Source organism: Jaculus jaculus, chromosome 8 (genome assembly GCF_020740685.1).
Source record: "Jaculus jaculus isolate mJacJac1 chromosome 8, mJacJac1.mat.Y.cur, whole genome shotgun sequence".
In the NCBI taxonomy this organism is placed as follows: domain Eukaryota; kingdom Metazoa; phylum Chordata; class Mammalia; order Rodentia; family Dipodidae; genus Jaculus; species Jaculus jaculus.
This window is the reverse complement of record NC_059109.1, coordinates 17,398,605-17,462,500: the sequence shown is the minus strand read 5'-3', so window position 1 is coordinate 17,462,500 and position 63,896 is coordinate 17,398,605. Positions and strand designations below refer to the sequence as shown.

General features: G+C 43.8%; 1 protein-coding gene across 1 annotated transcript; it reads left to right on the top strand.

Moving 5' to 3' along the window:
* The first annotated feature begins 5,341 nt into the window (after positions 1-5,341).
* Adgrf4 (adhesion G protein-coupled receptor F4) lies at positions 5,342-23,219 on the top strand. The gene is made up of 8 exons (XM_004649432.2): positions 5,342-5,428; positions 8,785-8,839; positions 11,184-11,335; positions 13,332-13,583; positions 15,936-17,312; positions 21,413-21,454; positions 22,110-22,169; positions 23,172-23,219. The coding sequence occupies exons 1-8, from the start codon at positions 5,342-5,344 to the stop codon at positions 23,217-23,219; spliced, it is 2,073 nt and encodes a 690-aa protein (XP_004649489.1).
* Positions 23,220-63,896: the final 40,677 nt, after the last annotated feature.

The following is a 63,896-nucleotide window of genomic DNA, read 5'->3' as shown; positions in this document are numbered from 1 at the left end:
ATGTTTTAATTACTTTTATAGGTACCAGGAAGCGCCAGGCTAGGTGGCTCAGCTGCTTTTATCAGTGAAATAAACATCTTGCAGACACTTTGGGAACAAGATGTGGAGTTTCCCTTACAGGCTGCTTAGTACAGGAAATCCACTGACGTTTGCAGGTTAAAAGCAGCTTGTTGGTTTTTACCCCATGGCCAGAGACAGCCTCAGCACAAGTTCTTTGGTATCTTCAGGTTTGTTTGTTTTGAGGTAGGGTCTCACTCTAGCCCAGGCTGACCTGGAATTCACTCTGCAGTCTCAGGCTGCCCTGAGACTCACAGCGATCCTCCTACCTCTGCCTCCTGAGTGCTGGAATTAGAGGTATATACCACCATGCTGTGAGATACATAGATAGATAGATAGATAGATAGATACACACACACACACACACACACACACACACACACACACATACACACACACACACACACAGGGAGAGAGAGAGAGAGAGAGAGAGAGAGAGAGAGAGAATGAGAATGGGCATACCAGGGCCTCTAACCATTGCAAATGAACTCCAGATACACGGGCCACTTTGGGTCTCTGTGCAGGTGGGCAGTGTGGAATCGAACTCTACTTGTCAGGCTTTATGGGCAAGGGCCTTAACCGCTGAACCATCTCTCCAGCCCTCTCTTCAGTTTTTATTTTGCATTTTGGAATATGCCTATTTCCTCCTTGTGCTCATCCCAAACTTTGGTGTGAGAGACTGAAGAAGCTCCTTTGAACAATGAATGTACTGGCACAGAGACTGGCATTGAACCAATGTCTGACCAGCCCAAGTCTGAATCCATCAGTCTGTTTTGCTTCATGATAACGTGTTTTCACAGAACAGCAAGCATTGTTCGAGGCTTGTGCATGCCCCCCTGCCCACCCCCGTGTGTGTGTGTGTACATGTGTGTTGAGGGCAGAGGGAAGTCTGGGCATGAAAGTGCTGGTGGCACTATTGTACAGGATGATCGTGGAACATTTGTGGGTTTCATGGGCACATGGCTCAGGGACCCAGTTTAAGGCACAAGGTCTTGGTTAAATGCATCCCACACCCAGTCTCCACTTTTTCTCTACCTATCATAAAGCAAGTGGATTTCCCAGGTTCAAAGAAAACTCAAGTCAGTGGAGACAAACTCCCCGCTTGCTACGCCTTTCCTCTGTGCTATTTTCTTTTGCTTTTGGTAACTGTTGCACGTGGCTGGGGAGTAAGCGGGGGATAGCACGCAGCAATTGCAGAAACACCTATGTGCCATTCAGTGCTGCGCTGTTGGATTCACGGTTTCCTCCGGCTGTCTCCTCCCCCGCTGTGATGAACTGGGATCTTGTTCTTGCACTGCTTTATTGTGGTTGTTGTTATGCTAGAGACTGAACCCAAGACCCTTCTTGTGCTATCTAGGTGTTGCCCACTGAGCTCCACCGCCAGCACCAGTATTAAAATCTTGACTTAAGTAGCCTGCGACTATCTTCCTGTTAGGTGGTTTCTCGGCCACCATACTGACAGGCTCATAGAACTACACTGCATGGCTACCAAGCAATTTTTTTAAATATCAAATCTTTGTATTGAAAATGTTCATACATGTCGATAATTTATTTTGGATTTATGTATTTATTTATAACATATTGCATACTGGTCATATTCCCATTGGGTAATATACTCTTTTTTAAAAAAATATTTATTTGCAAGGTGTGTGTAGGGGGGAGAATGCATATCAGGGGCTCTAGACACTGCAAAGAATTCCAGATGCATGTGCACTTGGTGCATCTGGCTTTACGTGGGTACTGTGGAGTTGAACCTGGGTGCTTAGGCTTTGCAGGTAAGCACCATAACTGCTAATCCATCTCTCCAGCCTGGTAACATACTCTTATGTTCATTCTCTCCTGCCCTCATGCCACTGAGGGCCCTCCTTAGTGGGATGTTGTTGTTCACTCTGGAGTCATGAATGCACTGTTCAGCTCTATGGTTTAACAATGCCTCACGATATTCCTGCTCACTTTGTAGCTTTTACCATCTTTCTGTTCCCTCTTCTGCAATGTTCTCTGATTCTTGGATGGAGTATTGCAAGTCTCCTTTAGTGTTGAGCTCTAAGAAGCCTCTGATTTTCTGCTTTGATGAGAGAGAGAGCGAGAGAGAGAGAGAGAGAGAAAGAGAGAGAGAGAGAATGGGCATGCCAGGGCCTTCAGCCACTGCAAACAAACTCCAGACACATGCGCCCCCTTGTGTACATATGCAACATTGCATGCTTGCATCACTGTGCAACTGGTTTACATGGGACCTGGAGATTTGAACATGAGCTGTTAGGCTTCACAGGCAAGCACCTTAACTACTGAGCCATATCTCCAGCCCTATGAGTATTATTTATACAAAGTATTATTTATTTGATAGAGAAAGAGAGGAATAGAGTATGGGCACATCAAGGCCTTTAGCCACTGCAGATGAACTTCAGATACTTGCACCACTTTGTGCATCTGGCTTTATGTGGATACTGGGGATTGAACCTGAGCTGTGAGGCTTTGCAGGCAAGTACCTTAACCACTGAACAATCTCCTCAGTTCTGCTTTGATGAGTTTTGAGTCTCCTCAGTGTCTATTGCTATTTCCTTGGAGGAGGCTCAGGCTAGCAGTGAGGGCAGAAGTCATATTCAATCCTCCCCTTCCTCTGTATTGCTCCTCTGGCTGATGTGACAGTGATGACTTTTCTTGCTGAGCAGTCAGCTTTCTTTTCTTGTTGAACTGATGGATCTTGGATCTCCCCAGTACTCACTGCCATCTGTGAAAAGCAGATTCTCCAGCAAAGAGCGAGAGCAGCACAGATCCAAGGGGTTACACATAGATACTTCAAAGATTTCTAAATGCAAGAGAATTGGGTTCATCCTCAGAATTTGGTTTACTTATTTGGTCTTGAGTGGAAAAAAATAATGTTTTTCAGATTTTTTGTTTATTGAGGTAGAGTCTCACTCTAGCCCGGGCTGACCTGGAATTTACTATGTATTCTCTGGTTGGCTGAACTCAAGGCAATCCTCCTACTTCTGCCTCCTAAGTGCTGGGACTAATGGTGTGGACCACCATGAAAATACTTTTATTTCTTTTTGTAAGGAGAGAGAGTGAGAGAGAAAGAGAGAAAGAGAATGGGCATTGCCAGGACCTTTAGCCACTGTAAACAACCATCAGGTGCATATGCCACTTTGTGCATTTGGTTTTTCATGGGTACTGGTAAATAGAACTCAGGTCCTTAGGCTCTGCATGCAAGCACCTTAACCCCTGAGCTATCTTTCCAGCCCTTGTTTTTCAGTTTTATATATAGATGTCTATACACACACATGCACATATATATACTGATTCATAATGTAAGTTCTGTTTCTTATTGTGTCATGGCCAAATATATTTGAAAGTCATAGGTGTGTATGTGAAATATATGGATAGTTTCAAGACAACTTATACCTGTACTTCTGGTATTTTCTTTTGTGATGATCAGTTAAATATCTATCACAAGCATCGCTTATCATGGCCATGCACTACAAACACGGGAACTTCTTTCCACCCACGTGGAAGATCATGAACCCTAGACACTTAATCCCAGCACCTGTGCAAATGCGTTACCACACTTGACCTGTCATTCTGAATGTTTCCTTTCCCTGCTCAGACTTGCGTTCAAGATGTTGTCAGCCGCCAAAATATTTTCCCTCTCTCCATTGGTTAGGAACTTTAAACTCAGAAAGAGTGGAGGGCTTCAGAGATGGCTCAGCCATTAAGGTGCTTGCTTGCAAAGCCCAATGGCCTGGGTTTGATTCCCTAGAGCCCATATAGAGTCAGATGCACAAAGTGGTGTATGCATCTGGAGTTCATTTGCAGCTGCTGGAGGCCCTGGTATGTCCAGTGTGTGTGTGTGCGTGTGTGTGCGTGTGTGTGTGTGTGTGTGTTTCTTTCTCTATCTCTCTGCTTGAAAATAAATAAATAAATAAGAGTGTGAAGATCTTCCTGCAAGTGCCTGCAGATTGTCTCAGCCAGAGGCCTCCTGGACTTTTGCAAGCCTGAGGTTAGATTTTCCCCAGGAAACGGTCAGCCAGATACCAGACCAGTGCATTTTGTCTGCTCCCTGGCTGTGGGTTGCCTCACAACCATCAGTGGATCAGAGTTAGGTTAGTTCCTTTTAGAGCAGAAAGGCTATTGGAAGGAGTTTCAGTGCTTGTTCTGGGAGCAGCCAAACACATGTATTCATTTCACTTCAAGTTGTCTCCCAATTCCTAGCAGGGCAATAGCTCTCTGTTATTTCTTCCTCTCTCATTCTCTCTCTCTCTCTCTCTGTTCCTCCTTTTGGCATGCTTGGCAATGTCTGGAGGCATTTATGGCTGGCACATCTGCTGTTGCTATTGGCAACTATTGTGTAGAGACCAGGGATACTGCACAACATCTTATAATTCATAGAACAGTCTCAGAAAACTATGATTTATTCAGCCCCCAAAGCCTATAATACCACAAAAGAGATCTTGCTCTACAAATAAGGGTGGTTCTCCAGCTGTTCTTGGTCTGAACTTTTGGTTCTGCCACATTTTTTATTTTGAATTTTTAAAAGGAATTTTTAAATTTAATTTATTTATGAGAGAGAGACTAGATACACCAGCACCTCCAGCCATTGCAAGGAAACTCCAGATACATGTGCCACTTGTGTAGGTCCTGAGGAATCGAACTTGAGTCCTTAGTCTTTGAAAGCAAGTACCTTAACCACTATACATCCTCTCCAGCCAGGTTCTACCTGTTTTTATTTGCACAATATGAAGCTCACAGTTGCTTAATTCTATGTGCCTTAGTATTTCCACTGATAAAATGAAGATAGAATCTTCTATCACATGATGAAATGAATTAATGCACAAAAAGTGCTTAGAATGATGATTGGCATGTAGAATTTTGTTTTTGGTGAATGTTACTATTAAAGTAACTTGTGGGTTAAATAATAGTGTGTTTCTATAGGATGATGTCTATACATTTAAAGATAGAGTAAGCATGTCTCCAGACCGTAAGCTTGCTCACTGGGTAATAATTTCTACTGTTTTCCTAAAAACACATTTTTCCTAGGGATTCCATGTTTCATGTCTTCTACTATAGATGGATCATTAGTTGGGCGAAAGTCATTTTGTTGGCATCTAAGCTAGATTGGAAACAGACACCACGTCCTGTCCTGGGGCAGGTTGTTTTGGTGTGGACATCTCAGTGCTGTCCTTCGGTGGCCGCTCACCCCGCTGTGTTCTGTGTGCGTTGAGTGCAGTTATTGCCTCTCGCTGGGTCGAACCTCTTGCTCTGTTGCAGGTTAGGATCCCCATGTCTGAAGATGAAGCCCCAGCTCACCATGGTGTGCTGTTTCGTGTGTTTTCTGGCCACAGAGTGTTTCTACCACAGACCCAAGATTCACATAAATGTAAGTTTGACTCATTCCTATGTGATTCCAAGAGAACTCCCCCTCTTCCCCTAGAAGGATAGAGTTCTGATGCATAGCATGCCATTTAAAATAAATTTTCATAGGATCATAACTCTACCTTTATTGATCATAACTTTCTAAAGTAGGGAACACTGACAACAAAGTTGACAGGTGGTGTGAACACGCCTCGGGACAAATGGAGCAGACATCTTGAAAACTACAGTGGTAGCAGTTGAGATGAGATTTAGATTCAGATCTTCATTTTATTTCTTCCTGGTTACATAGTTGTTTCACTTCTCTGCCCTGTGAAGTTTATTTATTTTTTTATTTATTTGTGTTTTGTGGTAGGGTCTCACTCTAATCCAGGCTGACCTGGAATTCACTGTGGAGTCTCAGGGTGGCCTCAAACTCATGGCAATCCTCCTACCTCTACCTCCTGAGTGCTGAGATTAAAGATGTGAACTGTCACTCCTGGCTGGAAGTTTATTTATTTATTTTTTAATTAATTAATTTATTTCAAGAAGAGATAGATAGAAGAAGAGAGAGAGAAAGAGAGAGAGAGAGAGAGAGAGAATGGGCATGCCAGTCCCTCCAGCCACTGCAAACAAACTCATGATGTATGTGCCACTTTGTGCATTTGGCTTTATATAGTGTTGCAGTCAGGTTTGCATATTGCTGGCAGAAAACACCTCACCAAGAGCAACTTGTGGAAAAAAGCTTTATTTGGCTTGCAGACTCAAGGGGAAGCTCCATCATGCTAGAAGAAAACAATGGCATGAGCAAAAGGTGGACATCACCCCCTGGCCAACATCAGATGCACAACATCAGCAGGAGTCTGCCAAACAGTGGCAAGAGGACACTGCCTATAACACCCATAAGCCCACCCCCAACAATACACTGCCTTCATGAGGCATGAATTCCCAAATCTCAATCAGCTGGGAACCTAGCATTCAGAACACCTAAGTTTATGGGGCTCACCTGAATCAAACCACCACATTCCGCCTGTAACCCCCCAAAACTGATAACCAACCATGATGTAAAGTAAAATGCAATGCATTCAGTCCAACTTTAAAAGTCTCTATATTTTAATCAATCCTAATGCTGTTCAAACGTCCCCATGATCCAAGGTCTTTTAACTGAACCATAATACCAAAATAAGTCCCCAAACTCGTAATGGCACAGAATAAACAATTGCACTGCAAAAGATGGCATTGGGCATAGCAAATAAATATTTACTCAATACAAGATTTAAACAAGGAAAATATCAAACTGTAGTTCCAAGTCCAACAACTCTAGTCAGTGACAAGTCTCCGAATCTGATAATGCTAACCGGCAACAATTTTCTGGAGTTACAATTCCACCCCTCCAGCTAGGCTACTCACAGTCCTGAAAAACTTCATCTGGGGCAGGCAGCTCTCCTGACCAGCTGTCTTGTGGTCCCAGCATTTCGACTGGGTCTCCACTGTAACCCATGGTTCATACTCATGGCTCCATATGGTCTCCATGCAGGCATCCAGCAAACCTGCTTCACACTGCCCATGGCTGTTTCCAAAACACAAGATCATGTTGCAAATTCAATGATCCTCTCTTTCCCACATTTCTTATACTTCATAATACCAGGTGGGGTGACAATTTGTTAATCCAGGGGGGAATAAAGCAGACTTTGAAGAACAGGACACTCCTTCTGCATTCAGTCCACTCCAAAAGAGTCTGCATTCTTCCTGTTGCCCTGGTGCAGGTCAGGTGGCCCAATTTCAAAGGTTGCAATCTCTTATACAATTGCAGCTGAATGGGCTTAAGTTTTGGCCCAAAGATTTCATTTTTTTCTGTGCCATATCCCTTTGCTCATACCAGTCCATTTCTACACAATGCAACCATGTACAAGTTCTCAGGACATGGGCATAACAGCAAGCCTCTCCCATAAACTGCTTCTAGCCCAGTCCAGGCAAAGCTCTTTCTCACCCTCATAAACCAAACCTCATGATCCATGTTCTTACTGTCTTCAGGTCTTTCAACTCTGACCAGAATAGTCCATCAAGCTATAAATGTAGCACTGCAAGGTGTATCTCAGGCCAAGGTTTCAAATCCTTCCACAGTCCTCTTGAAAATCAGCTCCAAAAGGCCAAAGCCACACAGTCAGGTGTCTAGCAGCAATCCCACTCCTTAGTACCAACTATTGTAGTCAAGCTTGCATTGTTGGCTTGATGGTAGAAAACACCTGACCAAGAGCAGCTTGTGGGGAAAAAAAAAAAAAAAAAAACCAGTTTATTTTAGCTTACAGACTCAAGGGGAAGCTCCATGATGGTAGGGGAAAATGACAGCATGAGCAGAGGGTGGATATCACCCTCTGGCCCACATAAGGTGGACAATAGAACAGGAGAGTGTGCCAAACACTGGCAAGGAGAAACTAGCTATAATACCCATAGGCCTTCCCCCAACAATACACTGCTCCCAGGGGTTAACAATTCCCAAATTTCCATCAGCCGGGAATATAGCATTCAGAGCACCTAAGTTTATGGGGGACACCTGAATGAAACGATCACATATGGGTACTGGGGAATCAAACTCTGGTCATTAGCTTTTGCAGGCAAGCACACCTTGACTGCTAAGCCATCTCTCCATCCCCAGAAGTTTATTTATTTATTTATTTTCTTAAATTTATTTATTTATTTATTTATTTATTTGAGAACGACAGACACAGAGAGAAAGGCAGATAGAGGGAGAGAGAGAGAATAGGCGCGCCAGGGCCTCCAGCCACTGCAGACGAACTCCAGACGCGTGCGCCCCCTTGTGCATCTGGCTAACATGGGACCTGGGGAACCGAGCCTCGAACCGGGGTCCTTAGGCTTCACAGGCAAGCGCTTAACTGCTAAGCCATCTCTCCAGCCCGACCCAGAAGTTTATTTTTTGAGGTAATATTTTTTGGTCCTTTTTAGGTATGAAAGGTGTGTGGTTCCATCATTATAACCCAATAACTATTCCTTAGGTTCACTCATTTCTTTCTTCCAAGGATTTTTAGTATGTGGAGTACTTCCTTAGATCCATTTTATCCAGACAGTCATTTCAGACAGCATAGCTTGCTGGCATGACTGCCATCTCTGTGTTCCCCTGCATACGTGACCTTTACAGAAAATCTCCATTTGCTCTCTTGACTATCAGGGTTCTGGCCCTGGTCAGAGAGCAGCATGCTCCCACCCATGGCTCCAGCTCCTCCAGTGAGTCCCTAGGGCACCACCCGTGGATGAACACTGGTTTCCTTCCTAGTCTTGAGCACCTTTCCTTTTCGTGGTAGTAAGATGACATCAGCGTGGAATGTCCCACAGTAAACGAGACCTTTGGGAATTTATGTTTTTCAGAATGGACTGAAGTTTCAAGTCCTTGAAGAAAAACCCAAGGCTGGATGGATCCAAGGTATGTGGCTATAGGATGGTTTCTGTAATTTGGACAAGGAACCAGCATGTCTGCAGACCACAGGCTTTCCCACTGGATGATAATTTCTAAGAAGCTGTCCATGTTTCCTAGCACAAAACAGACTTTTCTGATGATGAGGTCATTATCATCCACTTGGCATGACTAATGAAACAAGAAGACACACAGTCACACCTTCTCTAGAATAGTAGAAAAATGCCTCTTTTCACACCTGACAGGGAAATAAATTGGTTCAAATTAATGAGCTAACATGAGGGAGAACAGGGAAGAGGTCACAATTTTCAGGGTTATTAAGTGTCTGCAACACCTTGGCACTGTGAGGTCTATGAAAGTAACATATGGTGAACTTATAGTGGCAAGACTGGTCCCTGTTCAGCAGTGAGAAGGGGATGAAGGGAAAATCGTTAGTAAGAACATAGTGGCAGCTTGTGGTTCTTACTCAGACAGTCAGGAGAAGTCTGTTCTCCACACTCACAGGCGGGTTTAGTTTCGGTGGTAGATGCATCTCTATGAACATGTGGCATTGGGTAGGAAAGAAGAAAGGTGGCTTGAACTCCAATAGCTCCCAGCATTGACTACTCCTTTCACTCCTTCCCGTTCCTCGCCGGGGCTGCTCTTCCAGGACTGACCCATGGGCCAAATTTGACTTATTACATGTTTTAGTAAATATGAAGGGGCTTTTTTGGTTTTGTTTTGTTTTTGGTTTTCCAAGGTAGGTTCTCACTTTAGCTCAGGCTGACCTGGAATAGTCTCAGGGTGGCCTCGAACTCATAGCGATCCTCCTACTTCTGCCTCCCAAGTGCTGGGATTAAAGGCATGTACCACCACACCTGGGCTTCTTTTTGTTTTTTTGAGGTGGGGATCTCTCTCTAGCCTAGGGATGCTGTCATGTTGCCCAGGCTGGCCTTGAACTCACAGAGATCCTCTTACCTTTGCATCCTGAGGGTTGGGATTCAAGGCATGTGCCACCAGCAAATATGAAATTTTGTTAGAATACAGCTATGCCCACTCATTTACATATTGCCCTTGATTGCTTTTACAGTAAATATTTATTTATGGGGGTGGGTGTGTGTGTGTAGAGAATGGGAAGGCCAGGGCCTCCTGTCACTGCAAACAAACTCAGACACATGCACAACTTTGTGCATTTGGGGAATTGAACTCAGATCATCAGGCTTTGCAAGCAAGAACCTTTAAAAGCTGAGTCATCTCTTGGGCTGGAGAGATGGCTTAGCTGTTAAACGCTTGCCTGTGAAGCCTAAGGACCCTGGTTCAAGGCTCGACTCCCCAGGACCCACGTAAGCCAGATGCACAAAATGGCATATGCATCTAGAGTTTGTTTGCAATGGCTGGAGGCCCTGGTGAGCCCATTCTCTCTCTCTCTTTCTCTCTCTGTTGCTCTTAAAAAAAAAAAAAAAAGTTGAGCCATCTTTCTAGCTTGCTTGCCCAGTAAAAGGCATCATTGAATAGGTGTACCAGAGATTGACCAGAGTGACAGAGCTGAAAAGATTCACTCTGGGCCAAGGTTGCCACATTTAGCAGATAAAAATGTGAAGTGTCTGATTCAGTCTGAATTTCAGACAACAGCCAACAACCTTACCTGGCTGGCAAGTACAGGCAAACATAGTTCCTTGTTTATAGGAACATTTACAACCCGCCTTGTCATTTGCAAACTCGGCATTTGCAAATTGGCCTCCTCACTGAAATTGAGTCCTCAGCGGGTCACTCACAGGCAAGCAAGGAGCAGCTTCCAGATGCAAATGTCCCCAGCGGGGGTTGCAGGTGTGTCCTGCCTCCTTGCTTCAGCTCTCACACCCTCCATGTGCCGTTTCCCAAGCCGCTGTAGGGCCTGTAGGGCCTTGGTTTTCATTTTGAGGACTTTGGTGAAAATAGCTCTCTGCTTGGGTACCATCCTCTCACCCTGCTCCATGCTTTTACTTGTTGCTGGGAACATGGTTTCATGTCAACCCCACTGGGTGAACTGTTCAGATACCCTCAGGTTGAACTATATCCACGCGTCAGAGTGTGGGAATGCTAATCTTGTCTCTTATTTGCTTTTTAAAAAATATTTATTTATTTATTTTAAAGGAGAATATGAGTGTGTGTGTGTGTGTGTGTGTGTGTGTGTTTGAGAGAGAGAGAGAGTATGAATGAGCATCCCAGGGCTTCTAGCTGCTGCAAATAAACTCCAGATGCATGCACTACTTTGTGCATCTGGCCTCACGTGGGCACTGGGAAATCGAACATGGGTCCTTAGGTTTTGCAGACAAGTGCCCTAACCGTTGAACCATCTCTCCAGCCCTCTTACTTGCTTCTGTTTCCTTTTCAGAGAAATGCCACGGATCTTGTGTCTCTTCCTCTAACTGTACCCAGCCCTGTGCTAAGCACTTTCGAGGAGAAATAGGATTCATATGTAATCAAAAAAAGTGGCAAAAATCAACTGAAACATGTACAAGCCTTTCTGTGGATGCACTTTTCAAGGTGACGCATGTGCCCATCGGTGATGATGGGGCCCATCCATGTGGGCCAGGTGGGGCAGGGGGCAGTGGGCAGGGGAGCACCCCGCTGGTCACTGATAGCAGGTCTCAGACTCGGTCTTATGAAAACCTATGGAGTGAGTTAAATTCATCTCATGACCTCGGTTCCTTTCCTGCACTCCGATGCACTCTACTGCCTCTCAGCTCTCTAGTTCTCCCTCTCAGTAAGAAAGTAGTCAAGGCCTGACAGAGAAACTCAGCAACTTGGATGATACCTTCAGCAAAGTGATACAGAACTCTCAAAACTGAAAAGCTAAATAAGTCAAATCAAACTTATTTATACCATGGTGCAAATGATACCTTAGAGGTTGAGGTTTAGCTGTAAAGATGGGTTTTGTTTGTCTCTTGTGCAAATTAATCAACTAAATCTATCTGGAGCTAAATTCTGTTTATTTATTTCCAAGGAGAGAGATAGAGAGAGAGAAAGAGAGAGAGAGAATGGGCATGCCAGGGCTTCCAGATACTGCAAATGAACTTCAAATACATGTGCCACTTTGTGCATCTGGCTTTATGTGAGTGCTGGAGAATTGAACTCCAGTCATTATGCTTTGCAGGAAAACACCTTAACCAGTGAGCAATCTCTCCACCAACCCTTGAAGTCCTTTTCTAATAGTTTAAATCCCTTAACCCAAGAAACATAACATATATAATCCAGATAGAAAAAAATTAAATGAATACAACATATCTCAATTAAAATAAAAATCTCTCTTATATATTTCCACTCAGCCATTATTTCTTTCTATTCTTGTTTGAATTTCATTGCAGTTCAAGGTTACCCGTGTTTCTTATAATTTGGACAGTGGTTTTATAATAGGATTGCAGATGGAGTTTTTCTCACAGTATACATAGAAATCTCTTCAACTACAGTAAAGGAATTAAAGAAAGCAACTTATTTCTTTGCTTCATTGAAGTCACATTCTGAGAGAGTGTGCAGAAATATCAGGAAATGAGCAAATAGCTTCTGGTAAATGAACTGTCAACTTTTTGAAATTACATTTCCTTAGCATTTGGTATTTGAGTCTCCAACCTCCAAAGCAGACTTTTTTTTGAAAATGCACATGTCTTCTCTCCCTGCACACCCCACTGCTATAGAAAGCAAGTTAGCAATACTTGAATTAAAACCACTATCCTTGAGCTGGGCGTGGTGGCGCATGCCTTTAATCCCAGCACTCGGGAGGCAGAGGTAGGAGGATCGCCATGAGTTCGAGGCCACCCTGAGACTACAGAGTGAATTCCAGGTCAGCCTGAGCCAGAGTGAGACCCTACCTCAAAAAACCAAAAACAAAACAAAACAAAACAAACAAACAAAAAAACCACTATCCTGCCAGGTGTGGTGGCGCATGCCTTTAATCCCAGCACTTGGGAGGCAGAGGTAGGAGGATTGTCATGAGTTCGAGGCCACCCTGAGACTACATAGTGAATTCCAGGTCAGCCTGAGCTAGAGTGAAACCCTACCTCAACCCCCCCCCCCACCAAAAAAAAAAAAGTTCACTATCCTGGGCTGGAGAGATGGCTTAGTAGTTAAGGTGCTTGCCTGCAAAGCCTAAGGACCCAGGTTCAATTCCCCAATACCTGTGTAAGCCAGATGCATAAATGCATAAGGGGGCACATGCATTTGTAATTCATTCACAGCGGCTAGAGGCCCTGGCACCTCCATTCTCTCTCTCTTTTACATAAATAAAACATAAAATAAAACTGCTACTATCTTGAGAGTAGATTCCAGAAAAGGTAACTAGCCTGATCTCTGGGAATTTTGGTGGCTTCCACTGTCTACCCGTGACCCTAACTTACTCTCGCATCTTAGCCACGAAGTCCTTTGTACTATCACCCGCTTGTACACCCGTTTTCTTCACGTGGGTCGTTGGTGGGTCTAGTTCCTTCCGTATTACATGTTAGATTATTAGTCATTTTGGAATGAAGCAGCCTTTTTTCTTACACAGGACGTGAATGATGCATCCAGCCTTTCCTTAGCAGCTTCCTCCTTCCCTCTGATTATGCCCAACTTCCCGGCGCCAGACCCCATTGCGGATGTGGCTCAAGGAATCCGCCTGCACTGTCCCCTGGACTATGCCTGCATACTAGATGCGGTGAAGTCCTCAGAGGTGACTTCGGGGAATATTGCATTTATAGTGCAGTTACTAAAGAATATCTCAGCAGAGTTGTCTGATGCTGTGACCCAGGAGAAAATGAAGGTACTTTTGACAAGTTTCGTTATCCAATAACAATATTTGTCTTACTATCTTGCATTTCATTTACTTATTTATTTGAGAGAGAAAAGAGAGAGAGAGAGAGAGAGAGAGAGAGAGAGAGAGAGATAATAGGCATGCCAGGGCCTTTAGCTACTGCAAACGAACTCCAGATGCATCTGGTTTTACGTGAGTACTAGGGAATTGAACTTGGGTCCTTAGGCTTTGTAGGTAAGTGCCTTAACCACTGAGCAATCTCTCTAGAGCCATCTTGCATTTTCACAGTTTGAAGTGTATTTTTCGGGGTCAAAAAGTGCCACAACCACAGCAATAATGGCTTTGCATATTGAGTCATCATTCTCAGAGCAACTTTCAGGAAGTTAGAGTCTTAAACACTTCTTAAAAAAGTATTTTTATTTATTGATGAGAGAGAGAGAGACAGAGAGAGAGAGAGAGAGAGAGAGAATGGGCATACCAGGGCCTCTAGCCACTGCAAACAAACTCCAGATGCATGCACCACCTTGTGCATCTGGCTTATGTGGGATCTGGGGAATCGAACCTGGGTTGGTAGGCTTCACAGGCAAGTGCCTTATCTGCTAAGCCATCTCTATGGCCCGGGAAGTTAGATTGTTGATACAGAATGACCATGAGCCTACTCCAGCGCTCCCAAATTATGTTCTGTGCAATACGCTGCTGTCAGAGATGCTCACAGAGATTCCATTTTTAGGGAGCGAGCATTAGGGAGCTCAGAGTTGCCTTAAATAGGCCTTTTCAGAGACTTTTCTGTGCTAGTGAATATTGATACTCATTACTCAAGGGAGGAACATGGGGATATGGTATGCAGTCAGTATTTCTCAAACTTAGATTACCATGTACATCCATGACCATACCCATACATGAAACAGTTATTCACACCTCCTGGGAAACTGAGGTGTAATACTTCATAGTTTGGAAATACTGTCTTGAATACAACAATAAAGCAAGAAAACCTTAGCTTTATACATATGTATGTATCTATATGATACATATTGAATATATACAAATATATAGCACATTTCATATGTAAGTTAAAAGAATATAGGTTAAAAGAATATATATTAAAATCTAGAGCTGACTGGATGGCTTAGTGGCTAAGGCATTTGCCTCCAAAGCCAAAGGACACCGGTTTGATTCCCCATGACCCACGTTAGGGGGCACACACATATGGAGTTCATTTGCAGTGGCTGGAGCCCTGGTGTGCCCATTCTCTCTCTTTCTTCCCCTCCATCTTTCTCTGTCAAATAAATAAATAGATAAATAAATAAAAATATTTTTAAAATTTATGTTCTTTTTGTTTATTTTTATGTATTTATGGGAGAGAGAGAGAGAGGGAGGGAGAGAGAGAAAGAGAGAGAGAGGGAGATAATGGGCATGCCAGGACCTCTAGCTGCTGCAAACAAACTCCAGATGCATGTGCCACCTTGTGTATCTGGCTTGTATGGGTACGGGGAAAATGAACCTGGGTCCTTAGGCTTTGCAGGTAAGCATCTTAATTGCTAAGCCATCTCTACAGCCCTATGTTCTTTTCTTTCTTTCTTTTTCTTTTTCTTTTTCTTTTTCTTTTTTTTTTCGAGGTAGGGTCTCACTCTGGCTCAGGCTGACCTGGAATTCACTATGGAGTCTCAGGGTGGCATCGAACTCTTGGCGATCCTCCTACCTCCTATCCCGAGTGCTGGGATTAAAGGCATGTGCCACCATGCCCGGCTTTTCTTTCTTTTTCTTGTTAAATTTATTCATTTGACAGAGAATGATAGAGAGAAAGAGGGAGAGGGAGAGAGAGAGTGAATATGGGAACACCAGGGCCTCCTGCCTCTCTGCAAATGAACTCCAGATGCATGGCCCACTTTTGTGCACTGGCTTTATGTGGGTACTAGAGAATTGAACCTGGGCCAACCGGCTTTGCAAAAAAGTACCTTTATCCCTGAGCCATCTCTCCATCCCCAAATCACATTTTTATATGTATATTCATATTTGTATCTATATATAGTCTTCCCAGTGTGTGGTTTTGCTAAGGTGAGCTTGTAATAGGTGGGGGATTGAAGAGAAATGTGTCAAATAAGATTAGACAATTACTGGGTGTGGTGATGCATGCCTTTAATCCCAGCACTTGGGAGGCAGAGGTAGGAGGATCACTGTGAGTTCTAGGCTATCCTGAGATTGCATAGATAATTCCAGGTCAGCCTGAGGTAAAGTGAGACTCTACCTCAAAAAACCTAAATAAATAAATAAAATAAAAAATTAGACAATGCAATTATATCACGAGAGATTTCATACACTGGAAGTTGGTTTTGTCCAATAATGTGCTTGTCTCTACCGCAGAGTTATAGCGAAGTGGCCAACCACATCCTTAACACCACAGCCATTTCCAACTGGGCTTTCATTCGAGACCCAAATGCCAGCTCAGATTTTTTGGAGTCAGTGAACTCATTTGCCAGGAAACTCCATATCCAAGGTGACTCTGAGAACACTGTGAAGGAGCTCTTCATTGAGACCAAAGGCTCTCACATCTATCACAACGCCTCCGAGAAGAGCTTCCGTTTTTCCATGAGCAGGAGTAATGCCACACATGGCATTCTGGGACTGGTGGAAATCCCCAGACAAGAGCTACAGAAGTTGTCCCCAAGTGCATCCCAAGCCATTGGCATAGCCTTTCCGACCCTAGGGGCTGTGCTGAGAGAGGCCCACTGGTCGAATCTGAGTCTTTCTAAACCCATAAACGGACTGATCCTCTCAGTGGTTTTGCCAGAAAGCCTGAACGAAGTCATACTCACCTTCGAAAAAATCAATAAATCCCAGAACGCCAACGCCCAGTGTGTTGGCTGGCACTCCAAGCAAAGAAGGTGGGACGTGCATGCGTGTAAAATGACATCGGACGCTGGAGGCATGGTGAGGTGCCACTGCAATCGTTCCAACGCAGTGATGTCCTTCTCCATCCTCATGTCCCCCAGATCCATGAGGGACGCAGTCCTGAGCTACATCACTTGCATCGGGCTCAGCGTCTCCATTCTCAGTTTGCTCATTTGCCTGATCATTGAAGCCACAGTCTGGTCCCGAGTGGTGGTGACGGAGATATCCTACATGCGACACGTGTGCATCGTGAACATAGCCGTGTCCCTCCTGATGGCAAACGTGTGGTTCATTATAGGCTGGGACAATGACATCAGGGCTCAGGGCCACTGGTGCGTCGCCGTGACATTCTTCAGTCACGTCTTCTACCTCTCCCTTTTCTTCTGGATGCTCTTCAAGGCATTGCTCATCATCTATGGGATCCTGGTCGTTTTTGGCAGGATGCTGAAGTCTCATATGATGGCCATTGGGTTCATCGTCGGCTATGGGTGCCCACTGGCGATCGCCATCACCACCGTCGCTGTCACGGAGCCCGAGAAGGGTTATGTAAGGACTGACGCCTGCTGGCTCAACTGGGGCAAAACCAGAGCTCTTTTCGCATTTGTGATCCCGGCCTTGGTCGTCGTGGCTGTGAATCTCCTTGTAGTCCTGGCGGTTGCTTTCAACACGCAGAGACCCTCTATTGGCAGTTCCAAGTCTCAGGAGATGGCCATAGTCATCAGGATGAGCAAAAATGTAGCCATCCTCACTCCGCTGCTGGGCCTGACCTGGGGCTTTGGAGTAGCCACCCTTATAGAAGACTCACCCCTGGTAGTCCACATCATTTTCGCCTCGCTCAACGCCTTCCAGGTAAGCTTCGGGAGGGGGACTTGCTGTGGAAGTCTAGCTAGACAACAAAGGATGGCTAGGATTTAAAAGTGAAAAAATTCAAAGTGGACTTTCCATGACTTAGAGGTATCTGAGTGTGATCTCCCCTACACTTTTGGCTGGCAGGTCCGATTAAGCTGGTCCAGGCTGGTTGGGTGGGAATAACCTTCCTTTTCTCTGGCTGCTTCACCGAGTTCTTCTTACAAAGTCATTATGATAACCTTGTATTTGGCTAAGGATTTTTAAAATATTTATTGACAACTTCCATAAATATAGACAGTATACCAAAATCATAATTCCCTTTCATCATTGAATCCCTCCTTCTTTCTATCTAGACTCTCCTTCTGTTTTGATGTCATCACATTTTTTTCCTCCCATTATGAAGGTCCTGTGTAGGTAGCATCAGCCACGGTGAGGTCACGAATATCAAGGCCGTTTTGTGTCCGGATGGCAGCATTATAAGCAGTCCTCCTTTTCCATCCTTTCTACCACTTCTGCAATGGTCCCTGAGCCTTGAAAGGTGTGATAGAGATGTCACACTTAGTGCTGAACACCCCACTGTCACTTCTCAGCCCTTTGGCCAGTTTTGATTTGTCCCAGTGGTCACCACCATCTGCAAAGAGAAGCTTCTCTAACCCACAGCGAGAGTATCATTAATATATGGGCAAGAGCCGGGCGTGGTGGCGCACGCCTTTAATCCCAGCACTCGGGAGGCAGAGGTAGGAGGATCGCCGTGAGTTCGAGGCCACCCTGAGACTACATAGTGAATTCCAGGTCAGCCTGAGCCAGAGTGAGACCCTGCCTCGAAAAACAAAAACAAAAACAAAAACAAAAAATATGGGCAAGAACATAAGTGTTTAGAGATCAGTCTGGTGGATTGGTCAAGGATTTGTGAAGCTATATTGGTTGTACTTCAAAGTGAGCCATTTTGTTCTTTTCCAGGAAGCTCAGTGAAATAGTCTTTTTAAATTATTATTATTATTATTATTATTATTGGCAGTTAAAGGTATTGGCTTTCACTGTCATTAATACTTAGGAGTTCTCATACTTCTTCCTTGTCATTACCCATGAAATGTGTTACTTGATACTCATACCAAATAGATCTAGCCCTGCATTACTTGGCCTTCGGAGGCCATGTTTCTGTGCAATGATAGAGAGCTAGAACGATCTCTATTGTGTCTTCACACCCTAGCATAAATGCTCTGTTTAGAGGTCGTTTTACTCCTGCTTGCTACTAAGCTTGTGTGTTTGGGAAGCTATCATTAGCCAAATTGTTTTCTTTACCAGTGAGCAACAGAAAACTTGGCACATTCGTAGTCCTAATTATGCTTTGAATCAGGGCTTGGCAAACTATAGCTTGCTGCCTGTTTGTGTGTGTGTGTGTGTGTGTGTGTGTGTTAGTAGTAGTAGTAGTGTTTTCTGGGCCACTGTCATGCTCATTTGTTTACATTTTCCCTGTGACTGACTCTGAGATACAATGGCACATTTGCATGGTTGCAACAGAGACTGTAGCGTTTGCAAAGCTTAAATATTTGCTGTCAAGTGCTTTGCAGAAAAAAATTCCAACTATTGCTTTAAGTACTGCGACTATGTAAGTAGGAAGCAGAGTAGATTTCTAGTCACACGGCATGGTGCAAAATAAGAATGTCCAGCTCACGTTAGGACTGAAGAGCGAGCTCAGGTGATCAAGTGCGAAGCCAGCATGAGGACCTGGACCTATGTGAAAATGCTGGGTCGTTCGGCATGCACCTGTAACCCTAGTGCTGGCAAGGTGAAGACAGGAGGGTCCCTGCGATCTGCTAGCTAGCTAGTCTAGAGCAGTTGGTAAGTTCTAGATGAATGATAGAACCTGTTTTAAAACAAGGTGGAGGGGCTGGAAAGATTGCTTAGTGGTTAAGACACTTGCCTGCAAAGCCTATCAACCCAGGTTCGATTCCTCAATACCCATGTAGAGCCAGATGCACAAGGTGGTACATGCATCTGGAGTTTGCAGAGGCTGGAGGCTGGTGTGCCCATCGTTTCTGTTTGTTTCTCCTGTCTCTCTCTCTCTATCTTTTGGGGTTGATATAAAATTTTCCACTGATTTTGTTTGTTCTTACTCTGCAGCCCAGGCTGGCCTGTAATTTACTATGTAGTCCAGGCTGGTCTCAACTTTGTAGTAATCCTCCCTGTGCAGCCCTTCTCAGTGTTAGAATTACAAGTGTGAGCCATCATGCTTGGGTAATTTCCCCATTCTTTTCTTTTTCTTTTTTTTTCCCCAAGGTAGGGTCTCACTTTAGCTCAGGCTGACCTGGAATTCTCTATGTAGTCTCAGGGTGGCCTCGAACTCACCATGATCCTCCTACCTCTGCCTCCTGGTGCTGGGATTAAAGGCGTGTGCTAATTTCCTGGCTAATTTCCCTATTCTTGAAACCACTCTAATGATCCCATTGAATTGAATGTCAGACACTTCTGCCACCTAGTGGTCATGTACCACCTTGCACTTGCCTCACCTTAGTGCGTCTGGTTTACATGATATCTGGAGAGTTGAACATGGATCCTTAGGCTTCACAGGCAAGTACCTTAACCTCTAACCCATCTCTCCAGCCCTGTACTTCTTTTTCAGATAATTTCTGCTTCTTTTTTTTTTAAAATTGATTGTAAAATAAAATGTGTTCAGTTGTAGTCAACCTCCTTTTCTTAGCAAGATTTCCTTGGGATTTACAGTCAGCAGTCTTTATCATTTGGTCAGTGTTTCCTCGTCATGACACTGTCTTAAGATGGGGAAGAGTCCCTCCAGGGCCTCAGGGTCTTTGTAGCTGCTTCTTTCTATTATCCAGCGCTTCAGTAACTCTTCACAGGGTGCTCATCCCCCCTCTCCTCCCCCCCCCCCCCCCCCCCGCCCGCTTCAAGCAGGCTAGAACACCAGCCTGGGCTGCAGAGTAAGAACAAACAAAATCAGTGGAAAATTTTATATTCCATGGTGGTGGGTCGGGTCTGAATGACAGGATTCCACGTCCCACGGAACTGTCATCGTGAGGGAGAATAGCTCCTTCAATATTTGGGAAGAAATGGCATGGTGTAGTGAGGGCATTAGTTGTAGTTCTTGGCACGATCATAAATTAGGTGAAGAGAAACAATTTATAGAAAGAAGAATGAGTTTTTGCTCACAGTTTCATGGTGGAGGAGGTATGGGACTCGGCCTGTGGTGGTGGGTTCGACCTGTTATATCTTCCATAGACTGGGTACTAGGGAGCTCAGGCAGGAAGCCGGGCTGGTTATGTTCCTCCAGCTCCATCTCTACTGCCCTATAATCTGCCAGATAGGGCCCAGGTTCCGAAAGTTTCACAATATCCCCAAATCACACCTCATGTGCCTACGGGGAACATTCTTCACATCTAACTCTACCAGCAAGGTTGAAAACTCTTTTCAACATCTGTAACCATTCAAGAAAAAACAGTGATTCTCACGCGTGGTGGGCCTCATCCAAGGATGGTGGTCCATTGAAAAGAAATGCTCACCATTGCAATGTTTTTAAGAAAGGATCTTTTGAAGTTAGGCTGGGTTGGAGCCTGCAACAGCTCAGGCTATTTTCGAATTAGATAGCCCCATCAATGCATTTATTTATTTATTATTTTTGTTTTTTTGAGATAGGGCCTCACTCTGGTTCAGGCTGACCTGGAATTCACTATGGAGTCTCAGGGTGGCCTCGAACTCTCGGATGATCCTTCTACCTCTGCTTCCCTAGTGCTGGGATTAAAGGCGTGCGCGACCACGCCCAGCTAATGCATTTAGTTTTTAGTCAACATTAGCTTCTAAGGCTGGATGTGGGGGCACACGCCTTTAATCTCAGCACTTGAGAGATAGAGACAGGAGGATCACTGTGAGTACGAGGCCAGTCTGGGACTACAGAGTGATTTCCAGGTCCGCCTGGGCTAGAGTGAGACCCTGCCCAGAAAAACAGACAAACACATGAAGATCAAAACATTAGCGTCTAATGTCCAATTACTCCATAGAGGTCATGTGGAAGAGTGAATTTGAAATGATAACTGGGACACCGTTAGTAAAGTCCTCCCCAGTGATTCTGTTGAATTTTACCACAGGGCTTTTTCATCTTGCTGTTTGGAACCATTATGGACCACAAGGTAAGTTAAATTTACTTCCTCCATGAGGACCAGGGATGGGGTTGGCTGGGGCAGCTGTAATTGGACAGCACACTTTGGAAGAGCTGAGCGTGCGAGGTTGGCCCAGGACATCAGCTGTGACAAAGTACAGAGAAGACGATCCTCTTCCATCTCTTCCACTTGGGAAGGTTGTGAGAGGATTGTTGGTGAAAAGAACAGAAACCATGACCACAAGTTATTTTTATTTTCAAGGAAGAGAGAGAGAGAGAGAGAGAGAGAGAGAGAGAGAGAGAGAGAGAGAGAGAGAGGGAGAGAATGAGTGCACCAGGGCCTTTAGCTGCTGCAAATGAATTCCAGATGCATGTGTCACTTTGTGCATCTGGGCTTTACATGGGTTCTGAGGAATCGAACCCTGGTCATTAGGCTTTGCAAGCAAGCACCTTAACCACTGAGCCATCTCTCTAGCCTGCCCCCTCATCCATGACCATGGTTTAAAGTTCATTCTCAATACAGTTTGAACTACTCTTCAAGGCTTACCCGAGTCTTCTTGATGGCTCTATGCTGACCTATGTGATATGGCCCACTGAGCTCAGAGTTCCCGGATGTGCATGTGAGTTTTGGAAACACTGTTTCCTGTGACATCTCGGAGATGCTTATCACCGTCATTGCTTTCCAGACAAGGGATGCTCTGAGGGCGAGGATGTCTTCACTGAAGGGGAAATCCAGAGCAGTAGAGGTAAGACCCTCCTGAAAGGAGACTGTCCTCACTCATGCGGAGACACAGGCTACAGCCTGGCACTCAGGACCTGTGGAGCAAAAGTTGGCAGGGCCGCCTACTTCTCTTGTATCCTTTTCTACATTTTTGTATCATCCTGCTGAAAGGGAACGTCAGCTGAACATAGCCTTTGAGAGCATTTTGCAAGTCGGATCGTCTCAGCTTGATGTGGGGCCATCAGAGAGGAGCCCAGGGCTGCAGATTTACACCAAGTCAGAGTCAGGGAATGAGAGTTGAGTTAAAAATGAGACACTAGCCCAACTCACTCTTACACAGGGAAGGAATTGGCCAGAGAGCTCAGTCAGGCGTGTACAAGGTCACCAGCTCATTCGAAGTGGAATCCCTGCCCGGACCCCAACATCAGCCCCATCTCTGTCCATTCTCCATGTTCGGGATGCTTCCCAGTCAACCCTGCTTCCTCCTGCCCTCACAGGCCTTGAAGGAGACTCTAGGCTTGGCCGTCTGTCTTTGAATGCCTCAGCTGAAAGTACCACAATCTCTTTGTTAGAAGTTCTTTGTTCCACCAGTAGACTCTCGGTAGGAACTACTTCCTTGAAAACCAACATTCTAAATGGTCCATTGAGAACTACCAATTATGGTTAGCTAGTCTTCAGCGTGACTTTTAGTACTTCAGTGTATCAGTTTTAAAACAGAATTTTCTTCACCATTTGACATTTCTTAAACTGAAGTATATATTATAATCAATTAAACATGTCATGGTTTAACTGACAAATTTTTGCTTTTTTAAAGCAAAATAAAAATAATGATGTAGCTTGTAATGCTACATCCAGTGAAATATGATAATTCAATTTGTGTGGCAAGATCAATTTGGACGTTTCTCTTTATGTCTTAATTTTCACGTTTATCTCTAGGCAGGCTGTTCATAAATATAAACATACATTCTTTTTATTATCAGTGTCATTACTCATTGTCAAGTCTTGTTATTTTTTTTCCCCCATTTAGAATGCATCATTAAGTCCAACCAATGGATCTAGATTAATGAATCGTTGAGAATAAAATGTGAGTATTCAAACCTCAGGGAGAAACTCCACTACCACATTATACTGGACCAGTCACTGTGAACGCACTGTTGTCTAATACATGACTCTGGGCTGAGGCGAGAGGGGATAAGGCCATGTCTTCAGAGTGTACAAACTTCTCTGTTCCCTAAACATAAGTAACCATGTGTACATTTTCTGGCTTTTTGTTTGTTTGTTTGTTTTGTTTTGTTTTTCAAGTTAGGGTCTCTCTCTAGCCCAGGCTGACCTGGAATTCACTATGTAGTCTCAGGGTGGCCTCGAACTCACGATGATCCTCCTACCTCTGCCTCCCAAGTGCTGGGATTAAAGCATGCACCACCACACCCGGCTAATGTGTACATTTTTAAAAACCAGCTAATTTTGTGTGAGCAAATTTCAAGGGAGCCTTTGTTTCCTGCCCCCTGTGAGAGAACACTGTGGCTCCCCCTGCCCGGATGAAGGATGCCCATGCTATCTCTGGAGACCACACACCTCAGTTCCTTCTTCTGAATGAAATCTTGCCTCTTAAAATAGCCCCACTACCAGCAAAGAGGAGTCGGTTGATTGAAATCGCTAGGGAACAGGCCTGCTTCTCTAGGAAAAGGGGCCTAGAATCTTCCTGAAGGAGGTGCGGTGGAGTTATGGCAAATGACCTCCCTATTTACAATTGACTCCTGAGACCTATTTCTACACAGGTAAAGTCGGGGGGAATAAACATTAGACAGCCTCCAAGACGAGGTTAAGTAACAAAATAGCAGCCAGAAACCTGTGCTATTGGTAATAAAGGATCGTGGGGAGGGATGTACAACCTTAGTCATGGGTTTGTCTTGGAGAGGTTGTTATGGCCTTTTTTTTTCATCATGTGACAGTAACCACAACTTCTTTTACATACCCCCACTTTTATTTTTCTCTTTTGGTGTAATGACCCTTGTATTGAGCAATGACTCAAAGCAAGGGATTAAAACACCCTCAGGGAAGTAAAAACTCCATGAGTTGGAATAGCCTCTTAAAGAATCTGCTGTTTACAGGCCACACAAGCTCGATGTTGTGCTGGTGTGGGATATGAACACATGGTTCGGGGGGGGGGCGGAGGGAGGGAGAGAACTCTGTCATCTACATAGATATATAGATTGGCATGTGTAGGGTATTGGGAAAATAGGAAGGAAAATATTGGCATGGAATTTTTAAGTGATTAGTCTCACATTTGAATTTTAAAAATATTTTTGGTGTTTATTTTTACTTATTTCTTTGAAAGTGACAGAGAGAAGGAGGGAGGGAGAGAGAGAGAGAAAGAGAGAGAGAGAGAATGGGCGCGCCAGGTTCTCCAGCCACTGCAAACAAATTCCAGACGCGTGCGCCCCTTGTGCATCTGGCTAATATGGGTCTTGGGGAATCGAGCCTCGAATCGGGGTCCTTAGGCTTCATAGGCAAGTGCTTAACCACTAAGCCATCTCTCCAGCCCTCACATTTGAATTTTTATACTAGACATTTAAAAAGATTGACTCTCAGGTTGGAGAGATGGCTGATGGGTCAGCCGTTAAAGGCACTTGCTTGAAAAGCCTGATGGCTTAGATTCAGTTCCCTAGTACCCATGTAAAGCCAGATGCAAAAAGTGGCTCATCCCTCTGGAGTTTGTTTGCAGCCATAGGAAGTCCTAGCTCCCTCTGTCTCCCTTCTTCTCTCTTTCTCTTTCTTTCTTGTCTCTCTCTCAAATAAGTAAACATTAAGAGATAAATAAATAAAAAGGTTGCCTGTCATGGACTCTGTGGGGTTCCTTCATGGTAGAAGATCACTTTAATAGTTTGTGATTCATCACAAACCCAGAGTCACTAGTTCAGATGACCTATTAAAAAGAGCTTATCTTGGGCTGGAGAGATGGCTTAGCAGATAAGGCACTTGCCTGCAAAACCAAAGGACCCAGGTTTGATTCCCCAGTACCCATGTAAGCCACATGCACAAGGTGGGGCATTTGTCTTGAGTTCATCTGCCACGGCTGGAGGCCCTGGCACACCCATTCTCTCTCTATCTCTTATCTTTCTTACCTTTCCCTCCCTTCCCCCCTCTTTCTCTTTTTTCTCAAATAAATAAACAAAATTATATATATATACATATATATATATTAAGCTCATCTTGCCAGGCATGGTGGCTCACGCCTTTAATTCCAGCACTTGGGAGGCAGAGGTAGGAGGATCACAGAGAGTTCTAGGCCACCCTGAGACTACATAGTGAATTCCAGGTCAGCCTGACCTAGAGCGAGACCCTGCCTCAAAACAAAAAGCAAAACAACACCACACACACACACACACACACACACACACACACACACACACACACGAGCTCATCTTTCTATCAGCCTCATTTGATAACAACCTGCTTTAGGCTTGTTAGACCATGTCAGCTGGGGCAGGTCTAGCTCCTGGGGATATTTTATTTAGCCATTTATAAAGTAAAAACACAGACGGGGACCTAATTATATCCAGTTCCTTAGCTGAGCTTATATATATATACATATATATATATATATATTTGGCTGCAGTGAAAGCTGGAGAAAATCTGTATAAGGTAAAAGACACTGACTATCTCTGGAGGCACAGAGGGCTGACAGTGCAGGAGAGTTAGCAAGGAGCTGGCCATGCACTCTCCAGCAAGGTCTCCTCTGTAGAGTTCTCTACTCTTCATTTTCTCCTTTTGAACCTGTGAGTAGGGTACGAAGTGAGGGCTGTGCCTTTTCCGCATATCCTCTGCAGGTGGCTCGGTGCCTATTGGATGTCCTCCATAGCTGGGGCCCGTGACTTTACATTTGGGCATATAGAGTGTCTGAAGGGCTCTGGGGGAGTACTGTTGCATGGTCTGTGACCAACCGGACCATGTCAGGGATCTCAGTACTCATTAGAGGCACAGGAAATTCATAGTAAGTGAATTTTCCAAAGTCCAGGATGCAGCAGTGGGCAGTCTCCCAGGAGAGAGGAGCTTGAACAACAGCAGCTATGGCAGAAGTGCAGCCCAGGACCACCCAGGGTGTGTGGGAGGTACAGGGCAGGGGTGAGGCAGACAAGGTATTATCTCAGTCCTTAGTCCACAGGGCAGCCAAGAGCGGCTGAGTCTCCTTAGGAGGTAAGAACACTGGTGAAATCTTGCTCGTTTGCTGTCAAGACTATACCTCCCATTGTGGATGGAGACTCCTTTCATTCCAGGAATCTCAGATCAAGATTGGACATTTATTTATTTATTTGCAAGGTGAGAGAAAGAGAGAATGAGAGAGACGGGGAGGAAGAGAGGGAGACAGGAAGAGAGGGAGAGAGAGAGACTGCAAATGAACGCCAGAACTCCAGATGCATGTGCGACTTTCTGCATCTGGCTTTACATGGCTTCTGAGGAACCGAACCCCAATCATTAGGCTTTGTAGGCAAGTCCGCTGAGCCATCTCTCCAGACCCAAGATTGGTTTTAGAAATGGAACTGAGACTAAAGATGTGCGCAAGGAGGGCTGTCATGAGTTCGAGGCCAGCCTGAGACTACGTAGTGAGTTCCAGGTCAGCCTGGGCCAGAGTGAGACCCTACCTTGAAAAACCAAAATAAAATAAAATACAATAGAAATAGAACTGAGACAGGTCTCTCAAAGGATTCCATAATGAGGGAAGGAGATCTGTAGGACATTTTGTTTCCCAGTGGAGATTCTGATAGGCCACCCTATAGGAGACACCTGAGAGAGGGGAAACCTCATTCATTAGCGGTCACAGCTGCACAGCGCCCTCTGCTGTCTAATAAATGTCTCCAGGGTGGTTTTAACCAGCGAGATGGCGGTTTCTGGCAAAATATCTTTTTACTTGTTTAGGCCAGAAGCTCACTTAAAAGAATACAGAAGGCCAGGCGTGATGGCACATGCCTTTAATCCCAGCACTCGGGAGGCCGAGGTAGGAGGATCACTGTGAGTTCTAGGCCAGCCTGAGACTATACACTGAATTCCAGGTCAGCCTGGGCTACAGAGACCCTACCTCAACCCCTCCAAATAAAAGAAAGAAAGAAAGAAAGAAAGAAAGAAAGAAAGAAAGAAAGAAAGAAAGAAAGAAAGAAAGAAAGAAAGAAAGAAAGATGTGGACTAGAGAGATGGCTCAGTGGTTAAAGGTACTTGCTTGCAAAGTCTGATGGCCCAGGTTTGATTCCCCAATACCCAGGTAAAGCTGGATGCACAGGATGGCCCATGCATCTGGAGTTTGTTTGCAGTGTCAAGAGGTCCTGGCACACCCCTTCTTTCTCTATCTCTCTGCTTGCAAATAAATAATAAAATATTTTTAAAAAAATTAAAAATAAAAATAAGGTGGCAACAGAAAGATACACAACATCGACCTCTGGCTGTCACATACCTGCACACACACACACATGCATGTGCACCTGCATGTGAACCTAAACAAATAAATAAACACACACACATACTTGCACATTACACACACAGACACATGCAAAAATTAAAAAAAAAAAACACAATCAAAAAAGGATAGAGGGGCTGGAGAGATGGCTTAGAGGTTAATACTTGCCTGTGAAGCCTAAGGACCCTGTTCGAGGCTCGATTCCCCAGGACCCAGTTAGCCAGATGCACAAGGGGGCGCACGCGTCTGGAGTTCGTTTGCAGAGGCTGGAACGCCTGGCGCGCCCATTCTCTCTCCTTCTCTCTCTCTCTCCTTCTCTTTGTCTTTCACTCTCAAATAAATAAATAAAAATTTTAAAAAATTTTATAAAAAATAAAGGATAGAGTTCATTCCACAGTGCAAATGAGCTTACTGAGTAAACTAAGAGAAGCAACATCAGGTAGCCAGGTCAGAGGGACAGAGCTGGTGTAGGCAGGAAGAGGAGACGGTGCTGGGCGCCCGGTTGCGGCCTCAGTGAGCAGTGTGGGTAACAGCACGTGGGGGTGGGGGGGGGGTGGGGGGGGGTGGGGGGTGTGGGGGGGGGCGGGGGGGGTGGGGGGTGGTGTGTCTCCTTGCTGCCATATGAGCGCGAGGCTGTTGCTCGTGCCTGTGAGCCTTGCTTCCTCATCAGCAAATCGGGACAGTAATAGCAGCTTCCTCCCAGGATAGTTTCAGGAATAAGTGAAGTAACACACAAACTTAGGAGAGTGCCTAGGTTCCAATTAAGTTGTCAAGAAATGTCAGCTGTGGGCTGGAGAGATGGCTTAGTGGTTTAGACACTTGCCTGTGAAGCCTAAAGACTCAGGTTCGATTCCCCAGGACCCACATAAAGCCAGATGCACAAGGTGGCGCACGCATCTGGGCTTCATTTGCAGTGGCTGGAGGCCCTGGTACGCCCATTCTCTCTCTCTCTCTCTCAAATAAATCAATAAAATACAATGCTAAAAGATGTCAGCTGTGATTCTTCCTGCTGACTAGTATTCTGATGACATTGCCCTGGCTGCTCATTTCTCATAGATGTCCTGTGTCCTGGGACGGAGAGGTGAACTCTGGGAGGAAGAGGATGGCCTGCCAACCCACCTGGAATGAGGCGATAAGCCAGGCATCCAGGGAGGACTTCCCCTTCCAGCCAGGAATGACCCCCAAGCCGAGGAAAAGTTGAAGATAACATTGGATGGCTGGGCTTTGAAAAGGCAGACCCTCAGACTCTTGCCCACCAATCACCATGGAAAGGGCTGACTGTTTGTCTGCTTGGTCCAGAATCATCATCATCACTGGCCTGCAAACTGCTAGATGGCATCCTTGCAAAGCTCAGGCCTATAGGGCCCTGCCACATTGTTTTTCTTCCTAGGGTGGCCTGTGGCTGGGGGGGCCCAGGCATCCTCTGAATCAATTGACTCTGGGTGCTCTGCTTGGGGAGTCTCAGGTCAGAGCCCATGTCAAGGGTAGGGTTAAGGGTTGGAATGTGAGATAGGCTGAATGTAGTTTGGAGACAGTTTTTTTCATGGTAGGTTTCCTAGAGACAGGGGACTGCAGGAAAGGGAACTATTTGATTTTTGATGTGATTATCATTTTAATCCTTGAGTAAAATAATTTAGCTTCAAGCCAGGTGTGGTGGTGCATGCCTTTAATCCCAGCACTTGGAAGGAAGGCAGAGGTAGGAGGATTGCCATGAGTTGGAGGCCACCCTGAGCTTACGTAGTGAATTCCAGGTCAGCCTGAGCTAGAGTGAGAACCTACCTCGGAAAACCAAAAAAAGAAAAAAAAAAATCTTAGCTTCTAAGAGCTTAGTCTCTCATTTGTGAAGTACACAGGATGTTCTTGTAGGTATATTATTACTGTTTGTTTGCATATCTTTCTACATAGATGTGTGTCTGCGTGTGTGTGTGTGCATGTGTGTGTGTGCGCAATTACTGTGCATGTGAGCATATCTTTTAAAGCAGTGTACATAAAGAAAATACTGGGTATTGTTTAAGAAATAGAAATAAAAATGTTGCTGAGCATGGTGACACATATCTTTCATCCTAGCCTTTGGGAGGCTGAGGTAGGAGGATCTCTATGTTTTTAAGGCCAGCCTGGGGCTACAGTGAGTTCCAGGTCAGTCAGGACCAGAGACCCTGTCTCAAAAAAAAAAAAAAAAAAATCCAATAAATAAAATCAATGTGTTCATCTTCCACAACTTGCTTCTGTGTGCTGTCTGTCATTCAAGATGGACTTTTCCACTGATACTGCAGCATTCTTGGGTATCAAACTGTTATCATCTCCTCAGCTCACTGACGAGCCCTGGAAAGCACACAGTCTTGCCATGTGCCCAGGAAGTGTAAACCCATCCTGGTTCAGCCAAGGACCCTGCCCCAGCTGCCCTGCAGAGATTCCATTCATTCTTTAGGACTGAAGGTGGCCATATGGGTGGAGGTGGGGCAATTTGTCCAAAGCAGAAGTCAGTCACTGAGTTACCTCTCTGCCACCCCCTGCCATAAAGCAACCAAATAAGGGCCTGAGAGATGGACCTTGGTTTGATTCCGCAGGACCCACATGAGCCAGATACACAAGGCGGTGCATGCATTTGGGGTTAATTTGCAGCAGCTGAAGGCTCTGGTATGTCCGTTCTCTGTCTCCTCCCACCACAATAAATAAATTTAAAAAAACAAGCAAATAAGAAATTTTGAGAGTATCTCTTTGAGTGGTACTGCCAAAACTATTAGCATTGACATAGAACTAAAACTTGGCTTCAAATCAAAGAGTAATTATTCAAAGGATGGAAATTTTCAGTCAGTGGCCAAGTATTCCCTTCTACTATTAAAATGCTCACTGGAGAGGCATGGATTTAACCGCTATGATTATTAAGTTTCTTGAGCATTAATTTATTGGTTCACATTTCCCTTCTGACTCTGAGTCTTTCTGCTAGGAAAACAATTTTTACTTTTCTCTATCCAGAAATTCCAGACTGATTGGTAATTCCAAGCCGAATAAAGGCCTTGAGTTTAGTAGATTTATTTGGCCCATAAATTCTGCAGTAAATGTGTTACTTTCTTTTGTAAATGACGGGCCCGTTTGCTTGCGCAAGAGGCTGCCAAGGTCTCAGCATGTCAGTTACAGCGAAGGCAGCTTGTCTGAGTCAGAGAGCCTTTGGGAAGCAGACAATGGGTGTCTCCACAGGAAGATGCCATCAGAAAGTAGGGCTCACGTATGATGGGTTTCCCACAACTTCCCCTGGGAGAGGCCTGCTGAGACGGAAGAGCTCTCTCTCCCTGCAGATGGGGGCTGTCTGGAGAGCACATGAAGACTGTTGAAACACTGATTAGGTGTGGAGAGAAGGATTACCCGACTTCACACCACGAAGTATGCCAAGACAGTGGTAGAAATTTGCACAGACACAAGCAAAATCAGGAGCAGACAGAACTCCTGAGCTTTTGGGCCTGGGGGTTTGGGGGACGGTAGGTGTGGATTAAGCAATGTGGACCAAGGTAAAGAAGCCAGGATTTGGAGACAGACTTGCATATACACATATTTGAGGGAGGGAGAGTGAGCAGGCATATCAGAGCCTCTTGTCGACACATGTGCTACTTTGTGCATCTGGCTTTACATGTGTACTGGGGAGTTGAACCCCAGGCCAGCAGGCTCTGCCAGCAAATGCCATTAACCACTGAGCTATCTCCCTAGCCCAGACTGGTATATTGTAAGTCTCCGTTTTGCCCATTCTAGAGGGTGATTTGGGCAAGTTATTTCATCTACTGGAGCCTACTACTTTGGTAAGATGAGATGCATGGGCTTGGGAGATGGCTCAGTGGTTAAAGCACTTCCCTGCAAATCCTAAGGACCTGGGTTTGATTCCCCAGGACCCACATAAAGCCAGATACCCAAAAGTGGTGTTTCCATCTGAAGTTCTATTTGAAGCATCTGGAGGCTGTGACACACCTATTCTGTCTGTCTCTCTCTGCTTGCAAAACAACAACAACAACAACAACAAAACACCCAAAAAACAAAACACAAAATAAACAAACAAAAGAAAACCACACGCCTGGAACCTGGTGTATACTGGAGAAACCAATCCCATTCTCTAGTCACTTCTACTCACCCTCCAATAAGGGCTGGCCCCTTTCTGCTCAGTTGAGGGCTATAGGCCAATAGCCCAGCATTATTCCCCCCCACCCCACCCCTTTTTCCTATTCGCTTTCTCTGCTGAGGTCTCCGAATGGTTCGGGGAATGGCTGCTTCTTTTTTCCCAACTCCTAGATAGACCTGTATTTTATGGTTCTGCCACCAAAGGGAGCTAAGAAGGAAAGGCCTTAAAAACAGCAATTCCTTGCCAACAAGGTTAAAAATAACCATCTCTCTCTAGAGTATGTGTGTAGTGTGGTGTGCGCAGTGCATGCACATGGGTGCAGAAGTGAGTACCCCGCGTGTGTACGTACAAGGGCGAAAGCAGGTAAGCCTCCGGGGTCCTCTTGTCACTCCTTTGGCATTGGGGTCTCTTCTTAACCCTAAGATGCCATCCATCAACAAACCTCAGCTGTTCTCTGGTCTCTGCCCCACTGTGGATTGGGGTTATGGATGTGTGCGGTCACAGACAGTTTTTTTTTAACTTTAAAAATACTTATTTGAGGGCTGGAGAGATGGCTTAGAGGTTGAGCGCTTGCCTGTGAAGCCTAAGGACCCCGGTTCGAGGCTCGGTTTCCCAGGTCCCACGTTAGCCAGATGCACAAGGGGGCGCACGCGTCTGGAGTTCGTTTGCAGAGGCTGGAAGCCCTGGCGCGTCCATTCTCTCCCTCTCCCTCTATCTGTCTTTCTCTCTGTGTCTGTCGCTCTCAAATAAATAAATAAAAAATTAAAAAAATATTTATTTGAGAGCTAGGTAGAGATAGAAAGAGAGAGATAGGGAGACAGAGAGAACCAGACACACACACACACACACTCACACACACACACACACACACACAGAGAGAGAGAGAGAGAGAGAGAGAGAGAGAGAGAATGGGCATGCCAGAGCCTCTAACACTGCAAAGAAACTCCAGACACTTGTGCCACTTTGCACATCTGGCTTCATGAGGGCACTGAGCGTCACCCTGGGCCATCAGTTTTAGCAAGAAGTGCTTGAATCTGAGCTGTCCCTCCAGCCCCAATGGCCAGATTTTTATATGAGCTCTGGGGATCAAAACTTGGTGGTTTCCTGCTTAAGCAGCCAGCACTCCTTAGCACTGAGCCATATCCCAGCCCCCACCTGATGTTTTGTGAGTCTGACGCACTGCCTTCTATGCTCAGGAGGTGTACCTTATGTTTAAATCAGCGAAAATAACAACAGCGTCTAATAGTTAATGGTCCTTTTACACTCCTATGTCTGACCAACATTTTTCCCCCGGGTTAGGTCTCTTCAACTTAACTTCAGGGTCAATCTTGCCTCTTACACTATAGGACTGATTTTGACCCAAATCAGAAGATGCCTGTGTGGCATAAGCAAGTGACTCCATATCTAGTTGAACTTAAAATTTTTTTTTTTTTTTTGTGTACTCATTTATTTGAGAGAGAGGAAGAGAGAGAGGGAGAGAGAGAGAGAGAGGGAGAGAATGGGCAAACCAGGGCCTCTAGCCACTGCAAAGGAGCTCCAGATGCATGTGCCACATTGGCTTTATGTGGGTACTGCAGAATTGAACCTGGGTCCTTAGGCTTTGCAGGCAAGAAGCACCTTATCCACTAAGTGTTCCCTTCAGGCACACCCTCTTTTTTGAGGCAAGCCCAACAGGCTAGCCTTTCTTTTTCAATGCACGTGCGTGAGAGAGAATGAGTGAGAGAGAGACAAGAGAGAGGGTTGGTGCACCAGGGCCTCAGCCACTGTAATCAAACTCCAGATGTGTGAGCCATCGCATGTGTCTATGAAAACTTGCATGCTTGCATCACCTTGTGCGTCTGGCTTACATGGGACCTGGAGAGTTGAACAGGGGTCCTTAGGTTTTTCAGGCAAATGCCTTAACTGCTGTGGTGGTTTGATTCAGGTGTCCCCCATAAACTTAGGTGTTGCGAATGCTAGCTCCCCAGCTGATGGATATTTGGGAATTAATGCCTCCTGGAAGGAGTGTATTGTTGGGGGCGGGCTTAAGGGCTTTATAGCCAGTTTCCCCATGCCAGTGTTTGGCACACCCTCCTGTTGCTGTGTTCCACCTTACGTTGGCCAGGGGGTGATGTCCACCCTCTGCTCATGCCATCGTTTTTCCCTGCCATCGTGGAGCTTCCCCTCAAGCCTGTAAGCCAAAATAAATCTCTTTTTCCCAGAAGCTGCTCTTGGTTGGGTGATTTCTAACAGCAATGCGAACCGGACTGCAACAACTGCTAAGCCATCTCTCTAGCCTTTTCTTTTGCAGCCCCCCTTTTAAATCATGGACCCCTATTGTAGTAACTGGGTTTCCACATTTCTCCTGCAACTAACTTTCTATGTTATAACAATCCTGACAACAATCATATGGCAAACATTGATACATTCTTTAACTGTAGGTCCAAATAAGCCTGGACCATCCCATTACTCATTTCCCTCAGGGACTGAATTCTAGTTTCCTCCCTGATTTTGCTGATGTTTGCTCCTAGATGCCTTGACCATGTACTGCCCAGTTACTAAGAAACCCCTTTGATCTCCTCTAGAAACTTCTTGAAAGTATTTGTTGCCATTTAACTCCTGTAGCTATATTTCAAACCACAGTCATTGACTTAGCACCAATCAGAATCTACACCAGGTTCATCACTGAGAACAAAGCCCAGTTCCCATCTTCAAGGACCTCAGTCTGGAAGAAACAAGGTGACCAAAAATGAAATAGTAGTAACAGATAACTGAAAGATATATTATCTAAATTGGCTCATTATACCATCCCAGGAACCTGATGGGGGGGGGGGGAGGAGACTATCTCCATCTGAAAGGATACAGAGAGTGAGGCTCTGATAGCTTAAGAAAGTTAGTGTTGGTCACACAAACATGGAAGAGCGGGATTTAGTTTAGAATCCAGGTCAACCAAGCTTTGTTCTATTATTAATTCTCATTTTAGGGCTGGAGAGAGAGCTCAGTTGTTAAGGCACTTGCCTGCAATGCCTAATGACCCAGGTTCAGTTCCCCAGTACCCACATAAAGCCATACACACTAAGTGGTGCATGCACCTGGAGTTCGTTTGCAGGGGCTAGAGGCCCTGATGTGCCCATTCTCTGTCTCCCTGTAAACAAATAAATAAAACATATTTAAAAAGAAAAATTCTCATTTCGGGAATGATGAGTCTCAATACAGTCTGTCAACATACACAGGAACCATCTACTGAATTTTTGTTGAACTGTATTGAATTTGTAGAGAATACTTTTGCAAAATTCCTGGTCTAATTCAATAGTAGCTTACCCTTCCATGTTAGGCTTTTCATTAATGGCTCTTTAATCTTGTAACATGTTTTATGGTTTCCTATGTTTCTGACTTTCATCCACCCACATTCATTTTTGTTTATTTGGTGCTTTTTAATCGTTTTGGTATTATCTTTAAAATATTAATTTCAAATAGTCTTTTTTCTATCATATAGGAAAAGGGATCTTTATTGCTCCCACACTCAATAGCCTTGTAAATTAATTTACATTTATTTATTTGCCAGCAGAGAGGGAGAGAAAGAGAGAAGAAAGAGGAAGAGAAAGTGAGTGTCCCAGGGCATCCAGCCACTAAAAGAAAACAAACTCCAGATGTATGTGCCACTTTGTACATCTGGCTTTACGTGGGTAGTGGGGAATTGAACTCAGGTTGTTAGGTTTTACAGTGAAGCGCCTTGACCATGAGCCATCTCTCCAGTCCTCTATTTATGTTTTAATGGTGGGTCCTTTCCTCCTGTTTCATTTGAGGCCAGGTCTCTGGTTGCTCACCACTCGACTCACAAGCGTCTGGAAAATTCTCCTGCCTCTGCCTCCCCTTTCACAGGATTACAGAAGCCCAGCATGGCTTCCTGCTTTCATATAGGGTCTGGAGATTCAGACTCAGGTACTGGAGTCGTGTGGCCCGAGCCTTATCCACTGAGCCATCTCCTCATCCCCCAGATCTTCCTGGTTTTTATGTTTGTGGCTTGCCTTGCTGTTTGGGCAGCATTTCATTATGCATGTGATGAATAGCTATGATGTCATAGGTCATGGTTTGCTTTGGCTGGTTGCTCAGGTTTCTGTTGTCTTTACTACTGTAATTTTGGAGAGGGTTGCCCAGCCGCCTCTACCTAGTTCACACTCGGAGGCTAGCAGGGTTAGGAGTGGGTGGCACCAGAGATGCCATAACTTGTTTCTCTGTGTGATTCATGTAGTAGTAAGGACTTCATTCTATTCTCCACAGTTTACAGGAGACTTATTACTACTGACTCCTACGTATTTCCTTTTCTCTCAACATATATATTTAAAAGTTTTTATTTATTTATTGATTTGACAGCAACAGACAGAGAAAGAGGCAGATAGAGAGACATAGAGAGAATGGGTGCGCCAGGGCCTCCAGCCACTGCAAACGAACTCCAGACGTGTGCGCCCCCTTGTGCATCTGGCTAACGTGGGACCTGGGGAACCGAGCCTCGAACCGGGGTCCTTAGGCTTCATAGGCAAGCGTTTAACCACTAAGCCATCTCTCCAGCCCATGTATTTCTTTATATGCAGGCTGCAAATATCTCAACATATGTATCTATATGATATATAGAGTATATAACTCAAGTCATATTATATATCTCTGACTTATTTACCATTTATCATCTATCTATCTACCTCCTATCAATCTGTCTACCTATCTATCTACCTATAAATAACAGAGACAGAGAGATGTACTTAAGTCTTGGTTCATGCTCAGGAAAATCTAATGCTTTATAAAATTCCTTTGCATTAGATTTATCCTACTTAACCAAAACTTGATTCTCCAGTCCCTACTGAGACTTTGTAAACCTCACAGTACTGTAGTAAGAACAGAAATAAGTGCCCAGTGTGTAACAAACATCATGTCTCTGTGTCAGCCACAGATAATGTAACAGTGTCTCATTTCAGCCATAGGAAATACAGAAAGTGCAGACTTACTTTCTGTTCTTGAGCTTTGGTTACTTTCCTTTTGCAGATATTGCATTTAAATTTTTAATTTTTATTTCATTTTATTTTCACAAATTGGAGGTTTGTGGCAACCTGCAGTGAACAAGTGTATTGGCACCATCTGCCCGACAGAAGAGGGTTGTTTTGTGCCACACTTTGGTAATTCTCCCATTTCAAAACTTTTCATTACTGGGGCTGGAGAGATGGCTTAGTGGTTGGGGCATTTGCCTGCAAAGACAAAGGACCCAGGTTCAATTCCCCAGGACTCACGTAAGCCAGATGCACAAGGTGGTGCACGCGTCTGGAGTTTGTTTGCAGTGGCCGGAGGCCCTGGCATGCCCATTCTCTCTCTCTCTGTCTCTGTCTCTTTCCCTCTCTCATTCTCTCAAATTGTGGTGGTTTGATTCAGGTGTCCTCCATAAACTTAGGTATTCTGAATGTTAGTCTCCCCAGCTGATAGCAATTGGAAATTAAAGCCTCCTGGAGGCAGTGTGTTGTTGGGGGCGGGCTTATGGGTGTGATAGCCAGTTTCCCCATGCCAGTGTTTGGCACACCCTCCTGTTGCTACTGTCCACCTTATGTTGGCCAGCGGATGATGTCCACCTCCAGCTCATGTCATCATTTCTCCCTGCCATCGTGAAGCTTCTCTTTGAGCTTGTAAGCCAAAATAAATGTTTTTCCCAGCAGCTGCTCTTGATTGGGTGATTTCTACCAGCAATGTGAACCTGACTGCAACACAAATAAATAAATTAATTAAATTAAAAGAAAAACCTTTTTATTACTATTCAATGTATCATGAGGATCCAGGATCAAGGGCTGTTTATTAAGAATTGCTTTGGAGCATTATGAACTTCACTCCTTTAAGATAACAAGACAAAATCAATAAATGTATGTCTCCAATGACTAGGCTGGCCATTCCTCTGTATTCCTCACTCTTAAGGCTTCCTTATCTCCTGAGACACAACATTATTGACATCACAACCCTACAATGATCTCTATGTGAGCAAAAGGGAAGTTACAAGCCTTTTACTCTATTTTATTTTTTGAAATATTTTATTTATTTATTTGCAAGGAAAGAGGGAGAGAAAGTAGGGGTGGTGGTGGGGGATGAGAATAAGTATGCCTGGGCCTCTAGCCACTGCAAAGGAACTCTAGATGCATGTGCACCCCAGTGCATCTGGTTTTACCTGGGTACTGGGAAATCAAACCTGGGTCATTGGACTTTGCAAGCAAGTGCCTTTAGCTGCTGAGCTATCCCTCCAGGAGGACGTTTGGAAGAAACTACTGTCATTTAGTACTCTCCAGCTGGTGTTCTGTTTGATCATTGTGATATTTCAACTTGCAAGTGTTGGGGAAAATGGGGAATATTTGATCTCTCCAAATTGTTTTGTGTGTGCTAAACTAGAAGTCCCTGTATTGCGGGATTGGAGCTCTGGGGAAAGCTATGTTTCCATAATGAGCAGGAGAGTAGGAGAGACTGGGCTCTGGGCTTCTAACAATCCCCTTCCCCCACGGGCTCCTTACTCCCAAGTCCTGGGTCCTTGTCCAAGTTCATCAAAGCATTGAAAAAAAAAATCAAACAAAACATGGACTAGGACAAATTAGAAACAAGAGAGCAGGAAAAACACGAGAGCTCCCATGCCAAGAGGAATGCCTCCCCTCCCAGTGCTGGCAGGAGATAGGAAACCATGGATAAGAATCTCTCTCACATGGGGAAAAAGTCTGTCACACACGAATCAGATATCCAATCAGAACGAGTGCCACGCTGGACAGATGGCTTAGTGGTTAAGGCGCTTGCCTACGAAGCCTAAGGAATGGTTCAGTCTCTCTCCCGATCCCACGTAAGCCAGATGCACAATGGTGAGGCAAGCGCAAGGTGGCACATGCCCACTAGGTGATGCAAGTATCTGGAGTTCGATTTTAGTGGCTGAGGCCCTGGTGTGCCAATTCTTTCTCCTCCCGTTTACTCTCCTCTCTCTCTAAAAATAAAATAAAATAAAATAAAATAAAATAAAATAAAATAAAACCCAATAAAATAAGATGAGTGTCATTACCAGGTTCAGTTGGACAGGAAGGACCCTGATTTGCTGATGGGCTTCTAGGAGGACAGCTCACGCAGGAGGGCCAGCTCACAGGTGCTAAACTGGGAAGCGTGGAGGAAGAGCCAGGAGGCTGCTGCTGCTGCTCGGGGCCATCTTGGCTGAGACTAAATCAGGCAGGAGCACTAGTGTCGCCAAGGAAGGCAGGGTGGCATCTTTGGGAAAGTTCCTGGCTGACTCCCTGCAGAATAAACTCCTTCACTCCCAATCCCACCCCAGCTAATCCCACTGGCAACTGAAGATGATCACTGGGTAACCTATTTTGCTTGGACTTTAGAAAGCATCTAAGAACAGAATGACAAAATCGCCAATTCACAAGAAATTAAAGAGAGTTTGCAAACTAATAAAATTGAGAAAAATGATATATTAAAACTTAAGAAACTAATAAGGAAATTTTAGAGGCTGTGTCTGAACTAAACCTGGATGTAGAGGAAGCTGACTTTTCCCAGCATCTGACTCTGTGTCCTTCTCTGGCCTCGCCTCTCCCATTTTCCTTATCACCCTCTCCTTCCATTCTGCCCCCTCTCTCCACAGTTCTTGAACAAAGTAAACTCCTGTATTAAAGAAAAAGAGATCATTATGGTCCCTTCCTTCCTTCCTTCCTTCCTTCCTTCCTTCCTTCCTTCCTTCCTTCCTTCCTTCCTCCCTCCCTCCCTCCCTCCCTCCCTCCCTCCCTCCCTCCCTCCCTCTTTCTTTCTTTCTTTCTTTCTTTCTTTCTTTCTTTCTTTCTTTCTTTCTTTCTTTCTTTCTTTCTTTCTTTCTCCCCCCCCTCTCTCTTTCTTTCTTTCTTTTCTTTTGGTAGGGTCTCACTCTAGCTCAGGTTGACCTGTAATTCACTATGTAGTCTCAGTCTGGCTTTGAACTCACAGTGATCCTCCTACCACTGTCTCCTAAGTGCTGGGATCAAAGGTGTGTGCCACCATGCCTGGCATGTTTGGGCCTATTTTAAGATAAAGCTGAGAGGGAAAGTGATCCCTGTGTTACCTGTATTTCCTGAATAAAAAAAAACTGGGATGAAAACTGATTGTTGAGGTTCCTGAGTCATATGAGGACTCTGTGGGATTTGCTAACGAATTTCAGATCACTGTATCCAGCTACAAATCAGAGTTTTCTGATTTTATTAAAAATTTCCACTTGTAAGGAATATCCCACTTCACTGGTTAACTTTTAAAACAGGGAAATATGTTAACATAAGTTTACATACCAAACTTCACATTTTGCCTTTTACTGGGCCTGTCTTACATCTCAGAGACATACAGCTCTGTAAATTTTATACATTTTTTTAAAATTAAGAGCTGATTCTACCCTCATTTAATGTAATAGGGTTCTATGTTCTTTCAGCTTCTTGTTAATTTGTGTTCATGGGATTTGTTTTCCTGAAATTGCTTAGGTATCATTTTGTCTGTTAGTTTGTTAGCTTTTGTGTATTTTTTATTTCTTTTAAAAATCTTTTATTTTTACTTATTTTTTTGACAGAGAGAAAGAGAGAGAGAGAGAAAGAGAGAGAATGGGTGTGCCAGGGCCTCTAGCCACTGCAAATGAACTCTAGACACATGCATCTGGCTAACATGGGTCCTGGGGAATTGAACCTGGGTACTTTGGCTTTGCAAGCAAATGCATTAACTGCTAAGCCATCCATGCAGCCCAAATTTTGTGTATTTTTAATTTAAATATATTTATTTATTTTCAGACAGAGAGAGAGAGAGGGAGGATGGGCACAGCAGGTCCTCTTGCCACTGCAAATGAACTCCAGACATGTGTGCTGTTTTGTGCATCTGTCTTTACATGGGTCATGGGGAATTGAATCTGAGTTGTTAGGCTTTGCAGGCAAGTGTTTTAACCACTAAGCCATCTCTCCAGTCTAGCTTTTTTCTACTTTTTGTTTTGCTTTTGTTTTTGAGGTAGGGTTTTGTTCTGACCCAGGCTGACCTGGAATTTACTATGTACTTCCAGAGTGGCCTCAAACTCATGGCAATCTTCCTACTTTGTGTACTTTTTTTTTTTTTTTTTTTTTTTTATTTGAGAGAGAGAGAGAGAGGGAGATATTGGGAGAGAGAGGGCCTTCAGCCGCTGCAAACGAACTTGACTTAGTGTGTGCTCTGTTGTGTGCATGTATGACAGTGGTTTGTTCAATGTTAAGTGATATCTTTAGCAGACCCTTTAAAGCTTAGGGATCATTGTGGAAGAGGTGGCAGAAAGAATGTAAGAGCCAAAACAAGGAGAGGAGTGCTTACAATTTTGTCTTCCAGACACAAAGCGGCCTTGGTATTCATGGCCTCACAGTGACTGATGCTACCTACACAGGACCTGTATAGTAGGAGGGGAAATGATGACATCAAAAGAGAAGAGATAGTTAGAAAGAAGAAGGGATGCAGGAGGGGAAAGGCAGGGTTGTGGGAGGGATTATGATGATGTTATATTGTCCATATGTATAGAAGTTGTCCATAAAACATTTGAAAACAAAGAAAAGCTGGGCATGGCCATGAATGCTGGCCTTGTGAGGGATGGAGACTGGACAATCACTGGGGCTGGTGGTCAGCCATTCTGACCAAAACCAGCAGATCTGTGTTCCGTAAGAGACTCCATGTCAAGGAGAGAAATGTGGAAGAATGATGGAGGTGGACCCCCGAAGTTCTCCTCTGGCCTCTGCACACACGTGCCCAGGGCACACACATCTGCATGCACCTGTGCACACACTGCACACACTCGTCACACCCCCATTCTACACGTGCTCACTTACGCCTCCTCTCTGCCACTTTGGCAAGTGGAAAAGGACTGTATGAGCCACCTTTCTGCTAAAGGAAAATACTGTACACTATTAGAAGGGACTTTAAACAATGATAACTAAAATTTCAGAATTGTTTACAGAGTCTTTCCACAGTGAGCTCATGAGAGGTGAAGAATTAAGAGAACGAGGGCCTGGAGAGACGGCTCAGCCATTAAGGTGTTTGCCTGTAAAGCTGAAGGACCTAGGTTCGATTCCCCAGGACCCACATAAGCCAGATGCACAAGGTGTTGTATGCATCTGGAGTTCGTTTGCAGTGGCTGGAGGCCTTGGCATGCCCATTCTCTCTCTCTCTGCTTATAAATAAAAAATTAAAAAAAAAAAGAATGAAGAGAATGAGAAGAGTAGGAAGGAGACAGTCCCGAGAGCATTGACGGAGGTCGGCGGGTGTACAGGAGGGCACTTCCTTTCAGGCTAGGAAAGAAGCCGTCGGAATGAGATTGTAATTGACTGTAAGGAACACAGTTCTCCGGAGGACCCGGATTCTGTTGCAGAGACATGGAGGCCATTCAGACGGAGGAAGCGCAGGTGCTCGCCCTTGGTGATTTTCCGCGATCCAGACGGCACAGGGCCTGCAGGAGCGGTGGGGGACAGGAGCGGACTGAGGGTGGGTGGGAGCGAACACGGACCCTCACAGAGCTGCAGCGAGGGGCCTCGGGGGCGAACACGGGGCTCTGTGCTTGAGAAGTAATTTTCATGAACAGGGACAAAATGAATAATGAAAACCGAGATAAAGAGTGGAGGTGAGGCTCTGCCTATAGGACGTTGGAATGTGTGAGTCTCTTCACCCTGATAATGCGGCCAGGTAGCTATTCTGGTCAAAGGAACAATGGATGTCAGTAGACCACATGTTTTCATTTTGCCTTACTGCACCTTGGAGACATAACCCCAAGGATGTCTGCTCCAGCGAATCTCTTTCTTAATGTTTCAGATTTTTTTTTTTTTTTTTTTTTTTTTTTTTGGTTTTTTGAGGTAGGGTCTCACTCTAGCCCAGGCTGACCTGGAATTCACTATGTAGTCTCAGGGTGGCCTCGAACTCTCCGCAATCCTACCTATGCCTCCTGAGTGCTGGGATTAAAGGCCTGCGCCACCACGCCCAGATTAGATTTTTTTTTTTTTTTTTTTTTGAGAAGCAGGTAACATGTCAATTGCATCTCTCGGTATCCATAATGATTAAAGTTTCGGAGTATCATCTTGTTTCCACAGCTCAAAAATATGACGTTTAAATAAAAATAGTGTTTCATTACCATAGTGAGTAGTGAGTGTGCATGTAATTGAGGGTACTTGCAAAAAACAGAAAAAAAATCATGTTCCTATCATTGTTCTCAGTGGCATTGAAAAAAAAAAAAAAAGAATTCCAGAGTTCTCTGTCAAAAATTGAGAACTTCCTATGTACTGATCACTATTGCCCCTGGAGCTGACTGAACCGGAAAAGAACAGGAAGTATGTGGAATAGAGACACCCTTCCCAAACCTCAGAGGTGGTGGTGCAGGATGTTGAAATTTAGTTGTTTTTTTTTTATGTTATTTATTTATTTATTTGACAGAGAAAGAGGGAAAGAGAGAGAATGGGTACACCAGGGCCTCCAGCCACTGCAAATGAACTCAAGAAGTGTGCGCCCCCTTGTGCATCTGGCTAACGTGGGTCCTGGGGAATTGAACCTGGGTCCTTTGGCTTTGCAGGCAAACACCTTAACTGCTAAGCCATCCCTAGAGCCCTGAAATTTAGTTTTGACCAACAATTTGACCTTCATACTGTGTGAGTAAATGAGAAGTCAGAAACAAACCTGACAACAACATATAGATTTATTTCATTTGTATTATTTTCCTATAAGCATTGTGAATTTTTCCATTCCTTTTTCAAATGCAGACCACACACACACACATATATGTATATATGCCACATCTGGGAATGCTAATATCCCACAACGGAAGATTTTTTTAACATATTTGTACTAGGAATATATTAAGAATTGAATATTTGAAAATGTTAGCAAGTACATGTGATGTATATATATACATTTAAAAATATTTGTATTTATTTATTTGTAAGCAGAGAGAGATCGAGGCAGACAGAGAATGGGCCTCCAGCCACTGCAAATGAACTCCAGACACATGTGCCACCTGGGCATCTGGCTTTATGTGGGTCTGGGGAAATCAAACCTGAGTTTTTCGGTTTGCGTGCAAGCAGCTTAACCACTGATCCATCTCTCCAGCCTCTATACATACATTCATATGTGTCTGAATATATATGCGTGCAGGTAGACAAGCTCATATGTGAATGAGTGTGTGGAGGCCAGAGGCTGATACTTTAGTTGTTATCTCACTTATTGTTTGAGACTCTCTCTGATCCTAGAGCTTACCCATTTCGTTAGCCTGGCTAGCCAGTGAGCCTCAAATATTCCTTCGCTCTGCCAATGGGATTCCAGGTGCACAGCGCCCCACCCAACATTTTACATGGGTGCTGGGAATTCAAAGTTAGGTTCTCGTGTTTGCACAGTGAGCACTTTATCATGGAGCCATCTCCCCAGCCCAGATATTTGCAATTTACATTTCCAATTTTATTGGTAATTTCAAATAGCTCAGAAATGACAGACGGAGTATTTAACTTGACTGATTCCAGAGCCCCTTGTTTTACTTTGTCTTATGTGATTTTTTTTTTAAATGAATCCATGGAGGCCTTTCTCTGCCGCACCATTTCTTTTGATATCATTTATATTGCTGATTGATTGCCAACAATATGGACTTACATGAGTGGGCTATCTAGAAACATTTGTCCTATTTTAAGAATAAATTAAAAGTTGCCTCAGTCGGTGGTGTCTAACTCTTCAACTTGGAAGAGAGAAAATATTAACAAGAATCAACTCTGCTTATTTAACAGGTCAAGCTGGACTCTGGTGTCCATGGGGACGCTGGAGGAGAAGCCGATTCCATTGAGACGTGTGGAAACAGGATCGATAATGTTCAGTAACTGAGGAAGATTACCAGAAGTCAATGGAGACCTTAACGGAGTCTGTGCAGCTCCAATCCCACGACCGCCAACGCTTGGCAGGCAACAGAGAAAGTCTCCTTGTGGCTAATGATGAGTCACTTTACACTATGGTCACACATCCTTTCACCACGTTCCATTTTAGGAACGGTATAACTTGCCCAGCCAGAGACTGCCTAATTTAAACCCTGACTTACCTGTGGGAATCAAAATGAGTCAGAACGTGTAAATAAAAGAGCCCCGAGGAGCCAGTAGCTGTTTCATTTTTCTCCTAGCTTCTCTTCTCAGAACTGACTCCTACCTCTTCCTGGAGACAGGAGAAGCGCGAGGGCCAGGGGACTGGATTTGGGTGGCATGGGGAAGAAGAGACGTCTCACAAAGCTAGACCCCTTTCCCTGACCATGAGGCTGTTTTTAAAGTTTACAATAGTACTTTTAACTACCTAGTGATCCTTTAAAGGGAAAGATAATAGCTGCAGTTTTCATTTGTTTGTTTTTGTTTTTTTGAGGTAGAGCCTTGCTCTAGGCCAGGCTGACCTGGAATTTACTATGTAGTCTCAGGGTGGTCTCGAACTCATGGTGATCCTCCCACCTCTGCCTTCCAAGTGCTGGGAATAAAGGTGTGCACCACTAAGCCCAGCTAATAGCTGCATTTAAATTTTTTTGTAAATTTATTAATTTATTTTTTACTAATTAGTTTTGTACTCAGTGAATACAGCCAAGTTGGTACCATTGTTAGGCTCATCCATGTCCTACCCCCTCCCCCTGGTCCCTCCTTGTTGAGGTGCATGGTACATTGTGGAGTTAGCCCTCAGTTATGGGTAGGAGAAATGTCTCTGCATATCATGATCCAACATGTGGCTCTGATATTCTTTCTGCCTCCTCTTCTGCAAAATTTTCCTGAGCCATGTTGGGTTCAGTTTTGGTCTGCTTTGGTGATGAGGTGATGGGGGCCTCTGGGTCTCCGGCTCTCTGATTTGGTAGGAGTTGATTGTTCTCAGTGTTGATCTCCTTCACTCTTGTGCTGGTACCCAGTTCACCAATAGAATAGCACCCTTGCTTGTTTCGCCCATTGTTCTTAGTTTTAGCCTGGGCTCTTTTGAGGTATGATGGGCTGGTTCTCTCCTTAGGATCTGCATTTGTAATGTAATTAAAACTTAAAAAAATAAAGTGCAGTGTGCACTCTTGTATGTATGCACGCATGTACACATGTGTAAGTATATGTACATGCACATTTTAGTTCTTTGTATTCAGCTCTGATCCTTCTTCTGTGCCTGGTTCTAAAAACACAAGAACTCCCAAAACCATGGAATTCTGGCCTACAGACTGACAAAGAACTAGCTACAATTAGTCACAGCACTCGCAAGGCATCATCGAGTCCAACTTCTTACAAATATTGATTAAAATAGCCCCAAATCACCCAATGTAATACATGTCTTATTATTATTTTTTTTTTCGAGGTAGGGTCTCACTCTGGCTCAGGCTGACCTGGAATTCACTATGTAGTCTCAGGGTGGCTTTGAACTCTCAGCAATCCTCCTACCTCTGCCTCCCGAGTGCTGGGATTAAAAGCGTGCACCACCACACCCAGCTTACATGTCTTATTTTATATAATTATTTTCAGTCTTGAAAATGCTTTTGCAATCATCTCATTTGATCATTACACTTTGTGTACTAGCCATATATGACTTTTTAACGTTTTAAAAAATTCTTTTCAAAATTATTTTTAGGGCTGGAGAGATGGCTTAGCAGTTAAGCACTTGCCTGTGAAGCCTAAGGACCCCGGTTCGAGGCTAGATTCCCCAGGACCCACCTTAGCCAGATGCATAAGGGGGCCCACGTGTCTGGAGTTTGTTTGCAGTGGCTGGAGGCCCTGGCGCGCCCACTCTCCTCTTTCTCTCTCTGTCTGTCGCTCTCAAATAAATAAATAAAAATACAAAACAAAAAATATTTTTATTTATTTGAGAGAAAGAGACAGACAGGCAGAGAGAAAGAGAGAGTATCTGAGCATGCCAGGGCCTCTTGCCATTGCAGATAACTCCAGCTGCATGTGCCACCTTGTGTGCCTGGCTTTACATAGGTACTGAGGAGTTGAACCTGGGCCATCTGAGTCATATCCCCAGTCCTTAATATTTATTGCTATTAAGTAAGGAACCAGGTATAAAATGTTATGTCCTCAGTAGCAAATGATTCCAAGATCATGCATGAAGATTGCCAACTTAATGCTATGTAGAAATATATAAATCATGACATAAACTTTTCAACATAATAGTACTAGGATCTCTGAAATGCTGAGGATGTACAGGAAATGGCCTCAGTTATCCAGAAAAATTTTGTAGGTGAAACAGAATTTCCTTTCACTCATTAGCTATTGCTATTAAAAAAAAAACATGTTGAGGGCTTTTTTTTTTTTTTTTTTTTTTTTTTTAGAATATTAAACATTTCTTCCATGTGGTTTTATGAGTGACAAGATTTGGAGTGAAAAAGAAAAGGAGAGAAAGAATAAAAGAGATGGGAATAATCAAGAAAGAGCTGAGGGGCAGGAGGGATGGCTTAGTGGTTAAGGTGCTTGCCTGTGAAGCCTGAGGACCCCAATTTGATTCCCCAGTGCCCACATAAGCCAGATGCACATGGCAGTGCAGGAGTCTGGTCCTGGAGACCCTGGCATGTGCATTCTTTCTCTCTTTCTCATCAATGAATAACTAGAAAGAAAATGTTACAAGCCGGGCGGGGTGGTGCACGCCTTTAATCCCAGCACTCGGGAGGCAGAGGTAGGTAGGAGGATCTCCGTGAGTTCAAGGCCATCCTGAGACTCCATAGTGAATTCCAGGTCAGCCTGGGCTAGAGTGAGACCCTACCTCGAAAAAACCAAATAAATAAATAAATAAATAAATAAAAAGACAGAAGGGCTGGAGAGATGGCTTAGCAGCTAAGGTGCTTGCCTGCAAGGTCTAAAGATCCATGTTTGACTCTCCAGATCCCACATAAGGCAGACACACAAAGGTGAGGCAAGGACAAGGTCACACACGCCCACTAGATGGTGTAAGTATCTAGCTTTTGATTGTAGTGGCTGAGGTCCTGGTGCCAATTCTCTCTCTCTAAACCAACCAACCAACCAACCAACCAACCAACCCAGAGGAGACAGGGAAGCTGAAAAGCATGGTGAACCATCTACAGCTCCAACCTTAGCTTCCTTAGGGAAGAGAGTTCTTCTGACCGTAAGCTGTGAGTCCTGGCCTCAAGAGAAATCTCCATTTCTCTTAAGTGAAAGAAATCTAAAGTTCTCAGAAGTCTTCACCCCGTGCTTCTCGTAGAGCAGGGAGCAATAGAATAGGAAGCCACTGCAACCCTTCCATCGCCCGGCTGAGGGCCCTGTAGTCAGCTGTTGTCTTGAGAAGGCCCTCCCTCCCTGTGTTTTGAGACTCAGCTACTCTGGGGATCTGAAAGCAAGAATCATTCACAAATAAAGGGCACTGCCATGAGGCGGCAGTTGTGAAGAAGGGTGTATGTGGACCCACCGAGAAGTTCAAGCAGTGGGACAGTCAGGCTGTGGGGGTGACGGTGGGCAGTAGTCTTAGCTTCTGTGATGAGAGGCGAGACCAAGAGCTCTGAATTTATGGCCGAAAGAATGCTTAGCTTCGGGAGCTGTCTCCTGTGGTTTTGGGTTGGGAGGGACAGAGAGCTTTGAGCCCAGGTCTGGAAAAACTTCACCCCATCTCTCCTCATCTTCGCTCCTCATCATATGGGGGATCTGAAAGCACCCAGACAAGGAGGCAGAGTGACAAATCCCATCAGCTATTTTCCTCCAGTGCGGAGTACTGTATTCAGGTGCCCTCCGGGGGGGGTGGGCATCACTAGGCTTGGGTGTTGGCTGCCTCTGGGTGCACAAACATGGGGGGCCCTCTGAAATGAATGGGAACCTCTCTAGCCTACAGGTCACAAAGCTAATTAAGGACAACAGAGGATCCCAGTACACAAAAGAGAAACTCCTAAGGTGAATGCAGCCCTAATGCTGACAGTACACCTTCAACTGTCAGACCCCCACCAGCAGCTTTATTCTGTGCATGGGGACCAGAGACCAGCTGTAATGGTCTCCAGCTATGACCCCCTCTTCCCACGTGTCCTACACCTGGAGCTTTCTAGAGACCTAGAAAGAAGTCTCTCCAATTCTCTTTCTTTATTATTTTTTTCTGACTCTTTAGTATCATTTTAATTTTTATTTTAAGTGTCTTTTATAGTTTTGGTTTTTAATACTCTTCGTCTAATTTTATTTATACATTTTTATTTATTTTATGATGATATTTTTATGTCTCATTTTTGCTCTACCTCTTTATTACTCTTTCCTTTTCTTTTAATTATCATTTACTTATTTATTTGACAGAGAAAGGGAGACAGAGAGAGAGAGAGAATGGGCAGAGCAGGGCCTTCAGCCACTGCAAACGAACTCCAGATGCATGCACCCCCTTGTGCATCTGGCTTATATGGGTCTTGGGGAATTGAGCCAGGGTTTTTTGGCTTTGCAGGCAAAAGCCTTAACCACTAAGCCATCCCTCAAGCCTCCTTTTCTTTTATTAAATCTTGTTTTGTCTTTTCCCCTCTCATCCCTCCCTATTTTACTATTACTTTTATGAATTTTTAACTTCAAATTATACTTGGCCTTGAGAGATGGCTCAGCAGTCAAAGGCAATTACTTGCAAGCTCTTCAGCTCAAGCTTGATTCCCCAGCACCCACATAAAAGCCAGACACAAAGCGGCATATGCGTTGGTAACTCCAACACACCTATAGGGTATGAAGCCAGGAGAATCCAGAAGTTCACAGACCAGCTAGTCTGGTGTCCACACAATGGCCAAAAACAAGAGGACCCTTGTCTCCAGCAAAGTGGAAGGAAGAGGACAAGCCCCTTGAGATTGTCCTCAGACTTCTACCTGAGCACTGTGGCACATGAGTACTCACATACCCGTTACACACACACATTCACTTGCACAATATAAAGACATATATTTGACTTTGTTCTCGCCACTCTGTTCTATGCTTATTAATGGTAAAACAGCTTCCTTTATTGATTCTGGTTGTATTTCTATGTCTGGCTTATTTTATTCTTAGTAATGTTAAGGTCATTTATTTTCTACTCTTTAAAAAATATTTCGTTTACTTATTTATGAGAGAGAGAGAGAGAGAGAGAGAGAGAGAGAGAGAGAGAGAGAGAGAGAGAGAATGGGCACACCAGAGCCTCTAAGCCACTGCAAATGAACTCCAGACACATGCACCACCATGTGCATCTGGCTTATGTGGGTACCAGGTAATTAAGCCTGGCTCTTTGGCTTCACAGGCAAGCACCTTAACTGCTAAGCCATCTCCTCAGTCCTATTTTCTAGTCTTTGAGTAGTACTGACAGTTGAAATTTTCAGTCAATAGATGATCTTTGTGTAACTAGAATATATTTTCCTTTTTATAAATATTTATTTTATTTTTATTTTTTATTTGTTTGAGAAAGAGAAGGCAGACACAGAGAGAGAATGGGTGCACCACAGTTTCCAGCTGTTGCAAATGAACTCCAGATGCATGCACCACCTTGTGCATCTGGCTTATGTGGGTCCTGGGTAATTGAACCTGGGTTCTTTGGCTTTGCAGGCAAGTGCCTTAACCACTAAGCAACCTCTCCAGCCCACCAGAATAGATTTCTATCCCAGCATATGGGCAAATTGTGTTATAGAAGCAATAAGGAACATGGAAAAATCAACGACCACTCCAAAAGTTCATAACTCTTCAATAACTGAATCCAAAGATAATTAAATGATTGAAATGTTAAGCAATTAATTTAAAAGTTTCATTTTAAAATTAAGTGCTGGCAGGGCATTGTGGTGCATGCCTTTAATCCCAGCAGATGGGGGCAGAGGTAGGAGGATCACCATGAGTTCAAGGCCACCCTGAGACTACATAGAAAATTTCAGGTCATCCTAGGGTACAGCAAGACCCTACCTCAAAAAACCAAATAAATAAATAAGTTCATTAATTAAAAAAGTAAGTGCTGTTTTCAAAGAGGATTCAAATAAACAGATGAATAAAATCAGTCAATTTTAATCTTGGATGAGAAATTTAGCAATGGGTGAGAAATTTAGAAAAAAAAATTAGAATTCTGAAGAAAAAAATGACAACAACCCAGAACTCGTGGTGTGGCACACAGCTTCAGGTCGCTGAGATGAACTTCCAAACCAGACACAGTATGGAAGGGATATTTATTGAAGCTTACAGATCCAGGGGAGAAGTTTCATAATGGCAGAAGAAGCTGGCCCGTTTTCAGAGATCCAAACAGAGAGAGAAAAAAAGGCACAAGCCAAAAACCCAAAAGCCATACCACATACAAGCACTCTTAGGAATTCTAGGCAGAACTCAGATACTTTTGACAGAAATTCCAAATCCACCATCACACCTTAGTGCTGGACCCTAAGATCCACCCAGTGACAATCTAAGAAGCTTTAATAAAACTCTTGAATCAATTGGGGGACATTTATTCAAACTACCACATTCTGCCCCTGGCCCCCAATAGATTAATAACCATGTCACATTAGAAATTGTGTTCATTCTAAATTCAAAGGTTTCCACACTCTTTACCGACTTTGGATAGTCCCAAAGTCCCAAGTCTCCTCTGAGATTTAAGATAGTCTCTTGGGGGCTGGAGAGATGGCTTAGCGGTTAAGCGCTTGCCTGTGAAGCCTAAGGACCCTGGTTCAAGGCTCGATTCCCCAGGACCCACGTTAACCAGATGCACAGGGGGGTGCACGCGTCTGGAGTTCGTTTGCAGTGGCTGGAGGCCTTGGCCCATCCATTTTCTCTCTCTCTCTTTCTCTCTCTCTCTATCTGTCGCTTTCTCTCTCTGTCAATTACTTACAAAAGCAAATCACAGAGGAATTGGAGAGAGGAGCAAGAGTGCTGCTTCCAAAGTGATCCTAACTGCCTGTGCCAGAGTGATGGAGACAGACACCGAGGATACTCAAAACGCACCAAAGTAGAAATCCAGAAGCTGCTGAGAGCTCATCACTCAAGTAGACTTAAAGCCCACCCACCAAAGGTAAATTTGCAGAAGGGGGGACAGAAAGAATGTAAGAGCCATAGGGTGGGTAGGAATACCTAGATGCATTGTGCCTACTCACCTCCCCCCTCCAGTGACCATTACCCACAACTCCATGATGAATACCAGCAATCCCACTAAGGAGGGCCCTCAGTGGAGTGGGGGCAGGGAGGAGGGGAAGGATGGTATCAATACATCATGTATCCATACAACATTTTTATTTAAAAAAAACGAGGGGGGGAAAAAGCCAAATAACTGACACACTAATTAAGAGCAAAGCTGTGAAGAAAAATAACATTAAAAAAAGAGCAAATCTACCACAATAACAGTAAGCATCTTAGCTGAGACTCTAAAGACCAGGAGAACATTGACTGCTGTAGTTCATACCCTGAAGCAATGTAACTATAAACCAAGACAAATACACCCAGCAAAATTACCTTTAAAACTGAAGGAGAAATTGCCACCTTCCTCCATCAGGATAAGCAAAAGCAGTTCCTGGCCACCAAGCCAGCAGAATTGCTAAAGATCCTTAAAGGCATGCTTCATGTGAAAGAAGTAGGAAGACACACGCCTTGGAGCATTGGAGAGAATAACTCCATCACTAGAATAGTAAACTTGATAATGAGGATAGAATCAATCTAACTCAAAGATAATGAAACTCTAACATGAAGAAAGAAAAGAACTATCACCTATCTTCCAATAATACCATTTTTTTTAAAAAAAACATAAAGGATGGATTGTATTTATAAAATGCTTGAAGCTTACTTTGACTTTGTAGGGATTGAAAATTAGATGATAGGGTGGGAGAAATGGCTCAGCTGTTGAGATACCTGCCTGTAAAGCCTGGTGACCTGGGTTTGATTCCCCAGGACCCATGTAAAGCCACATGCACAAAGTGGAGCATGCATTTGGGGTTCATTTGCAGCAGCTAGAGCCCCTGGCACACCCATTCTCTCTGTCTCTCTATGCTTACAAGTAAATAAATAAATAAATAAATAAATATTTAATAGAAATGGCAGCAAAATGATGATCTATAAATTGATTTTTTCTTTCTTTCTTTCTTTTTTTTTTTTTGAGGTTGTTTCTCATTTTAACTCAGGCTTACCTGGCATTCACTGTGTAGTCCCAGGCTTGCTTTGAACTCATAGCAGCCCTCCTACCTTTGCCTCCTGAGTGCTAGGATTAAGGGCATGCATCATCATGCCTGGCTAACTTGATTTTATTTAATTAATTTATTTTTTTTTGGTTTTTGGAGGTAGGGTCTCACTCTGGCTTAGGCTGACCTGGAATTCACTATGTAGTCTCAGGGTGGCCTCGAACTCATGGTGATCCTCCTATCTCTGCCTCCAGAGTGCTGGGATTAAAGGTATGCGCCACCATGCCTGGCTAAATTGATTTTTAAAAATATTTTGTTTTTTATTTATTTATGTGTGTGTGTGTGAGAGAGAGAGAGAGAGAGAGAGAGAGAGAGAATGGGCACACCAGAGCCTTTAGCCATTGCATAGGAATTCCAGATGCATGAGCCATTATGTGCAACTGACTTATGTGGGATGTGGACAATCGAACCTGGATCCTTAGGCTTCTCAGGCAAGTACCTTAACCACTAAGCTATCCCTCCATCCCTAACTTGATTTTTTTTAAAGATTTTTTTTTCAAGGTGGGGGTCTTGCTCTAGCCCAGGGTGACCTGGAATTCACTATGCAGGCTTGGTGACCTTGAACTCACAGTGTCCTTCTACCTCTGCCTCCCAAGTGCTGGGATTTAAGCATCTGGCAAAAGCAATATTTTTGTTTATTTGAAAGAGAGAGGGGGGGGAGAGGGAGGGAGAGAGCGAGTATGGGCACACCAGGGCCTTAAGCTACTGCAAACGAACTCCAGATGTGTGTGCCACTTTTTATATCTGGCTTTACATGGGTACTGGGAATTGAACCCAGGTTATCAGGATTTGCAAGCAAGTGCCTTTAATTATGAGACAATGTCTTTAACCCAATTCAGTTCTTTTTCAAAAATACAAGTTATATTGTTAATACTGTCTAACTAACCATAAAAAAAAGACACAGTGGCTCAATGATAGATAAAGCAACAAAAAATCCACCTGTTTGCTGTCTGCGAGAAATGCACCTTGTTGGCAAAGGTACATGAAATGAAAGGATGAGAAATGATGCCTCAAGAAAATGCAATCCCAAAGCAAGCATGGCTACCTAATCAAACTACTTCCTTGGTACTTGGTATGTTCTTTTAGTCTCCATTTAATTAACTTTCTGTCATGGTCTTTATCATTTCTTTCCATTTACTTATTTATGAAGGTAAGATATGAATGCAGCCTCTTTAAGAAGTAGTGTTGGAAAATCTGGTCATTGAGATGCAGAAAAATGAAAGCAGATCTACATCTGCTGCACTGTCAATAGTCATTTCAAAATGGATCAAAGACTTTAATGCAACACCTGAACCTTTGAAATTTCTAGAAGAAAACACTTCAATATAGAAGCATGGACAGGGCTGGAGAGGTGACTTAGTGGTTAAGGCGCTTGCCTGGGAAGCCTAAGGACCCAGGTTTGATTCTCCAGGTCCCACATAAGCCAGATGCACAATCGTGGTGCATGCCTCTGGAGTTCGTTTGTAGTGGCTAGAGGCCCTGGTGTGCCCATTCTCTCTCTCGCTCTCTCTGTCTCCAATAAATAAATAAATGAAAATAAATATTAAAAAAAAGAAACATGGATAATGACTTTCTGCAAAGGGCTTTGGTAGCCAAGGAACTAATAGCAAGGATTTTCAAGTGGGATTGTGTGAAATCAGAAAGATTCTGCACAGCAAAGGAATTATTTCCAGAGTGAAGAGACAGACCACAGGATGAGAAAATCTTTGCCAACCAGTCACTCAATACAGGGTTCACATTCAGAATATGCCAAGAGTAAAGAAAAAAAAAAATTAAATAGAAGCCATAATTGAGTAACTCATGGAGAAAGATCCACAGCAGTGGACATTTCTTAAATGAAAAACAAGCAGCCAATAAAGGTGTGAAAAAATGTTCCACCTCTTTAGCCTTCAGAGAAATGCAAATCAAAATAGCATTGAGGTTCCATCTTGTCTTGATTCAAGTGACTAGCCTTAAGGAAAGAAAAACAGTGGCATGGTGGCTCATGCCTTTAATCCCAGGGCTTGGGAGGCTGAGGTAGGAGGATCACTGTGAGTTTGAGTCCAGCCTGAGAGGAATTATAGGTCAGCCTGGGCTAGAGAAAGACCCTACCTCATCTCACCCCTGAAAGACCCTACCTTGACCCCCCCAGAAAAAGAACAAACAAATTCTTGGGAAGATGAGGGAAAAGGGGAACTCTTATATACTCACTGTTGGTGTGAGTATAAACCAGTACAACCACTATAGAAATCAGTACGAATTTTCCTCAAAGAGCTACAGTGAAACTATTGTAGGATCACACAGTATCACTTCTGGGAACATACCAAAAGGAATAAATAACCTAATGATGTACCATAAAAAGAAGTATAGGCATGAAGAAGAAAAATGCCCCAAGGTTGTCCTGAGACCCCCACACATGCACCATATATATGCATCATCCCATCCACATATGCATGCATATTTACAAATATACACATCATTTCTTTTTTCTATTCTTGTATTTTTTTTTATTAGTTATATACACCATGAATACAGTCACGTTGGTACCATTATTGGCCTCCTCCTTGTCCTCCCCCTCGGTTGGGGAATATGAGTCATGCTTTCTGGGGTTAGCCATCAGTTATGGCTAAGAGGCAATATCTCTGTGCATAATGACCCAACATGTGGCTCTAACAATCTTTCCAACCCCTCTTCCACAAATTTCCCTGAGCCATGTTTGGTTCATTTTAGGTCTGTTTCAGTGATGAGGTCTTGGGAGCCTCTGTGTCTCGGGATATCTGGTTTGGTAGGAGTTGAGTGTTCTCTGTGTCGATCTTCTTCACCCTTGTGCGTTTGCTGGTACCAGGTTCACCAAGAAAGTAACACTCTTGCTCATTTCCCCAATTACTCTTAGTTTCAGCCGGGGCCCTTTTGAGGTGTGATGGGCTGGTCCTCTCCTTAGGATCTGCGTCCATCTGACAAAGAGAATCATATTCTCCAGTGGAGAGTAGAGTTAGCACCAGATTATTTAAAAAATACTTTTAAAATTTAATTTTATTTATGAGCGCGTGCGAGAGAGAGAGAGAAGCAGAGAGAGAGAATGGGTGTTCCAGGGCCTCTAGTCACTGCAAATAAACTCTAGACACATGTGTCACCTTGTGCATTTGTTTTAATGGGTACTGGGAAATTGAACCTGGGTCATTAGAGTTTACTGGCAAGTACCTTAAACCAGTAAGCCAGTTCTCCAGCCCTCATATACATAACTAGGTGTCCATCAATAGATAGATCAATAAATGAAATGAATATACATGCAAGAGAGTTATTAATTATGTAGTCTCAGGCTGGCCTTGAATTCATGGCATCATCCTACCTCTGCCTCCCGAGTGCTGGGATTAAAGGTGTGGGCCACCACGCCCGGCTCTATTTATTTTTTATTTTTTTATTTTGAGACATGGTCTCATGTAACCTAGGATGGCCTTGAACTCACTATGTAGCATGCCCTGGTGATCTTCACTGGGAAGTGGAGATAGGCGGATCCCTAGAAGTTGCTGGGTAACTAGTCTGTCCAAACCAGGCGCTCCAGGCTTAGTGTAGACTGTCTCTAAATAAATAAATAAAGTAGAGTCATTCAGGGAGACACCCAATGTTGATCTCTGGAGTCCACACGCACGCACACCCACAGCCACATGTATGTTTGCGTGTATACAAGCACATCACATACATACACAAAATAAATTAAAAAAGAGATACAACGAACAGGCTATACTATAGTATAAGCTGGTGGCTTTAAGATATTTATGTTGAGATATACCCTCAGTAAATGATCATGCTATTTCATGAAAAGATAAGACAGCTTAAACAGACAAGAAAAGGGGCTGGAGAGATGACTCAGTGGTTAAGGCTCTTGCCCACAAAGCCTAAGAACCCAGGTTTGATTCCCAGTGCCCATGTGGAGCCGGATGGCACAAAGTGGCGTCTGCACCTGGAATTTGTTTGCAGCAGCTAGAGGCCCTGGTGTACCTAGAGTCTCTCTCTGCTTTTAAACAAACAAATAAGTATATTAAAAAAGACAAGAGATGCCAGTTGTTAAAGCAAAGCTTGGAGAAATATTGATAAATTAGCAAGGTGAGATGGAGGGAAATTTATAAAATACAGGAATCTGTTTTCTTTCATCTTCCTGAAGTTATGGGGCATAAAGCCACTTTGGAGTGAAAAATGGCATTTTATGCTTTCTGCTACGAATTCTCTCTCCCAGCACATTTATTGGGAGGATGGTGCTCTGAGGAAGGCAATTCACTTTCCTCTCCCTGGTCAGCCAATTTAGTTTTTTCTCTTTAAGTAAATATAGCTTTTTGAAGGCTCCCTGTTTATTATCTTTTTTAACTTATAATATTGAACTTTCTGATGACTGCAAGTGATTTTTTTTAGCATCCAATTAAAAGTTCAGGCCACTAGGGACTTTGAGAGCACATCTTCTAAATCAGCCTACAGGGGGACGATATTCACACGTTGTTTATCTTTGCAAAACAAGTACTGAACGTGCAAATATAAAGCCATCTGTTGGTTTCTATAATGGCTTATTTCCTATCCTATTTCTTCATGTATTGAACCCAAAGAACCTCAATGGCTCATCTTTTTTTTTCTCTGAAATTAGGTGCCATTTTATCTTATTAAAAAAAAAGGAAAGAAGGAAAGAATAGGAGCAAAAAGAAAAAGAGAAACCTTTCAAGTATCCTTAATTGGCCCACAATTTAAAGAAAATACATTTTCTATATGTATTAGTTATAATTGCCACTTTGCTAAAGGATATCTTCAAAGTAGGTCCTAGCTGAGTGGGGTGGTGCATGCTTTTTAATCCCAGCACTTGGGAGGCAGAGGTAAGAGGAAAGATGTGAGTTTGAGGCCAGCCTGGGAGTACAGAGTGAGTTCCAGGTCAGCTTGGGCAAGAGTGAGACCCTGCCTTGAAAAACCAGAAAATAAATAAATAAATAAAGTAGGTCCTAGTATTATATGGCAGTGACAGAAAGTTCTACTTTTCTTTTGGCATGTGTATGTATGTGCAGCATGTGTATGCATGTGTATGCTTGTGCATGTGTGTGCAATGACCAGAGGTAGATGTTGGATATCTCTGTCAATCACTCTCAATCTTATTTTTTAATTTAATTTCTTGTTTTTTTTTTTTTTTTTTTTTTTGAGGTAGGGTCTCACTCTAGCTCAGGCTGACCTGGAATTCACTATGGAGTCTCAGGGTGGCCTTGAACTCATGGCGATCCTCCTACCTCTGCCTCCTGAGTTCTGGGATTAAAGGCATGTGCCACCATGCTCAACTCCACCTTATTTCTTTTGAGACATGTCACCCAATGAATCTAGAGTTCACTGATTTAGCTAGACTAGCTTGCTAGTGAACCCTAGGGATTTTCTGTTTATACCTGCCCAGCAGTGGCATTACAGGTGCACACCCTCATGCCCAGACTTCTTTGTTGGTGCTGGGCATCTGAACTCAGGTCCTCACACTTTGTTTTTTTTTTTTTTTCCGAGATAGGGTCTCACTCTAGCCCAGGCTGACCCGGAATTCACTATGGAGTCTCAGGGTGGCCTCGAACTCATGGCAATCCTCCTACCTCTGCCTCCCGAGTGCTGGGATTAAAGGCGTGCACCACCACGCCTGGCCCCTCACACTTTCTTGGCACGTGTTTGACCCACTGAGCCTTCACACCATCCCTGAAGGTTCCTTTTTTTATTTTGTGAGTCTGGAATGATCATCTCAGAAGCTCCATAACTATGAATTAGAAATCAATTTAGCTTTAAAAGTATCTACTTAGAGGCTGGAAAGATGACACAGAGATTAAGGCTTTTACCTACAAAGTCATAGGACCTAGGTTCTATTCCTCAGGCCCTATATAAGCCAGATGTACAAGGTGGCACATGTGTCTAGAGTTCATTTGCAATGGCTAGAGGCCCTGGAGTGCCCATTCTTTCTCTCACTCTCTTCTGCCTCTTTATCTCTCAAATAAATGAAAATAAAAAAACGTATTTAAAAAATATCTAATTGGGGGCTGGGGAAATGGCTTAGTGGTTAAAGAATTTGCCAGTAATGCCACAGGATCCAAGTTCAATTCCCACCCACATAAAGCCAGATACACAAGGTGGCACATGCATCTGGAGTTCATTTACAGTGGCTAGAGGCCCTGGTGTGCCCATTCTCTCTTTTTCTGCTTCTCTCTCTCAATCAAATAAAAGATACATTTTTAAAAATATCTAATTGTAAAGTTCAAATTACTTTGTTGCCCATCAAACTAGAGCCCCTCTTCACTTTTTTGTTATTCAGGACTATTATTAGAGTCAAACTTCATGATCTAAACTTAATAAAAAGTACATTAAAAGCAGTTTTTAGTAAGTTTACTGAAAATAACATAGGAAATATCACATAAGGTTCTTTTGTAAGAAAAAAATAAGTATTAACTTATTTTTAAAAATTCATGTGTGTAGCCAGGCATGGTGGCACACGCCTTTAATCCCAGTACTTGGGAGGCAGAGGTGGAGGATCATCATGAGTTCAAGGCCATCCTGAGAATAGACAGTGAATTCCAGGTCAGCCTGGACTAAACTGAGACCCTACCTTGAAAAATCAAAAGAAAGAAAGAAAAAATACATGTGTGTATTTACAAGTTATCTCACGAAATATTTGTTAAGTATAGCTTTATATCTTTCTTTCTTTCTTTCTTTCTTTCTTTCTTTCTTTCTTTCTTTCTTTCTTTCTTTCCTTCCTTCCTTCCTTCCTTCCTTCCTTCCTTCCTTCCTTCCTTCCTCCCTCCCTCCCTCCCTCCCTCCCTCCCTCCCTCCCTCCCTCCCTCCCTCCCTCCCTCCCTCCTTTCTTTCTTTCTTTCTTTCTTTCTTTCTTTCTTTCTTTCTTTCTTTCTTTCTTTCTTTCTTTCTTTCTTTCTTTCTTTCTTTCTTCCTCCCTTCCCTTCCCTTCCCTTCCCTTCCCTTCCCTTCCCTTCCCTTCCCTTCCCTTCCCTTCCCTTCCCTTCCCTTCCCTTCCCTTCCCTTCCCTTCCCTTCCCTTCCCCTCCCTTTCCCTCCCTTCCCTTCCCCTCCCCTCCCCTCCCCTCCCCTCCCCTTCCTTCCCTTCCCCTCCCCTCCCCTCCCCTCCCTTCCCTTTCCTTCCCCTCCCCATTCCCTCCCCTTTCCCTCCCCTCCCCTTTCCCTTCCCTTCCCTTCCCTTCCCTCCCCTTCCCTCCCCTTCCCTCCCCTCCCCTCCCCTCCCCTGCCCTCCCCTCCTCTCCCCTCCCCTCCCCTCCCCTCCCTTCCCCTCCCTTCCCTTTCTTCTTCTTCTTCTTCTTCTTCTTCTTCTTCTTCTTCTTCTTCTTCTTCTTCTTCTTCTTCTTCTTCCTCCTCCTCCTCCTCCTCCTCCTCCTCCTCCTCCTCCTCTTCTTCTTCTTCTTCTTTTTGGTTTTTGGGGGTAGAGTTTCACTTTAGCTCAAGCTGGCCTGAAATTCACTATGTAGTCTCAGGCTGGCCTTGAACTCATGGCAATCTTCCTCCCTCTGCTTCCCAAGTGCTAGGATTAAAGGTGTGCACTATACACCTGGATTTTTTTTTTTTCGAGATAGTGTTTCACTGTAGTCCAGGCTTACCTGGAATTCACTATGTAGTTTCAGGGTGGCCTCGAACTCACGGTGATCCTCCTACCTCTGACCCCAAGTGCTGGGATTAAAGGCATGTGCCACCATATCTGGCTTTTTTTTTTTTAAAGATTTGTATTTTTCCTACTTTTCATTATAATGATTGCCTAAGGCACATCTAACTGATATAATCTTGCTTACTCATATTAGAATTGAACATTTTTATTGCTTCTGCTTTTTCTCATTATTGTAAGCGTACAGTAAATATTTCTCTAACATCTTTTGGTAATCACAATCATTGAAAGTTATTTAAACTGCTTTAGGGCTCAGTATATGATAAGCTTTGTGAATGTCAAAAGAAGCTTTTCATGTTGTGATTTGAAGGTGAGCATGTAAAGGAAGGCCTGACATTACAAGCTTTTGGAAGCTGAAGCAGTAAGGTTGTGAATTTCAGGCCATCCTGGGCCACATACTGATACCCTGTTCTTCATAAACAAATAACAAATAAGCAAATCAATAAATGAATAAATGAATAAATAAATAGCAAAAAAGAATGGGCTCTGATCCTTAACTTCATTTTAGAAATGGAAAGCTTTATTGCTGAAGATTCAACATGATTGGGCTGCAAGGTCACTGAGAGATCAAGCTGGGGTGAGCTGAAAACCTCCTCCCTCTGGACCAGCTGACAGTAAGTTTGAAAAAACTATGTTACATGCAGCCCTATGGGAAAGAGAAGTCATCAGTGGAAGTAAACAAGATTGGACACTGCAAGCCTTTAAATTTGACCAGCCAGGCCAAATGAGCCAAAGGGTGCAATAGTGGCATATCTGTTATGGTGGAAACCAACGACTCTCTAAATTGGACTGGAGGCCTGCTCCATGGAAGGGAACACATGACTGGTACTGAAAACCTAAAACAGGGGTAGTCATGAGCCCTAGGGATGTAACACCTGCTAGTGTCAGGCTAAATGCATATATTATGCTCACCAAACTGCCCTGTAAGCATTTTTCTTAATGTTTGCACCTATATATTAATGCTACTCTCATTTTTGGTTAAAGAATCTTCTCTTTTCAGATGGCAGTGACCTCTGAGATGACTCAAAAGGCACCGTAGTGCTGAGAAGAAGTGACAGAGGAGTGCTCAGCACTGAAACATCTCCATCACACCTTCCAAGACTCAGGGTCCATTGCAGAAGAAGTGGTGGAAAGAATGTAAGAACCAAAGTAAAGATTGGACTGTTTATAATGCACTCTTCCAGACACAAAATGGCCTGGATGTCTATGACCTCATGATGGTCTGGTACTACCTGCACAAGACCCTCATAATAAGAGGAAAATATGACATCAAAGTAAAAGAGAGACTAATTGAGAGGGAGAGGGGAAATGATGGAGAGTGGATATGTGAAGTGGAAAGTGGGGGAGGGGAGGGAATTATCATGTTTTCTTGTTTATAATTATGGAAGTTGTCAATAAAAATGTGTTAAATATAAAAGAAATGGAAAGCTTCCTCAGGTGAGGGCACATTTGCTATGTTGAGGGGAGGTAAACAGATGATGTAGTTATCCCTGTGAGACTGAAACAGGGCAAGAAGGGAAGGTGGAAATGACAGCTCAATCAGCAGATGGGGATGAAGCAGAGACTAGAAAAGCCTTCACAGAGCCAACGTTACGGATCATTCATGGAAGGAAAAGGGTGTATAGCATGTCAGGCGTCCTGTGCCCCTGAAATGCAAAGAATTTGGGGTTTGATATAAAAATGTGGCTCAAAGGCATTTACTTCATTTTTCCTCATAAACAGCATGGCCAGAGAACATCATTTCACATTTTCAGTCACTCAGTGTATTTCATGTGTTTTTAGCTTATTTTCCTCCAGGCAGAATAAACATACTAGTTCTCAACAAAGCAGGTCCCTCTTACAAACTAACAAAGAAACCACGTTTCCAGGGCTGAGGAGATGGCTCAGTGGTTAAAAGTGCTTGTTTCCATGGTCTTCCAGACAGGGTTCAATTCCCCAGCACCCTTGTAAAATCTGATGCAAAAAGTGGCACAAGAAATTGGTGGTTCTTTTGCAGAAAAGTCACATTTCTGAATCCATCTTTCTGAAGTGGGAGGGGTGGTTTATCTCCTTGGGTACCACTGCTATCTGAAAAAGAAAAACAGATTCTCCAAGGGAGAATGAAGTCATCACAGGTCAAATGGGATGAGTGTTATTAATTTAAGGAGCCTTTTATGTATGTTGTCCCTATTTTAGCCCAAGATCAGTGGAAGCTTGACATTGGACAGCTCAATCTTTGTCTCCATGGGATTCTGACCTGGTTCACAGTTCCAGGTGTGGGTTCCTTTCCACTGAGCGGATCTCTTAGACAATCAGAAAGCTGTTGGTTACCCACCAAGGCTGGACCGGTGTGCACATCTTGTCAGGGGGTTTGCTTATGAGTAGCTTAGACCCCTGGTTGCTTTGATATTGTTGGCCACTTTCCCCCAGTTGCTCGTGTAGTGCTTTCCAGCACTAGATGAGCCAACTGTCTGGCTCTCTTCTGGATTCCAGTCAGGGCCCTCCATGTTCCATGATGACAGTGTATGGTGTCTTCAGAAGTAGGGTCTTTCCATTTACCTCAGGTGGGTAATCAAGTGCTTTGACAGATGCTTGTCTTGTTTTGGGTACCTTGTAGGACTCACTGACCAATAAATAGCTCATTGTGGTGGTAACTGTATTATGGTACTGTGAGTTATGGACCAGAGCGCCCCCCCCCCAAATAAAATAAAAATAAAAATTTAAGGTTAGGCTTCATCCTACCCTCTCCAGAGCTCTTCTTTTCAGGTGCTCCCTCCATGCTCCTGTTGCAAGTTCTATCTTCAAGGAAAAAGGCTTCTATGGTACCAAATCATTTTGGGTTCAGTTTTGTGTATTTCCTGGATACCCTTACCCACCCCTTAAGACTTTACTTCCTTATTGTCTGGGCCTCAAGTTGCCTATCAAGTCAACAACTCAAGCTGATCTAGTTTATAACTGCAGATGAGTGAAGCCATGTGGTGACTGTCTTTCTGTGATTATGTGAGTTTGCTGAGTGTGATCTGTTCCAACTCTATCATTTTTCTACAAATTTAATTGTGGTTTTATTTTCTTACTGCTGAGTAGAATTCCACTTTGTAAATGTACCACAATTTTATTACCTATTCATTCAGTGATGGGCACCTGGGTTGATTCTAGTTCCTACCTATTATGAATTGAACAGATATAAACATGGTTGCACAAATATCTCTGTAGTGAAGTATTTAGGGTAAATACTCAGTAAGGGAATAACTGGGTCTGTTGGCAGCTCTATATTCATCATTTCCAGGAATCTTCATATTGATTTGTGTAGTGGTTGAACAAGCTTACAATACCACTAACAATGAATGAGGATTCCTATTTCTCCATATCCTTACCAACATTTGTTGTCATTTGATTTATTTATTTTTATTTTTGGTTTTTAAGGTAGGGTCTCACTCTAGTTCAGGCTGACCTGTAATTCACTATGTAGTCTCAGGGT

Bases quoted from the DNA above. Each gene is read 5' to 3' on its own strand.
- Adgrf4 (XM_004649432.2), top strand. From the start codon at position 5,342: ATGAAGCCCCAGCTCACCATGGTGTGCTGTTTCGTGTGTTTTCTGGCC. The intron at 5,429-8,784 runs GTAAGTTTGACT...TATGTTTTTCAG, and splicing joins GACCCAAGATTCACATAAAT to AATGGACTGAAGTTTCAAGT. The intron at 13,584-15,935 runs GTACTTTTGACA...TCTCTACCGCAG, and splicing joins TGACCCAGGAGAAAATGAAG to AGTTATAGCGAAGTGGCCAA.